Below are 71,626 nucleotides of genomic sequence, written 5' to 3' on the forward strand. Positions count from 1 at the left end.
TAAGTTATAGTAATCAGAACTTTGTACAGAGATAGGACTTCATAACCGTGCAGGATGAACATGGCTCCGAGTGGTAGTAATGAACACGGCCTCGACTAGTATACCACCACTCCACAGGAGCAACGGGCCAAACCAGCAGCAACTACACTAAACTGTGCTAGCCTAAGCAATACAGGGCACGTTTGGTTTGTTCGATACTAACAAGCAAGCTTGGCATCCTCTACATAGCACGAGGAGCATGCAAAGATTCAAGTCCCCTTGCTGCACGCAAAAAACTTTCAGAAACTTTGCCGCTGCTTTATAAAGAGCTCGTCACAGCCACCGCCACTTTGTTGGCTCATAGTGAGGCTAAGACGCCATCCGATTGGGTACTTCCAGTGAGCCACTCATGTCTTGCTTGGCTGCCCGCTCTGCGTCACAGTTGCTATATTGCCTGGCCCAGAGCCAGTACTCATCATCTCCCCATGCATGACCAAGGTACCTTCCCGTTGCATCTCCCGGATGAGCTGCTCGAGCCTTGGGGTCTCCTTGACCACAAAGGCAATCATCCTGCCGGGGGGTGCACCGATTGATGAGTCCATCTGTCCATGATCTGCTGCAGGTACGGTAGGAGCATTAGTAGCATCTTCAGTGGGTATGCTAACATCAGTAGCAACCCCAAAAGCTCCTTGGGGCATGCAAGCAGCATCAGTAGCAATCCCGGTGGCTGTATCATTAGCAGCAAATGCTGTAGCTCCAGTGGAGCAGTCAGGTTGATGCAATGCAGCAACCTGTTTCCCTTCAACTTCATTGGGCTTGAATACACCCCACAAGTAGTGTTTCATTTGGAACGCTACACATATAAGAGAACAACCGATTAGCAATGGATTAAAAATGCATGTGTAGCCACAAAAAAAATGCATGTATACAAAGGCATATTCTAATAAAAATGGCTAAAAAATGTATAGAATAATTATTGAGTAAAAATGCATCAGAGATCCACCAATTTAGATCCACGAACTCCAAAAGTGCAATTTTAGGTCAATCAACTTGTAATTTGTGCCACTTAAGTCCATAAACTTCGAAACATAGGTACATAAACTCTAAAAGTGTATTTTTTGCTTCATAAACTTGTAATTTGTGCCACTTAGGTCCATAACTACAAAAGTGCATTTGTAGATCCATAAATTTCATCCATGAGCAGTTGTGTGGCTAGAGACGCGCCTACAACGATCGCGCCGATATCGCTATCCATGAATGTCTTTCAATCGCACGCGATTTTTCACCGCAACACCGAGGGCCACAGAGGACATAATATATCTCCTACCACCGCAACACCGGGGGCCACAGAGGACATAATATATCTCCTACCAAGAGAGGCATGTTGTTGAGTTCCTCCGTGACATCCTCCACCTTTTTCAAGCTATCACCCCTCCTCTCCACCCATATTACGGGGTCATATCTAGATCTAAGCTCAGTTCTAAGCTCAGTTCTCACTCAGTTCTCACCAATGACAGTCTGCAAGCTCCCATATGAATCCTAATACATATCAATAACCTTCAAAATAAGTCTTTCATCTCTCCTATCTCCTCTCCTTATGCTCTTGGTTCAAGACCTGAGCTCAAATTTCACTATTCTGGCATAACTCCAGTAACGTGTGGGCATCGTGTTGATTCATGTTATTAGTGCGATATCAGTGCATGAAGGTTAGATTGAGGGATGGACCTAGGTGACAAAAGTTACAAGTTTTTGGATCTAAAAATAAACTTTTAAAGTTTATGGGCCCAAGTGACACGTATTACAAATTTATAGACCCAAAAATGCAATTTCAAAGTTAATGGACCTAAGTGTTACAAGTTGATAAACCTCTGGTGCATTTTACTCATAATTATTTAATGCCAACCTATATTTATTGATACCAATTAGAACATCATAATCACTACTATAGGGAAAAAAACATTTACATACTCTGATATCGTTTAGGAAGCAAATTAGAATGGAACAGCAGCATCTCAGCATCATCGATAGTGGCCCGTAAGGCTAAATCATTCTCCATTATTTCCTTAAGTAGCTTGTCATGGGACTTGTCAGGCCTAGAGATACGAACAATGAAATAAACATCTCACTTCATCATAAGGAAAGGAAGGTAGATGTGTTGTAAGGGAATGCAAATGCAAAGGTTAAAGCAAGGCACCTCATCTTATAGGGGAAGAAGTATAAACCAATGTTGTCATCTATAGGTCTTGATGTCTCCCATCTCTTAGGCCAAACCTTTGACCTAGGTAGTTTAGCCACTTCAACCATACGCGACAACAATTTTGACAAATTGTGCACCTTCTCACATGATTTAGTCGACAAATGACCAGACAATGGTACGTAAACCTTATTGCCGATATTGAGAAGACCACTGTTAGAATGATCACAAAATTAGTAACAGGGGAAAAGGTAAACAGATACTACGAAATGAAAGGATAAAGAACCTATCAAATCATACCTCCAAACAGGTTCATCGATGGGCTTGGAGCAATAATAGCATTGCTTCTTGGGACAATTGGCAACAAATGGCTTAGTAACTCTAGTATGACAATTCTTCAAAATATCATTGGCAACACCCTCCAGACTCTTATTGTCATTGTCATTGTCATCTTCATCTTCATTTGATCCTATATATTTTCTCCGTCTCTTAATTGTCTGATGAGTTGGATTCTCACCTTCGGAACCATCATCATGTGACTCGGGGATTTCTTCCGGTAATGACTCTTTCCTACTCCTAAGATTGCCACCATTGGTTATATTTATATCATTGCGACCATTCATCCCATCCCCCATATGCATCCATGTGATGGGTCTAAATTGCCCTGTTGACTTGAGAACCAACCCTGGCATTGCCTTTAAGTTCGTTGGTTGTGAACTGGACATTTTGACACCTTTTGCATGGTTAACGGATCTTTGATTTATCTTTGAAGTCATTGAGCTCGCGAGGGTAGGTTTAACCAGCTTTCCTGAAGAACTTGCATGCCTAGATTTAGGACTTACTGCCATTGGAGAAAAATCTTCTTTCATTACTTCGTGATTCCGTTGTTCAACTTTACAACCATCAAGATGTTGCTCGGATTGTGGTAAGACTTGATTACCTCGTTGACCGTTTTCACTAGAATTGCTCTTACGTAGTTTGTTGTTAACCACCATGGAGGGATAGATAGATCTCATATTAGCCTGTGCCTTCTTCACTTCTCCTAGGATCTTTATCATTGGCTTTGACACAAACCTAGATTTTTTTGTTTTTCTCAATGATCCATTTTTCCCTTTTAGTCTAGATGTGCGTGATCTTGGACCAAAATTACCACTAGGTTGCCTTTGATGTTTCATGCCGCCAATTGAAGTCAAAACAACCAAAAATAGGAATTTCTACAATGAAAAACAAAACATAGTTGGAACAGTTCTTGTAACATGTGCAATATTGTACAAAGAAAGAGTACTTGGAACAGTTCTGGTAACATTTGCAATATTGTACAAAAAAGTGTACTTTATTTCAAATGCAAACTAATGGAAATTAATTAAAGTCTACTATAGTGTCAAAATTACTTCAAATTATCAAAAGAAAAATGAAAGTTCTTATAACATGTGCAATATTGTACAAAAAAGAGTACTTTATTTCAAATGCAAACTAATGGAAATTAATTAAAGTCTACTCTAGTGTCAAAATTACTTCAAATTATCAAAAGAAAAATGATAAATTGTTCCTAATGAACCTCATAGGCATCCATGCATATTTATTACAATCATATCAATATTTCAATATTAAAATTAAAAAAAATTGGTAATCAATTTTTCTATTAGTACATATATCATTATATTGTTAATTGCACATACATGATGACTTAAGTATAAACAATCCAAATGGGCAATTAGTGGTGTAATCTAGTAACAAACTATTTGTAAAACAAAGGCGCAAAAGAAATATCACCTTACAGTATATACCATTTAAGTTATAGGATCACTATTACATACAACAAAAGTCGCACGGGAAACTTTCTAAAAAACAGCATACGCATGAGTAAGTTGAAACATGTGGGGCAATGCAACCTCTAAAAGCGTTAAAATATGTGCAGCCTATTTCAAAATAGTAATAAATTTCAGGTAAAATATTTAGAGAGAATTATTTTCTTGGCCTACAAAGAGTTCTGCTTAGATATAACTCCAGTGAATTTTTTTACTATTTTACCATGTTCTTGTGATTTTTTTATTTAAAACAGAAAATAGATTTATAAATGTCTAGAAAATTATTTTACTGGTGGAAAAAATACCAACAATTCATGAAAAAATTCTTTATATTGTCATTTTCTTAGCTAAAATACTAAACTAATGCGTTTCAATATAATTAAACTGTAGACCTAACTGCAGGTGATGGAAGGGCCAAGAAACTAAACGAAACTTGTTTTAAGGCCAAGTAGAAGCTCAGAAAAGGCCAAAAAACTAAGCACAATTTTTTTTAGAGACAAGGAAATAATTCTCTCAAATATTGATACTCCTTTTGAAAGTTTCTTGGTTGGTCCAAACTTAAAACAACTCATATCATACTAACAAACACAACTAAAAGTAAAAGGAATGATGCCCTAGACACAAATTAATCTTCTGACAGTTCCAGCGCGCACACCTAAAGCATAGGGTTTTTTTTATGAAATCAGTATAAGAAAAATATCATGCAAACTCCTCTATCCTAATGCCACACCATATCTGTCATTGCTAGAACGTGGGCCATCCATGGATAAAGCTGAAGAAAGCAGCACAGGGAATCCACGCAGATTCAACGGAAGCACAGTGCAGGCACATCTGCCTCCACAGGTTGCTTCACTTATTGCAAATCGATCTACTAATCACTACCAAACAGCCATGGAGATGGGCATTGGAATCAATCCACAAATTGCTCGTTTACCAAAGACCCAAACGAATAGATCGACTCGTCTTTCGGGCTCCGATTATGGCGACCGGCACAGTGCAGACGCGGGACGAACCGATCTACTGAATCACCCCCACACAAACTCCGTTCTGCTAATCCAAACCAACAGATCAATAGCTAACACGAACAAAACTCCGTTCTGCTAATCCAAACCAACAGATCAATAGCTAACACGAACAAACAGAGCGGAAGCAGCACATGCAAGGAACCAAATCTCGCCGCAGATTGATTCGAGGCAAACATTCATGCATGTCTACAGAGCAACGAGGAACCTGAACTAAACAACGACCGACGAGAGAAGCGGCGCGTGCGTACCTTGCTTACGGCCGGCGTAGGTCGTCCTCCGGCGCGGCAATGCAGAGCAAGGACAGCCGAGCGCCAACTCCGATAACACCCGGCGGCGGCGGCGGCGGAAGACAACTGCCTGTCGAGAGTCCGTAGGAGGGAACAGGGGGAGGGGGCACGGGAGCCGAAAGGCCGTGCGGTGTATTTATTGGGGATTGAGGTCGGTCGGTTGGTTCGTCGCCGAGTCGTGGGCCAGCCGCACTCGCGCAGAGTTCGGAAACGGAACGGCGAGATGAACGGACGCCGATGCGGAGAGGATTTCGCAGGGTTTCCTTTTGCTTTGCGCGACGCGCGTGTGGGGGGGGTGGTACAACGGTAGCAGCCGCCGCGCGCTCGTGTCGTGTTCCGCGCGCCGCACGGCAAGGCCCCGGGGCTAAGGATAGATTCGAATGTCTATTCGAATCTCAGATTTTTGATTATTTTTCTTCGATTATGGACAAATAAGATATATAATTTACTATGTAAATTCATAGCCTTGTATTTAACATTGATCTTGTAAAGATTCATAAAAACTAAACCTCAAATTTATCATATATATTCTCAAATAATAGATATAAAAATTCGAATACGGATCGGATACGGATACGAATAATTTTTCACCTTTTTAATTGTAGGGAGCAAATAATACATAAAAAAATTTATACAAAATTTTATTCTTATGTGCAATAATATGCTTGATAATATAAAAAAAAGATTAGCATAAAATTTTAAGCATATCTATTTTAAAATATTAAATTTATTCTAAGAATTCGGATGTTTAAATCCATCCCTACCCGGAGCTATCCCATCCACGTCATCATCTCGGGAATCGCTCTGAAAAGAGAACCAGCACAGCACTAGTACTCCGCTATGGCAAAAAGTCTGCTTGTACATGGCACTCGCAAAGACAATGTTAAAGAACCACACGGTCCATAAGGTGGGGCCACAGTAAATATCAATAGTCTAAAAACATCACCATAAGATGGGGCCTCAGTAAATATCAATAGTCTAAAAACATCACCATAATGCGCAAATGTTTGGATAGGCAATAAGGTGGGCCCCACGTTAATAAAATATCGCTTCCCCTCCGCCTCCTCTTTTTCCTTCGCGCGTGGGAAACTTCCGTTCCCAAATCCTCCTGCAAACCCTATCCTATCCAGTCCGCCGCCGTCGCCCTCGATCCCTTCCACCCGGATCCGGCGATTGGCACTTGCCTCCCTCTCCCTAGCCATGGCGGGCTCAGATCGAGCCCAAGGGATGACTTTGCGCGCGGCAGGTGGGCTTCTGGCCCCGGGATGCGAGGAGAACGAAGGCCAGGGTCCCGATGGGGCGAGACAAGATCCGGCGTCTCTCTGGGAGCCGCCACCCCCGGCAGCAGCTGGAGAGAAGCGACCTGAACGAGGAGCAACTCCACCACTGTACCAGCACAGCACCCTGCGCCTTTTTCTTCCAACCTTGGGAGCTCCGAAGACTCCGTGCACTGTTTGCTCCGGCGACATCCCCAAGGTTACAGCTCTCATCTCATCTTCCCTAGCTAATCTGCAACTCTGAAAGTTTTAGTCTCGACGCCAACTCTTGATTTTGCTAGTGTTCTTTTGGTGCGTGCAAGTGGTTGCCTAGAATAACCTAAGATTTAGATTTTACTGAAAGAAATGGCCCTCTTTTTTCTGGTTGCCTGGGCGATCTCCTCAATGTTGCAGAAATATATCATATGCATTATTTTGGAGTACAAACGGATAGAGTACAAGGTTGGAAACACTAATAAACTAGTAATGCTTAGAATCGACAAGAAACAAATCAACTTTAATTTTGCTCGGCACCATATTTTTGCCATATGTGCTCTATCAAATCTTCCTTGAGCCGACGATGGGTCTGTCGATCTCGAATCTCCCTATGTTTCTCTAGGACATCTGCAAATTCATAGATAGGTCCATGGTGAAGCCCTGTTGTTTGCGCAGAAAATGGCCCTTGTTCATACGTATTGTCATCAGGTATATCATAGGAGCCTCTCTCATCCTCAACTATCATGTTATGCAAAATTATACAAGCATACATAATATTAGCCAGTTCTTCCCTTTCCCAAAGACGTGCTGGGTAACGTATGATGGCCCAACGTTTTTGCAAAACCCCAAAAGCTCGTTCCACATCTTTTCTTGCTGCTTCTTGGCATTGTGCATACAATTTAGCCTTGGCAGTATGAGGTCTGTTGATTGTTTTGACAAATGCTGCCCACTCTGGATAAATACCATCTGCTAGGTAATATCCCATGTTATATTGTGTCCCATTGACTGTAAACTGAACAGCAGGTGCTCTTCCTTGTAGTTCCAGAGTGAACAATGGTGACTAGTCCAAAACATTAATATCATTGTTTGATCCAGCAGCACCAAAAAATGCATGCCAAATCCAAATGTCAGCAGAGGCAACTGCTTCTAGCATGATAGTTGGTACTCCATAATCACCACGTGTGAATTGCCCTTTCCATGCAACTGGACAACTTTGCCACTCCCAATGCATACAATCAACACTACCCAACATTCCAGGAAACCCATGTGCCTCTCCAAATTGAAGTAAACGTTGAACATCCTCTTGAGTAGGTCTGCGAAGATATTGCTGACCAAATATATGCCTCACTCCTTGAACAAAATTAACCATGCATTCCATTGCTGTTGTTTCTGCTACCCCAAAAGATTCGTCCATAAGGTCTGCTGGAGTAGCATATGCCAACATTCTAATGGCTGCTGTGCATTTCTGCAATGGTGATAGACCCACCTTACTAAATGCATCTCGCCTTAGACGAAAATAGGGAGACCAATCACCAAGAGCTTCAACAATCCGCAAAAAAAGATGCTTCCTCATGCGAAATCTCCTACGAAATTGCTCATCGGTGTACAAAGGACTATCACTAAAATATTTAGCAAATAATCTGTTGTGGTCCTCTTCATGATCTCTATTGATGTACCTTCGTGTGTAGCCCCCACGACGAGCGGAGGGTCCAGCTAGCTCTGCTGCAATCTCTGCTTCGAGCTCTGCTTCAATCTGAGCTTCAATTTCAGCATCCATAGGGTCATTGATTTCTGCCCACATCATCTCTTCAAATTTTTCGCTGTTAACAGAATCATCTGAATGAGCAGATTGATCTTGGGATTCAAATGACATTTTTTGGAAGTGGGTCTGGCTGTTGGGGTGAAGGCCAATGAGTTGGGCTTTCAGAATGCAATTGTGTGTTCCTGAACTGCATCTCCTATTTGTAGCATACCCTCCAACGGCTAGTTTTATAACAGCTCTTTTTTGGAAGTGGGTCTGGCTGCATGCCAACAGATACTTCTATTAGCATGCCAACATCTTCTTTTACTTTTGTCAGCATGCCAGAAGCTGCTACTTGCTTGTCAATATTCCAACGGCTACTTTGCTTGTCAATATTCCAACAGCTATATTTTGGAGTTTAGTCTGGCTACAATATTTATGAACACATAAAACTTACCAATATTCCATTAGTAGAAGCGGACAATTACATTAAGCATACATTAAGCATTAACCATACACTAAGCATACATTAAGCATTAATCATACACTAAGCATACATTAAGTGTCCTCCATACAAAGAGTACATTAACCATACAAAGCATACTTCTTTACTGGTCTTCGAGTTCTTTAGATAACTTGAGCAGTGCAGCCTCATGTCTCTTCAGCTTTTGTGGACTTAGATTTGAAGTATCTCTCTCTTCTAATTGTATGTACATTAACCACTTTTTCATCCTTGTTTCTTCCCATTTTGCTTTGGCCGATTCTACTTGTGCTTCTGCTGATTTCAGTAACGCTTCAGCTCTAATCTTGATAGTTTCATTGTACAGCACTATATTTTGAGATGGCGGGTTCCCCAATGGAGAAGACAAAGTGCCTTTTCCTTTGCCTTTTAGTCTTTCTTTTGCTTTTTTCTGTCCCTCAGGGCGCCTCTCTTTACTTGCTGATTCTTCTTCAGTGTCCTGAGTTGATGATGATGTGTAAGCTCCTGACTCGGAAATTTTAGTCCTCTTGTTCTTGCCTAACTCCTTCTTGACGACTGTACGCCATTTTGGTTGATCCTTGAGCTCTCTCCACATATACTCCAGAGTGAAAGGTTTGCCACTTGATTGACTCTTGTACCATGCATGGGATTTCTCCATGATCATGTCATCAGAATGTCCACTGGTATAGGTAGCTCTAACATTAGCATAAACCCCACAGAACTTAGCAATTTCCCTCTTAACAGTACCCCAATGTGTCTTCAATTGCTTGACTATCCTCATGTGGACATCTGTAGGCCGGTTGCTGTTGAACTCACTAGCTACATCCTTCCAATAATATTCTTGCTTCTTGTCATTTCCTTTTACAGAATCAACTGAATTATTTAACCAAGCAAAAAGTAACCGTAGGTTTTCTTCTTCTGACCAATTGATGCGTTGTGCTCTCCTTGCCACTTCTTCTTCACTACTATCACTTAACTCTTCAATGGAAACTGACTTCTTCTCTTGGTGTCTTGCAGCACAGGGGGTTGATGACTCTGACCCATGGGATGAAGTGTTGGCACCATGCCCAACCAAAGTGACAGGTTGTGGCACAAAGGTTCCTCTGGTGCTTGCAGCTCCAAACACCTGATTTGGTGAGGACACCAAATTTTCTTGCAAGTGGTAACCTTGGAAGCTGGATGGTGCCCATTTTCCTTGATGTTGAAGTCCTTGAAATGTTGGAGGAGAATGACCATATGGTGGGTAGTTGGCTGGGCCACCAAATGGGTACAAATTGGGGAAATATTGGGGGTTCAAGCTTTGGGGAAACTGAGATGGGATGAAATTGTTAGGGAGTTGTTGGGGAGGGGAGTCATGACGTGTGTCTGTGGGGTTTGAAGGTTCATCATTTTGGTTTGTGAATTTTCTGTTGGAGGGATCCATCTCAATCGGAAATGTGCAGGTTGGAGCAGTTGGAGCTCAGTTTTTGTAGGCAAACATGGAGTAGAAGGTTGGGAGCAACGGTTATATTCCAGCCAACGGCTAGGCTGCCAACGGTTGCCAACCGTTTCCATTTTATATTGATTTGTAAACAGTGAATTCAAAAAGTAGTGTATTTTACTCCCTTGTGGCCGGTCCATAGCTATATGGACTACTTTAGCAATAAATGCTATAAAGATCACTTGTGCAATGTATATGGGTAGTCCCTAAGGGTACATTTATTGCATAAAGACCACTTTTCTAGCACATTGTGGTCGCCCTTATGGTGATGTTTTTAGACTATTGATATTTACTGTGGCCCCCATCTTATGGTGATGTTTTTAGACTATTGATATTTACTGTGGCCCCACCTTATGGACCGTGTGGTTCTTTAACATTGTCTTTGCCCTAAAATTTACATTCAAAAATATCATGCATAAAGTATTAAATAAAATTTACTTATAAATTTTTTTGCACGGAGAATCGTAAATCGCAAGACGAATCTAATGAGACTACTTAGTTCGTAATTTGCAATAGCGATGCTACCGTAACCATTTACTAATGATGAATTAATCATAGATTAATTAGACTCATTAAATTCATCTTGCGATTTACAATCCATCCGAACAAAAAGTGTTGCAAATAGATCTTGTTTAGTACTCCGAAAAGTGTTTGAATTCGGAGGACTAAAAAATAGCCCTTGAAAATTTTGATATTTAAGAGTATTAAACGTAGATTAGTGGTAAATTCTATTCCATAATCTCTAGACTATTTTGCGAAATGAATGTAATGACTTAATTAATTCATAATTTGTTACAGTGATGCTACAATAATAATTCACTAATCATAAATTACTATATCTCGTTAGTTAGATTTGTCTGCAAAATTGACTAAGTGCTATGAAAGTAATTATCTACATAGACTTTATTAAATACACTTAAATAGTAAGATTCTTTAGGGCTATTTTTTAGCCTCTTGATCCAAACGAGCCCTATAACTTGCTAACTATTTATGGTGAACTACTTCATCCTCAAACTATAAAATCGGATATTCTACCTTCTAAACTTTCCAAAATCAAATAACCCTTCATGTGGTTTTGGACGTTGATTTTGCTATAGTGGCTCAGTTTTATATTTTTCTGTTGAATCTCTATCTATAAAAAGTTGAAAAAATTGAAACTCTTTCTCACCAAGATTAGGTCCACCATACCCCTCACGGAGACCTCACTTGTCAAGCCAAAAGGTTGGACGAAACAGAGGGGGAGATTGATTTCTTCAATATTTTTCACCAAAATCAAAATACTTTGTACACCGACAATTTTCTATACCCATCTCTTATATCCGTGTATTATTTTCCTTTAGCACACACTTTACTTTCCTTTGCATATGCATTTACCCATAGTTCACATCATTATTTATTTTAGAAGGATAATAATTGGCATTACTATTTATAGAAAGAAAAGAAAGATGGGTATTATTTTTGGAAGAAAATTAAATGACATCGTTGTTTGATAGAAGGAAACTAAAATACATGTATGTGGCACGTACATCTCAACTAGTCTTTGAAACATTACAGTAAATCACAGAAAATCATAAAATAGAAAATTCTATTTTTTAGACTCCACATGAGTAGATCTACAGTGAACATATAATATGGTATTCTTTAGTACAAAGTTTTTGTTGTAGTTTTTTGATATATACTCACAGCTGTAGTTTCTATAGTCCAATTGTGATGCGATTTTTATGATTGCCAAATTATTGTATGCTTGAATTGTAGGAAAAAATCGATACTCATTGGATCATATATAACTTAGTTTGTCCTTTATAGCACTCGGCATGGTGGCGTTTGGCCTAATTAGATTTATTAGATTCGTCTCGTAATTTATAAACAAATTATGCAATTAGTTTTTTGGGACATTGGCGTTTATACCCTTGTTTTGATATCTAATGGTGATTTTGCCCCTCTTTTTCGAACTTTGTGAATTTACCCTTGTTATTTGAAACTGAAGACACAGTTTGCCCCTACTCCGTGAAGTTCTTTTAACGGTGTCAATTTGGTCGCAAAAGACCATCGTGTCCATGTAATTTTGCCCCTACTTGTTTTCTCAATTTGTGTTTTTACCCCTACTTTATCACACATAATACAACAAGATTATCAAAGCAATATACCCACGTTTGAAAGGGATTTTCACATAAGATAAAAATTGAGATGAGTTGCATATATTTAGAAACGTTACGAAATGGCCAAATTTGTTAAAAATTTGGCAGCATTTTAACACAACTTCCATAGATTCAAACATGGCAGCATATATAACAAGGGGTCGCATATAACAACCATCACAAAAGCATCTCCAAATAACATTGTAATACATCAAGGATGTCAATCTGAGATCCCAACCTACAGTTTTGCACACCAACTTGCATAAGGATCCAAAGCACAAGTCTGCATGACATGTCCAACAAAAGAACCTAGAAGTAGTGAGTTTTTTACTAGTCTAGGTGTCAAACAACACATATTTAAGCATCTAAACCTAACAAACTTGCTAGCCTCCCTGGTGTCCCTCCTCTTCCCCTTCTCTGTCCAACCGCACTTGTGCTTCAAATGAAAGATTGTACAACATGTTAGCAATTAGCGACTGAGAAAAAAAAAGAAATGGATTGCAATGATACAATGAACATGACTTACTTTATATCATTGGCACCCCGTGCTGCACCTCTATCTCTTCCTCTTCCTCTTCCTCTGCCACTTCCCCTTTCCCTTCCCCCCACAGCTTCACTTGCACTTTATAAAAATAATACAAATGAAATGAGAAAATTAACAAGTAAATTAGATAATTCATGTATGAAACTCACATTGGTTCATTGTTCCCATCTGCAGGTTGTGTTCCCCTTCCCCTTCCCCTTCCCATTCCCCTTCCCCTTCCCCTTCCAGTTGCACTACCACTACCACTTGCACTTCATATGTAGGAAAAAAATTAGTGAAATAGCAATAAATAGAATAACCATGAATAGACATCAATGGCAAACATTACACAACTTACACAGAATCATTGCAGTCCATTGCAGAACCATTTTGTGAAGAATCATTACACAGGATTTTTTAGACTTCTGCATTTTGGCAGGTTTTTTTGGGGCGTTGGGGATCTCATTTGTGGGTCTCTTATTAGATGGTGTATCATTATTAGTTGGTGTCTCATTTGTGGGTCCTCGATGAGAAGGGTGACATCTACGTTTTGTTGGTGAACATTGTAATGCCCCCTCGAAATCATTCATCTGGACATTGACACACGCAACCCCTTTGTCTAGATTCAGTACAAACCATTCAAGCAATTGTTCATCAAATTTTATCTCACAAGATATATTCTCCAAAACACGCCATAAAGTGCACAACTGCTTAGAACCCCACATGTAATGTTCAGCTACGAAATAAACTAGCTGCTGCAGACCATAGTTATGTATGTCAATAAATTGTGTTGGCAATGTTTTACCCTGTCGCCATAACTTTGGCCCCCCCATCTGGCATACTGAAAAATGACCGAACCCTAAGTACAAGTTGACTGTTTCTAACTAGGGTTTTGATGAACAAAGATGTTGAACATTGTGCTCTAACTAGGGTTTCGATGAACTGCCTAAACTTAGATCGACGAAAACTCCGGGGAAATTGGACGGGGAAGACACTGGATCGAGTGGAATCTTGAAGTCGGAGTTGAGGTTGGCGAGGCAGATGGTGGTGATGTCCTTGATGGCGCCGTAGTCCTTGCGCCGTGGTCCAGCGCGGGCCCGCAGCGCCGCGCGCTTGGCCGCCGGTCGCGCCGCGCGCTTGGCCGCCTGCCCCGCGCCTTGGCCGCCCGCCCGCCGCGCCGAACCGCGTGCCCCCCTCCCGCCGCGCTCGCGCGCACGGCTGCCCGCAGCGCAGCGCGTCCCGCCAGCCCGCCGCGCCGCTCGCCCCCCCTCCTGCCGCGCGCGCGCACGTCCCGCCCGCCCGTAGCAGTGCTCGCGTGCCGATCCGGTTGAGTGAGCGCTCGGTGTCTGTGACTGAGAGTGAGGGGCTGGTTGAGGATGAAAGGATAAGGGGCATAAAGGTCTTTTCGCATACTATTCTATTAATTTTCAATTTGTTTAATTCGTCTAATATACCACCATGTAACGGATGTCTATTGTAGGGGTAAACGGGAGCTTCATTTTCAAATCGCAGGGGCAAAATCACAAAGTCGAAAAAATAGGGCTAAAAACACAATTCACTTCCAGACCAGGGGTAAAATCACCAATTTCCCTAGTTTTTTTTTCTAGATATAATTCTTCATGCAGGTGCCGCAACATTCATTTGAAATTTGAAATTTTGGATCTAAACAAGGCGCTATGGCAAAAGGTCTACTCGGTATATGACAATAAAAGGGCAACCAGCACTATTGCGGCACAATAAAACTCGACGCGTGTCGAGCAGCGCGCTCTTTGGCACTCCGCCAGCGGCGGTTGCCATCCGCGTCGCCCTCTACTCCACGCTGCTCTCTGCTATTTGCTGCTGGTCGGTGGGTCAGGTTGTGAGGAGTGGCCCACTATTAGTTGCTCAGGCTATCTGTATGTTAGTGAACTGCTGTCTGGCGGTGGATCCACCCCACTCGTCTGCCCACCTCCCACGATTCTCCCTCTGCTCTGACACACAAAAGAGCCACTATCCTATCTTTGCTCGGCGGCCGGGCGTGGTGAGCTTACACAGAGGAGCGGCGCGGGGCAGCCGGACGCTGCCAGCTTGGGCCAAGGAGGGGGTGCGGGGCGGCAAGGCACGACGAGTTTGGAGGAGCAGCGACGCGGAAGAGCTCCCTCCGCCCGCGCGGAGGCCGGGGCGGGGCAGGGGCGGCGCGACGCGGCTGGCCACGGCGACCTCCCTTCTACCCTCCGCGGAGGCCGGGGCAGGGGAGGCGCCGAGCCTGCGCGGCGCTCCCTCCACCCGCGCGGAGCATGGAGCAGGGGCGGCCCTGGGGGTGAACCACGGCCGCCGCCGCTGGCGAGCCCGGGGGCGGAACTCGGCCTCGGCCTCCACATAGGAGCTTGCCCGGCGCTGCAGCGGAGCTCCTCGTGCATGATGCTCTCCTCGGGCTAGGTGGAGCATAGGCGAGGTTTTCACGGGGACGGGACCGGAGTTCGACGCAGTCGTCGGCTCGTCGCGGCCGGCCTCCATCGCGGATAGACGGGCAACGGGCAGAGCGCGGCCTCGGTGCGGGGCGAGGCGGCGCTGGGCGCTGCCATGGGCGTCGGGCGAGGTGGCTAGGCGGGCAGAAGCAACTGGAGCGCAGGCACGGAGGCGAAGCGAGCCGCGGGGGCAGCGGCGCGGGCAGGTCGGCTTGGCGGTGAAGCTAAAAACAAGCATGGAAACTCGCGGAACGAGGGAAGCATGAGCACCAGTGCATCACCTAGGTTCGATTTGAGCCGCTGGGCGAAAAAAATGGTGACCAGAGCTACGAGTTCGACAACGAGGTGGATCTCGGCGGCTGACGGCACTGGCGGCCGCGGGATCTTCAATGCCTGGCGATTGGCTCCATGGGAGAGGTGGCTGAGGGGTCGAGCATGAGATTTAGAGGGTGTACGAGCTATAGTTTAGAGCGATTCGGAGACGATGAAGGGAGGGGCTCAGATTTTTTGGCCGGCGGCTCTTAACAATCTTGGGAGCCACGCGCAGTCTGGACGAGGAAGAAAGGGTGGCATAGCTAGCAGGTGGCCGAGTGGGCCCCATGACCCACCCTATTTTGCATCTCCACGGTATATATGATAATTTCAGGCTTAATCGTTGATTTTCAGATGTTTAAAATTGTAAGACACCTTATTACTATATTATTAAGTATTTTTGATGCGTTTTATACTTGTATAGTACTATATATTTGCCGTGATAAAAATTTTATATCAAGTTAGAGCACTCTATCTTAAAATTCTAGATACACTATTGAGCCCAAGCGAATTCTAGATACACCATTGAGCCTGAGCGAGAGAGAAGAGAGCAACGGCCAGCTTGGGAATAAGGCCGTGTTTAGATAGAACGCAAAATTTTTTTGCGACGGAATCTTACAATTTTGAAGTACTAAATGAAGTCTATTTACAAATTTTTTTGCACAGATGAGTTGTAAATCGCGAGACGAATCTAATGATGCTAATTAATCCATAATTAACGGATAGTTACTGTAGCATCACTGTTGCAAATCATGGATTAAGTAGGCTCATTAGATTCGTCTCGCGATTTACAGCCCATCCATGCAAAAAGTTTTATAAATAGACTTCATTTAGTACTCCATACATATGTCAAAATATTCGATGTGATGTTTTTTTTGCGTTTACGAGATTTACGTGTAAAGATCTAAACAGGGCCTAAGGATGAGGATGGCACGAACTGTAACGACGACCTGGCTTAGGAGAACGGTTACGATCTACTCTGCACGTTGAGTAAACCACACCTACTAATTAATTCTCTTGCGTTTTCGTCCTCGCTTCGCGAAAAAAATCGATCCGAAATTAACAGTTTCCTACAGCCAGCTATTTAAGTTGGCTCACCCACCGATCGGAAAGCAAGGTGGTACTAAACCAGCTGCTCCCGCAAACTCAGCCCACAACGTGGCCCAGCCCGTTTGGCACTACAGTACTATGGTGCTATAGTAACTGGTCTACAGCCCACGCGAAAGTGGCTTGCAGCCCACTTAGCTCGTTGGGCCGATTTCTTTGGGCTGTTACATGAATGCCAGAGGTTGGCCGAAAAAATGGGTACTCGTGCCTAGGTGGTTGACACGCGGCGGTTCACCGGGCTGGCGATGCGACTGGTCTACGGTATGGGCACATTGTGACCGTGGAGTGGTTGTGCTTGGCCATTGATGCACTTCCTGTCGATTCGAACGGTGCGGCAGACAATCAGCATGGTACGGCGCGTGGCAGTGGTGTACACTCGCCGGCAGCGAAGGCCGATGTGCGGCGTTTCACCATGCACGGGATATGTGAGCCACCCGCCCGAGTCACAAACAGAACAACAACAACATAGTCTTTTTTCCCAAACAAGTTAGAGTAGGCTAGAGATGAAACCCGAAAGAAATAAGTTCAAGGTTCAGGCACATCGATAGCAAGTCTCCAAGTGCTTCTATCCAAAGCTATCTCTTTAGAGATATTCCAATCCTTAAGGTCTCTCTTAACCGACTCATCCCGCGTCAGTTTAGGTCTACCTCTACCCCTCTTTACATTATCGACCTGCTCAAGAACCCCATTACGCACCGGCGCCTCAGGAGGCCTTCATTGGACATGTACAAACCATCTCAGCCGATGCTGGGTAAGTTTCTCCTCAATTGGTGCAACTCCGACCCTATCCCGAATAACTTCGTTCCGGACTCTATTCCTCCTTGTGTGCCCGCAAAACCACCGCAACATCCGCATCTCTGCTACACTCAGTTGCTGAACATGTCGCCTTTTTGTAGGCCAACATTCAGCACCGAGTCACAAACAGAATAGAGCACGGAAATTGAGCTGAGTGAGAACAAGCCGAGCTGAATGAAGTAAGCCAAACCAATGATTCAAATTCAAGTTTTGATAAAAATTGTAAATATTTTCTGAATTCAAATTTTCATTTTGAATTGCATAACTGTAGTGTTACAGACTGCAATTCAGGAGAGAGACGGTTTAGCAAGCCAGCGAGCCGCGAGGGCAAAGGCGAAGCTAGCTGCCGGTGATCTATGAAGGCGGAGCGGACAGCTGGCAGTGGGAATAGGAAGCAGAGCAGGTGTGAAGACAAGTAGGTCGGCGAGCACGGAGGCGATGAAGGCGTGGCAGGCGGAGGGCAGAGGAGAGAAGATGATTAGATTCAAATATTAAACAAATACCAACACAGTAGTTTTTATAAAAATATTAATTAGAAACTTATTTTACCGTGCCACGACTATTGGACAAGTAGTGATTACTATATCCGACAAATAAAATACTCTTGGACAAGTAGTGTTTACTACTCTATATTTTACTGATATAGTGGTTTCGTATTAGTTCATCTTATACTACATCTATATCTATAGTTTGTCGATTTTTATTGTCTTATGGTCACTTGGATTTGATTATTCAAATTGTTGGGCGCGCACCGAATGTTCTAGTGTATAGAAAAAAATCAATAGCAACGGGCCTTCATCTCTCTTTATCTATTTCCATCTCCACGCGCAAGGAATCCAATGGCCCTTCCCCAATCGGCAAGAACACCGAGCCATCAACTCATCTACCTTAAGAAACAGCTTCTGTTCTTTCCAACAAAACAAAAAGCAAATCAAGAACCAAAAATGCGGTAGAGGCAAGAACAGGAGGGCCAGCGTGGAGAACTGGAGGCCTCTGGCTTCTAGCAGCTTGTGGTGGTAGCCGAGGACTCTGCCCTCGCTCGGCTGTGCCTCCGCTCCGTGGCTCTGCCCACGTCTCCCTCTCCGCGAGAGCAGTTTCTCCCTTTCCCCTTGCGCACGCCACCGCCTCTCGCTTTCACCGCCCCCTCGCGTTGCCCTGCGCTTAAGGATGGATTCGGATCGGATACGGATGAAATCGAATCCGGATGTCACCTTTTACCATATTTTAATTTGGATACGAATGCAGATCTCATCGGATACGAATACAAAACAGAAGGTTCGAATCTGGATTCGGATCTGAATATCTTCTCGATTTGAAACATAGAGCTATCATGAATACCAATTTATTTTGTCAACAATTTATAGTAGATCAAAATCATTATACAAGTAGCAGAGAGTAAAGGATTAGAAGATAGATAATAAAAAAAGAATATAATTATCTATGCATAGCTTTTATATTAAATATATAATACTAATTCTAAATATAAAATAAATAAATATTTAAATACTTAATAATTAAGATATATAAAAAAGATTTATCATTGAATAAATAATTAATTTGACCCGTATTGAATAATTTTAATAATGAAATAAATGTATTAAATAGTTAAAGTTAATTTTTATATCATTACTAATTTTAATAAATATATTATTAGTTATTTAGCTTTTTAAATAATTTAAATAGTGTACATCATTAAGTAATTAGGTATAAAGATAAGTTTAAGATTGTCTTACTAGTCACTTTTTATTTGCGGATACGAATGGATACGGATGGAATCGGATAGAGAAATTTTTTTAAAATCGGATTCGGATGCATCCATATGACATCCATATTAAAATCGAATACGAATACATATATCCATATTTATATTTTAAACAGATATGAAGATACAAATAATTCGGATGTTCAGGCATCCGGATTCATCCATACCTTCGCTTCCCCCAAGCCCTCGCCCGGCCCTCGGCCCTCACGCCTGGCCGCAGGCTCATCTCCTTTCCATCACCCTTGCGCCGCTCCCTCCCCACGCCCTCACCCTCGCCTGCCTACGGTCGTCGTCCGTCAGCTCGCCCGCCTGTGATCGTCGTCCCGCCGCTGGACTATCTCGACCGCATCATATTCCCGGATCACCGCCTGCCAAAACCGCCCTCCCCAAAGCTCACCGACACCACCATCAAGCCGCCCCTAGCAAGCCATGCTTGGGAGTTGGGCCGGACCCAGGCACAGCGTGTCAGCCCGGCACGGCCCGCCATCTAACGGCCGGCCCGACACCGGCCCGACCCAACAACGGCCCGCGCTCCCACCCCATATATACCCCGTGCCGCGCGCCCCTCCCCCTGGCCAAACCCTAAACCTAATCCCACCGACCCGCAGCTGCAGCCGCTCGCCTCGCCCGCTCTGCTCCCAGTCTCCCACGACTCGCTCCCTGTCTCGCCTCTCCCTCTCTTGTCCGTGCGGCTCGTCATCCTCCCCGACTCCAGTCGTCGGCCGCTGCTGGTGATCCTCTCTGGCTCGTCCTCTCCCCGACACTGAGTGCTTAGATCGACCCTCTCTCCCTCTCCTCTCCTCTCCTCTCCTCTCCTCTCCTCTCCCTCTCCTCTCGCTCTTGCTGTGACCATGTGAGTTCGTCTCCCGTTCGTCCCTTCGCCGCCGCTTGCCTTCGAAGCTAATCCTTGTCGCTGTGATTCCTCTGAGTTTGACTTGTGATTTGTGAATCTTTGTAGTTTTGTACTTCTGTTGTAGATGAAATTGTGAAAATCATGGACCGTTACATGAGCTGAATCGTTTAAGGTGTGGCAAGGTTATTGGGCTGTGGGCTGGCACGGCCCGATATTTGTTCGGGCTTCGTGGGTTGGCACGGCACGAAAAATAACCCATAGTGCTGTGCCTGGGCCGACGGTTGAGCCCGCGGGCCTAATAGGCACAGCCCGGGAGGCACGACGTGCCGGGCCGGCCCGACCTCTACCATGCCGTGCTTATGTCGAGCCCGGGCCGGGTTGGGCCGGGTCAGCCCATTGGCCATCTATAGATGGAATATAATGTACCACTCGACTCAGATCTCAAAACATATACCAACGGTCCAGATAAGATCCATCATAACTCCATGGAGTATATTATCTTAGTCCACAAACTGCAAACCCGAGCTCCACAAGCGACGAGCGGAGCGGCCGACGGGCCGAGTCGCGCCTCTGCCCCAAGCCCCAACCTCTGCCACTGCCACAAGCCTGTCGTCCTGTTCGGCACGCATGCCTGCCGAACAGTCACTTCGGCACATTGTTGTGCTCATTATTTATTTCTATATATGAGCTTCATCTATTCCTAGACTTTTAAACAGAAGGCAAAAAAGAGAGGAATAAGAAGCAGAAGTTCCTTATGATTCTCATAATCCTGACCTCTAGCTAATAAAAAAAAATCGCTCGTGCAAAAAACATCTGATGCAATTTGGGAATAAGATGAAAAAAATCCAAATCTAAACAAAATGTTGATTTTGATGCAACAACTATGAGTTATTTGACCGCCATAATGCTACTGTCACCAAGAGCATGGATGAAGAGAAAACAAGGGGTGGGGACCATCGGAAAAGGAAAAAAAATCCATGAGAGAAAGATCTCATCTAATCTATACCTATACTATATTACTGAAGCGAGTAAGGTTTCCACCCAAATTTTTAGTTTAGTACGTTGGTTTAGTCCGTCTGTGTTATTGACAGGTTGATGAGGACATCACTCCCACGGATACAAACAACACTCCTCAAGTTGACGTACAAGGTCCAATTACTCGCGCACGCGCTCGACTATTGAATTTACAAGTGAGCTCGTTCCTAAGTAATTATTCTTGTAATTTTGAGAATAGTTTGCTACCTAATGATTTAATTATACTTAGGAACAAAGGAGAGGACCAGCAAGGGCGTGGGGAAGGCTTTGGAGGCGTGGAGGACCAGCAAGGACGTCCGGATCAAGATGGAGGCCCAAATCGATTCGACTTCATTTCAGTTTCGGACTCCAGAAACAGCCCGCACTAAAACGGATGCCCAGGTTGCATAAGGAGTCGGATTTGAACGTTCTTTATATGGTCGGAAAGATAATTTCAAGACGCTTCAAATGGCACCACTTTCAGGACCAAATTCATCTAGAGTATACAGTAATTGTCTGAGAAATTTGACACCCAGAATCTGTCCCGGCACTGCGACACTATCTTTCGGTCTTTGGGCCTTGTATCGTGTTGGAGCCCATTAGGGGAACATCCAGAGAGTCTTGCATGACCCTAGAGTCTTCATAAACAGAAAGCGCCACTCCATTAGGGTTTGGGTTTTGCTTAGATTATTCTGTCAAGAACAGTTTTGCTGCCGTGTCGGTTTGTGAGACCCCAACTCGAGTGCTTAATCATTCATCCGCAATTTTCCAGATTGTGTTTTTCTTTGTTCTTGTTTGTGTCTTCGATTTGCAGGCAAGGATTAGCCTTCGTGGCGAGGTCAATCGTGCAGCGCATGGTTGATAACCAGAGGAGAAGTGGTGCTGCGATTGCGGGGTTCTAGTCGTGTTGATTGGAAGCCAGATCGTTTGTGCAACATCTCCGCCAAATCAATAGTTACCTCCACCTGACGGAAGATCGGGACCCCCTATTCCCATCAAGTGGTAATCAGAGACTCAAGTATCACCGTCAGGCTTACCCTAGTTCGAGTGTTTACTTGTCTTCGTCCTATCGTCCACAAAAAAGCCAAAAAATTTTAGGGTTTAGTTTCCCCATCCCACAGCCATGTTTAGCCTTTGCATAATTCTTTTCAGAGTTCGTAGTGTTGAGTTTTGTGTTCTAGTTCCTAGTCTTGTTGCGGGTTAGTTCGTGTTTTGGTTTAGTAGTGTTTTTCCATTCTCCGCTGGCACCAAATCCACCATCGCCTTCGAACCGATTAGGTTTTGCCTCCGCCGAAACCCTAATCGGACCTCTCCCACTTCAATCGGACATAACTTTCGCATATGGACTCGGAATTAGGCAAACTTTAACACTTCGGACAAGAGAAATTTTTTTTGCATCCATCCGTCCCCAGACTTGTTGGGTTTGGTGAATTCATAATTTTTAAATTTGGCTCAGAAAATTTTCTGTCGGAGCTCTGAATATTTTGCACGATTTTTAAAGTTTGTTGCAGAAATTCCATAGGCCACATCTTATATCCGTTTGATCTGAAATTTTGTGGTGTGCCTATTCTTGTAAGGCATAAAGAGAAAAAATATAAGAAAAATAAAAGCAAAAACAAGAAAAAAATTAATTTATACTAGTGCCTCCAAGTCATGACGCGCTCCGTTGAGCCCTAATTTGTGATGTGGTTGCTGCAACTGTCCAAGTGTGCTTTGTTCCTGATTTCAGTGCTTTTTATCAACTCCATACTTGATCCTTCATTGTTAGCACTACCTTTCTGGGACACGTGTAGGCCAGCAACTAGGACCAATACTTGGGACCTTTATTCAGCATTGCTATCTGTTATTGAATTGTGTTCCACTAACATACATATTGTGCCCTCTAAGCTCCACACATTACCTTCTGATCAATACAGCTTTGACCTTGCAATCGCGGCTTCACTTCCTCTTGGTAAGTATCACGAACCAGCCTCCGATTGTACCGTTCTTTGCTTTGTATTTTCGTGAGACACTTGTAAGAGCTTGGTAAGACGCAGTATACTTCTTTGTTCCACCAGAGAGCGCGTAGTGAGATTATTAGGGATAACCTTCACTGTTTGTTCCTGTTTGGTGTTTGCAATGGCAGTAGATGGTGAAGGTGATGCAAGGATCCCTACTGACTTCAATGAATGTGTCAGTCGGGAAGAGCTTGAGTCGGCCAACAAGCTGATGCTAGAAATGAAGGACGAAACAGTGAATAAGTCGGTCCATGATGCGATCATTGCCATGGAGCTTGGCAAGACTTGTGAGAGGCTGGATCGACGGTTGTCCGACATCGTCGACAGACTTGCTGCATTGGAGACATGTCCACAACAACAGCAGCCGCAGCAGGCACCACCACCGCTGCCTCCTCCATGTTTTCCAGATGATGCGGTGTTTGGTGAACATGGCAATTGTGACGAAGCAGGCACCAGAGACTTACGCCTACGACGCCGCCTTTGCCAGAACATGGAAGGTATGGGTTTTGGTGCTCCACACTGTCACCAAGGTAATCACAATCGTGTTCCTTATGATCCTTATGCTAAGATTAAGTTTACCATACCATCTTTTTCGGGTCATTATGATGCTGAGGGATATCTTGATTGGGAGATGACAATAGAACAAAAATTTGCTTCACACCTTGTACCTGAACGTCATCAAGTTAGGCAAGCCACTAGTGAGTTTAAAGATTTTGCTATCATTTGGTGGACTGGTCTAGTTGCTGATGGTAGAGCTCCTACGACTTGGCATGATCTTAAGGTAGCCATGCATGATAGATTTGTTCCCCCATCTTATCATAGACAATTGCGTAAGAAACTGATGCGTTTAGACCAAGGGGATCAATCTGTTCAGGATTATTATGGTGAGCTTCAAAAAGGATTGCAGTGTTGTGATATAGTTGAGGGAACCGAGGATAATATTTGTCATTTTTATTCGGGTTTAAGGCGTGAAATTCAGGACATTGTTGATTATAAAGACTTTAACACTGTCGACAAGTTTCCAGTTTGCTATGCTTGCAGAAAAGGAAATGCAGGGATGACAACAGCGACCCCGGAGTACTTTTGGCGCTTCACCTACGTCAAAGACGAGTGCACCTTCTTCGAGTCGCACATCTTCGACCCCTCCATCAGCCACGCGACCTGCCTCGACTCCCGGTACACCTGCGGCACACAATGGTAAGCTTCCTTTGCAGGTACCCGCCAAGAAACCGGATTCGGCAACACCTCCAACACCCTCCAGTGGTCGCACTTCGAGCATTAAGTGCCACCGCTGCCATGAGATTGGTCATGTGAAGAAGGATTGTCCTAGCCAATGGACATACATTTCTACAGATGATGGCTACATTAGTGCTTGTGATGATGAGGATGATGATGATGGTGACTCTAGTGAGGCTGCCATAGATGATGATGCCATGTTTAGTCGACTACACCAATCTGGCATGATGAGAATGTCAATTGATTTGAGTAACTGTAAATCGCATCTAATTCCAACACCATCCTAAATTGATCGACTACCCCAATATGGCACACCTTGCAGCGAGACGGATCAATTATTATTCGCGACATCCACTGAAATCCTGATCGGAGACGGCAAGGAAATTTCCTTATGAGACTTGGTTTGGGCAGCAGGCGGCCGCCCAAAGGACATTGCACCAGATATTTATTCCATGTCCAGAAAGAAGAATAGGAAGCTACAAGAAGCCTTGGCTGACAACCAGTTAATTCATGATATCACCACACGCCCAAGCATCATTCCAGACCATCTACAACAATTTGTAGACTTCTGGATTTCCATGTAGAAGGCCGCCTTAACTTGGATGTGGCAGACACAATCAAGTGAAAGTGGACGGCCAACAGAGAAACTCTGCAACATCAGCTTATTGGGAACATCAGCTTATTGGGAACAATTTCTCTGCTCCATCAAAATAGAACTGTGGTTGCTGATTTGGAAGCTGTGGGAGCCGCAAAAATACAAATTCTTTGCCTAGCTCATCATCAAGAACAGAGTATGGATGTCCAATCATTTGGCAACCAGGGGCTGGCGAAGGAACGATGTTTGCCCCTCGGCGTGAATCAGAATCGACGCACCACCTCCTCGTTACGTATCGTTTTATAGAACGAGTGTAGGTTCACTACCACCAGCTGCTCCCAAGCCACCGGGGCACATCACGCACTCGATGAAGGAGTCGTGGCACATAATGGGAAATCTTTAGGGTGTGTAGCCTAAGGCACTTAAATCACTCCTCCTCCAGGTCAACGGGGAGATTCGAAAAGAGAGGAACGCGAGAACCTTCAACCGGTAGGAAACCTCAACAATTTTGCTCCTTAGCAAAATCAAGGAGGAAGTGCGGGCACGAGGAATTGCGAGAGCCCGACCGACACCTGGCCGATCTCATCAGACTTCACTACTACGAAACTGGCATTTGATCCAGGCCATTTGTTCCGGCTGCCTTTGGACCCAGGACCAAAGAGTGCTTTAGTCCCGAGTCCAACGGCTAGCCGGGGCAGCGTGGGGGCATAGGGGCATTTTGTCCTGGTTGGAGCCACCAACAGGGACCAAAGCCCTTACATTTGTCCCGGTTGGTAGTTCCAACCGGGACCATTGGTCCAAGAGGCCTTTGGTCCCGGTTGGAGCCACCAACCGGGACCAAAGTTTGACCCTTTTGTTTCGGTTGGAGCCACCAACCGGGACCAAAGGCCCCTCGGACCAACGGTCTCGGATGGAGCCACCAACCAAGACAAATGTAGGGGCTTTGGTCCCGGTTGGTGGATTCAACGGGACAAAAGAGCCCCGGCCTATATCCCCCCTCTTCCTCCTCCCGCCTGAGCCATTCAGCTCAGTGTTCTTGGCTCGGGTGGGGGGAGTTCTTGCCCATTTCGTCCACGATTTGTGAAGACTCTTTGATTTACTGTCCATTCAACAACTATAAAGATTAGGAGCTTATTCCTCTCATCATTCATTTCTTGTTTAGCTTAGTTTTTATTGTTTAGAAATAGAGAAATGGGAGGTTTGTGAAAGTTTCTTCATTTTTATACCATTTGAACTCAAATGTGTGTGGTACTTTTAGCTGAGCATATATAGATAGATTTATTTGTTTTAGTTTATCTAGATGAGTGTAGATAGTTGATATATAAATTTTATCTTCGCATTCGAGTTCATATGAAAACATTGTGAATTATTTTTTAGGGAAAAAAGTGTTTCTGCCCCTACTTTAAAGTTCAATTGTGATTTTATCCCTCCTTTTTAAACTTTTTGATTTTGCCCTTGTTGTTTTGAAACGAAGCAGCAGATTACCCCTACTCTGTAACACCGTTTGCTTTGTTGGGATTAAACAGAAGAAAAAAATTAAAAAAGAAAAAATACCTAGAGGAAAAGACAAACATGTCCCTAGCCTTATCTAATTATCTCCTTTACACATGTGGATCTAATATCTAATAAACGAATTGGATCCTGCACCAGCGGCGGCGGCGGCCGGTGGCCCCCTCCCCGTCGCGCTTCCCCTCTCCCCCCTCAGCCCCCCTCCTCGCGCGCCCGCCCGGCGCGCGGAGGCCGGCGCTGCCCACGCGTCCCAGCCCCTGCCGTGGCTCCCCGCGTCCCGCCGCCGGCTGCGCCTCCTCGCTCGCAGCTCGCTGCCTCCTGACGCCGGCCGGGCCTCCCCGCCTACTGCTGGCGGCCGCGCCTCCCTGAGGGCTGCGGCGCCGAGCTCCCCGACGCTAGCCGCGAAATTTGCAGGCGTCCGGCATGCCACACGTGAGGGGGGCACGGACCAGACCAGCCTTGTCGAAAATGCCGTGAAGCCGCCGCCGAATCATGCACGCAGCGCTCCTATAGGTCGATTGATTCGATTCTCTGGTTTCCATCTTTGCAAATCAGCTAGTATACATGGTTATAATTAGCTTTATTAGCTTCAATTCCTTTGTATACCAGCTATGATTAGAGCTCCCTTCCGCACGGCGCATGCAGGGATCCAGGACGCGGGGGAGCTGCAGCTCGTGCTCAACAGCGAGACCAACGGAGCCCATGGCTGCCACCGTCCACGGCTGGATCAAGCCTCTCATGGAGGTCGGCGAGAATGGCGAGCAGTTCTGCAACCATCTCCGGGGTCTTTTTTTTCCCACTCGAGAGCCAATGGAAAAGGATAATATTAGCAGGGGTAAAATCACAATTATCATAATAAATAGGGTAAAAATACAGGGGTAAAATTGTCCATTTATCCAAAAATTAAGACCGTTAGAGCAACTTAACAGACCAGGGGTAAACTCTGCCTTTGTTTTGAAATCGAAGGAGTAAAATCACAAAGTTAAAAAAATGAGGGCAAAATCACTATTTCACTACAAAACAGAGGTAGAAACACTTTTGCCCCTATTTTTTAATATAGGGTTTTTAGATCACCCTGTTTTGACCCAGCTAAAACTCAAAACCAAGTTTGTGGACTGAAATGATACAACTGAACAAGTTTGACAACCTAAATGGGTGATCCTAAGTTTAGGGATTATGATGACATAGCTGAACTTGTTTGGGAACCTTAGCGGTCGATTTGCGAGTTTAGGGACCAAGATGACATAGCCGAACAAATTTAGGCACATAAATTATTGCCTTGTGCATGCCTTTGACACTTTAAGAGAAAAGAAGTCATCATGTATCCATCTGAATATGTAATCACCCTGTTCGGTAGGCTGGAGCTGGAGTGGTGTGAGATAAAAACACTGTTACCTGGCTGGTGGCTGGAGGCTGTAGCTGGAGGAATGTGAGAGGGAACCACCAGCCGAACACAGTGAATAGAATAAATGAATAGTGAAAAGTAGCATCCAGTATGTACCAAAAGTCTGTCTTCAATTTTAGTTCATCATTGAAATTACCTCTATGATTTTGAATGAATTTCTTCCAAACTGTGTGCATAATCGAGCAGAACAAATAAATATATTTATCAAATGATTTAAATGTAATGATGATTGAGGGGGTATGACCGGGACTACCTTTTCAACATGTCAATCATGTCTTTAAATAGTTCTGTATCTTTCCTCAATGAGTCCATAACTATAGCTAAGCTCATGTCTGGAATTATATAACGACTATCCAGTGATTACTGTAAGATTACAAGAAGCCACTTCTTGTTAGTGTTAAAGAAACTCAATTATAGTGTCAGTCATGTCTTTGAATAGTTCTGTATCTTTCCTCAATGAGTCCATAACTATAGCTAAGCTCATGTCAGGAATTATATAACTACTATCCAGTGATTTCTGCAAGATTACAAGTAGCCACTTCTTGTTAGTGTTAAAGAAACTCAATTATAGAGAATTATAAGAGTTACAAGGCAGAAAACACTCATGCAAAGTTGTAAGGAAATAATATGTTCTGCTTGTAGTTCTGAATAAATAAGTATACTTGTATAAGTTATGAAATGTTTCTGACACACCCCGTCCTCCAAAACTACACTGCCAGCCCTTCTGAGGGGTGGGCTCGCATACACATAGCACCTTGTTTACACTTATGTCCCCATTTCGTGAGAAAAGGGTCAACCCGAATGTGCTATAGTTAGAGGACAAAGGCTTATAAATTGAATCCACCCTTGCTCAACTAGTAAAGTGGTACTAAATATGTACACATAGCACTCATGGGCCACTACTAGGCCACATGCAAATTGGGCTGGGTGTCACAGTTTTTGCAGGCTTTTCACGTTGATTCGAGCAATTCACAAATATTGGGTCGATGAAGCCGATGTGGTAGCACCTTTTTTTCTACAAGTTTGAATCTTACAAAATAAAACAAGGAATCAATTGGTTGAGGTCATGTAATAATATTCGATACTAATATATGTTAACAAATTTAAAGAACACCTCTTACCAAACTGACGTTAGAGATGTCGAGGGCGTCTTGATGGTATAGTTGGTACACTTCTTCCCAATTGAACCATATCATGCCCTCTCCACGAAGGAAATCTTCATCTGTAAACTTTGTGCCCTGCATGAACTGGCAGTTTGCCATCACATCCATGTGACCTTTGCATTTGAGTTGGAAGCGTAGGCACGATCTTAGGGGGGACAAGTCTCTTTCCCTCCTCATATTTCCATGGAACCACTGAGCTTTTAGAGTTTATGTTGCCCCCTACAATCTGAGCAGTTGTGAGCTTCGATGTTTTGAAAAAAGAAATTAGCTCTTGTTGTTCCTTGTTTAGTACTACGAGCGATTCTAGTGACTGCTTCTCTGGGCTCTGAGCTGTGGAACATCAAGGACGACAATCCTGATTTCCTCTTCTCCAATGACTTGGTAACCAAGCGGTCTTAGTCTGAAGGCGGAATGAATTTCTTCTTATTTGCTTCGCAAATCCCAATGAAAAATTTCAAATCTCCTTGATTTATTGGTTTTAACCTTCTTCTCTAGCACCTTTCGTTTGAAGTGCTCTATAACCTGGGCATCAGATATTTTCTTGCATTCTTCAAAACTCATGTCTGAGGGTAACTAGGAGCCCTCTTTGTCTTCTTTTTGGAATGCTGCTTCTTGTTAGCACGCCTTAGCCTAAACAAATTACTCCGCAAGCGCACAGAGAGCGATTGTAGCTTTTACCGGGGAGTATACCTAGGATATCGAATCTAAGGAACGATAAGTGAAACTAGGCTTAGAACTATTCAATAGGACCCACCAGGGGAGAAAAGGGAAGAGGAAAGAGGGTCTGACTTTAGATAGCCTACTCGTTACATAGATAACTTTGTACTCACTAATATAACTTGATTTGCTTCAGTGGCCTTAGAGAAGGACTCGGACTGGGGGTCAGAAGTGAGTCCAAGGATAGTCGGCTAGTACTGCTATAAAAACACCCCAGAACATGGTGGACTACAAAGGATGGACAAGATTGTCATCACCTGCCGCCTACCACTGCGGTACCGTGGGGTGGAACGCAACTTGAGATAACTAACCAAGTATAGGCACCATACCTACAGCTATCGAGTTACTTACTCCTACTATTTACAAAGGTAAAGAGCATTCTTAGACAAAAAGAACTTGCTACTTACGCAGACTCAGGATCCCGCAGATTAAAGGAAGCGAACTAATAAGTAACTAAAGCAAAAAGTAAAACTAGCGAGATACTAAAGAAAGATGAGGAACTTACTCAAAATATATTCCTCCGAGGATACAGAATGGAGTAAGGCCGAGAGAACTCAGCTCCTCTCCTTTAGCTTGGTTGTTCACCAAAGTTCCCACCTCACACTCTCCCTATTCTACACTAAAGTAGTGAACTAAGAAACTGTTCTTCTCTCCAAGAATGGTGTATCTCCCAAGTGAGGTATGGAGCTCTTTTTATAGTGTTTAGGATGTCGGTAACTGATGGGTGCATGTCTTGTATGCAGGTGGTTCACTTTGCTTAGCTTCCACACGAAGGATGAAGCTTAGAGGCCGACAAGTGGGGCCAGCCGGCCTTCCCAAGGCCGGTCGGCCTAGGGATTGCGGCACGTGGCACCGACCTTTTGGTGGACGCTCTGGGTGGCCTCCTAAAGTCGTTTTTAAGTTGCATTGGTTGCACGTTGACAGTTAGGGGGTTGACCATTGCATTGGCCTTTGAAGAAGCGCACTTGTGGAGCTTGGCAGGAGCAAGGGGCCTTACCCTGCTTACTATCCAGGGTGAGATCTAGAGGAGTGGGTCGGTCGTAGTATCTGTCTTTAACAGGAGATTAGTAGCAAAGGTCAAAAGAGGTGTGGAGGTGTGTTTGGGTCTATGTATGACTCTTTTCTTCTTCTATCAATACAATGATACGCAGTTCTCCTGCGTGTTTGAGAAAAAAGTTAGAGGGCCGGCCGGCCTGGCTCTGGCTTGATTCTGGTTCTTCGTTACACCGACGTGCCCATCAACGGTTGCATGTCTTCCTTGAAGTCGGTTGCAAGCCAGAAGTTGAGCTTTGGCACTCCATGTGGACCCATCCATCTATGGTCCAAGCCTTTTGGCCTTAGGATGTGAATTTGTCATGAGTTCAACTTGGAATGGCTTGGTCTTGAGCTCATGAACACACTGGCAAAAGAGGAACATGTAAATCCATAGTGGGTCGGCCGGCAGGCCTGTCCTAGGCTGCTCGGCCTGGGAATTTTCCCAATTTTGGCCAGTTTTCATGCACTTAGTTCCTGCATTCAAATAATCATGAAAACTTGTGGAACTCATTAGTGTAAGTGAATTTATCAAGAATATAGCCTTAAATGCATGAAATCAGGAGAAATGTTGGTAGTAAAAATCATCAAAATCGATCGCCAACACAATCCCACACCTAAACTTTGCTCCTCCGGAGCAAAAGGTCAAAATAAATCCAAAGGATCAAGCAAAGCCTAGGGTCATGAATTGAAAGTATGCACAAGGATTATTTCAAAGCTTTCCCTTCATACCTTGGATTCCAGGTGGCTAACACCGTCGCTTTCACCTATTGATCCTCAGAATAAATCAATGGAGGCCATGGCTAGTCCTTGTTCGCAATGTTTGGAGAATTTTCAAAGTTTTTCAAAAATGAGGCATACTCTTTTATCTGTTCAAGCCACTCAATTGCTCGAAGTGTTTGATCCTCACAAGGCTTTTCATGAAGCCTCCCCTACTTCTAAAAGGCTGTATATATGTGGAGCTCAAGGTAGGGATGAATGCATATCTTTTTTTCATTTATTTTGCAAGGTCAAACATCATGTCTCTAAGTAACTATGTCATCTATAGACTTAGGTCGAGTGCAAGTCTATGTGGATATACATATCCTTCGAGTGGTTCTAGCTTCTTTTATCTCCCACCTCTCTCTCTCTCTCTCTCTCTCTCTCTCTCTACTGAGCAATACTGCATCTCACTCTTTTGTTTTTTTTTTCAGGGGATGAAGAGCTGAGTAACAACCGCAATTGATGGACTTTACTTGATGAAAGTGTACGTCAATAACCAGAGTTAATGAAAGATCATATTACAACTTCAGGATTCTGCTGAGCAAGCAAACTTTATTTTATTGAAATTCAAGATTCTGCTGATTACAATTGAATAAACAAATCAAACAAATGGAAGGGGAATTGAAAAGGGAAATCAGCACCTAAAACTAGACCTAAGGACTCAATCTATCTAGCCAACGAACCTAGTTCTTCCGGTCCGGGGACCTATAGAGATCCTTGTTCTAAGTCGCCTTTGGAAGGCATTTGATCTTGGAACAAACAACCTTGCGAAGGGTATTCACCTTGTCACCGAGATCCATGTGATCAATCTCGGTCTCCACAACGCGCTCATCCATACTATTCAGATGAAGCTGGAGCGTGGCAAGCTGCTCACAAAGAGCAGCGATGTCAGAGGCTTCTTCTTCTTCCTCCTCCTCCTCCTCGCTGCTGGTGTAGGCCCAAATCTCAGGAGGGCCACAGATTAATGGTGGCAAACAAAACCGCCGAATCGAACCTGAGTTGGAGTCCACTGACTCCCTCTCACATTGATCCAAAAGCGGGGAGAGGACCTTCCTGATTCCCACCTGCCCAAGCATGCGGTAGTGTGGCAGACGTACTGGGGCTGGCCAGAGAGTACTCTAACGACTTGGGCAGCACCATCTGGAGCGCATCGACTCGCATGGTATGCCCTCCAGAGGAGGATGAACCCATGTGTTTGCCTACGGCCTTCCTTGGGGAAAGGATCCCCATGGTAGGCTGAGTTGGCGTACGTGCGTTGGCCCCTGATCCAGGGCTCTGGATAGGGTGCCCGATGAAGCCTGGTGGTGAACAGCCTCCAGGGGAGGCTGGCCTGGGGTTTGCACCCCTGGCCGGTCGGCGGCGAGATGAAACCCTCTGCCAGCGCCACTGGTTTGATGATGCGCACGCTGCTCGAAGAATCACGACTGTGGTTTGTCTTGGAAGGTGCCAAAGGAGAGAATGTAGGCAGTCGGCATGTCACGTCTTTGGTGTTTCTGGGGAGGATTGCGAGCCATGATCGTGATCTCGGGGATGAACTCGTGAGACGAAAGTGGTGAGGATTAAAGGGTTTGAAATGAGAGAAGAGCTGAGGCCTTTTGGTTTAAGAAGATGCTTCTCGTTCCAAACTCTCAAAAATCCGGAAATTTGAACCGAGTGAACGTTCTGTAGTTTGGACGATCACACGAACGGCTCCGGGGCTAGGCCGGATTGTCATATAGCTAGAAAAGAAATATAGAGAATAGAAGATAGGCACCAAAATGTATTCTGTTTTGTTAGAATAATATTCTCATTGAGAAATGAACGTACGCATTTAAGATTTCCATACTGAACAGATTAGGACACCATTTTTTCACCCAGAAAATAGAAGATACATAGGCTTTATTCTATTTTAATTTAATGAGAGAATATATTACACTCAGAAAGCTACGCGAGCAACTTCTATCAGGCGATAATTTCTTTACATGTTAATTAGCATTCAAAAAGAAAACCAATCCCATTGCAATGATGTTCTGGGTAAACTTACCTCCAAAATAGTCGGTGCATAAGTTAGGAACAAAAGGGAAGTCCAGAGTCAACACTATTCTTACTTCCTACCTTCTCTGTCCCTGTACACCTTAAAGAAGTTGCAGCTCACACATCTGACGAAAACCCTTTCTTCAGTGTGCACTACCAGCTGAAACTAAGCCACCTTACACTAGTTATTAATTAGATCAATTAAATCTTGATGCTTTAATTGCTTTGTTCTCTGAGACTAATCTAGCTTTGCATGCAAGCATGCAACTAGAAGAAGAAGAACAATTAAACTTGCACGTGCATGCATTATTGTACTTCTTCTTCCTCATTTTATTCTGCGAGCTTCATCTACAGCGCTGGCCCATCCTCCTGCCTTGGCCTTGCAACCCAGAGAGTGCTGAGCGCGCGAAGGCGGTGGAAGTAGTCGGCGATCGCAACCATGCACCGAGCAGCCTGATGGGTGGTCAGGATGTGGTGGAGCTTGTGGAGGGTCTGCTGCCTTAGTCCATCTGCCTGCAGTAGGGGAAGCAAGAGAGAGAAATATTAGTACCAAGGTGAAAATAGTATCATATTTTTTTTGTCATTTAATTATTCAGAAACTAATTAACAGCATCAGTCCTTGGTGCTATATATGATCAGCTAGCTGGAGTTAGTTACCAAAGTTGTCATACACTACATGAGCATAAGTTATGTTGCAGAATAAGAGTAACACAAATACACAATACTAAACATCAAATATATATATAGTTGGTTGGTTACTAACTGTTCCATGTTAGTCGAAATTTAAGGACCTTAGTTTCAGAATAGCACATGGAAGTTATTTGTGCCTCCATTACTTTACACATTTTCTCCTTAAATTTATGTGTGGCTAGCTACTAGAAACAAAATTCAAGACCAAAAATTTAATTTGTTAGAAAGAGTACGCAAAAACTAACATTTTGCTTAGAAAATTGAAAAGAAAATGAATTTGATCACTGAGATTATAGATCAGTGCTCAATATATTATATTTGGTGTAAACCTAATTATTCTGATCGAATAGGGCAAATAAATCTTATTGTAGACTACTCTAGCTTGGTACTATCGACTGCTGCTCTTTTCTCTCTGCACAATTATCATGATCTTGATGTCCCAACTTCTACATCTTGTCATATTATCGTATGCTAAGATTGGCTTCATCGTGATGACATGATGTATTGTTGATTGCTCTTCGCCTCTGCAACATATGAGTGGAAGGGTGTTAGTATTGATCTCCACCGGGCCAGTCCAACGACTGGGCCAACCTTGACTCGCGTCCTGATCGGGGACGCCCAGCCCAAGATGAGGCTGGTGGGCCCCCGTCGCGCAGCCCTATAAAGTGGAGGTGGGGATTAGAGGCTCAGGGAACGAGGTTTGCCGCCGCTACAGTTTCCCACCGTCCAAACCCTAACCCGATATAGAGAGGGGGGTAGCGATGGGAAGCACCACTGTGCCGCGCCGTCACCGCCACCGGCGCCGCCATCCACAACTCCTGCGACCCGCTGTGTCAACGGCCCTCACCGACCTCGCCATAGCCACCGCGACGCCTCTGCGCCCTGCGTCGCTGCCCTAGAGCAGTCCTTCCCCAACGAACCAGTGATGGCAAGGTCGAATTGCTCAAGAATCAGTGAGTACTCCCACTCGATCTACTGCTAGTTGATCCAAAAGCACTAACAATGGTATCAGAGCCTACTCTAGTGAGTAGATCGAGATGGGTTGGATTCGACCACGAATCCAAAGAAAATAGAGTCTCGATCTTAGATCGAGAAGAAACAAAGAAAGAAAACCGAAACCCTAGAGAAAAAGGGCGGCGGGACTCACCTGCTGCCGTCACCACCGCCGGTCACGGCCGGGTGGAAGACCACCAGAGGTGCCGGGCTCACTGGCGCACGACCACTGTCGTGCGGACAGGCGCACCCGAGCTGCCGCCGTCTTGCTTGGACGTGCGCGCGGGCTTCGGATTCAGGGCGCCGTCACCGGCCCGCTTGACGGCGGCGCACAATCCGGCGAGCGCGCACGCCGGCGAGGGAGCCGTGACAGCGCCGCCACCTCTTCCACAGGCAGCCACGGGCCACCGCCTCCGCCGGGAGAAAGCAAGGGGAGGAAAGGGAAAGAAGAGGAGTGACACGGCTCGATGTCGCCCTGCCATGGCGCGGTGGTGGACCGAGCAGCGCCGGCCAGGGAAGCTCGCCGGCGGCGGCGCCGCCGGTCGGGCCCGAGAAAGACGGGGAGGAAAATAAAGTAGGGTTTCGGAGAGAACCGGCCGCTGGCGGGTTTTGATCCCGCGAGAACAGCTGGCGACCGTCGGATTCAATCCGACGGCCGGGAGGAGCCGCGAGCAGCGAGCTGGGCTGCCGGCCCAGGGGGGCGGTGTTGGCTGCTGGGCCTTGCTGCGGCGACTGGGCCTCTGGGCCGCGTACGCAAGGGAAAGTGGGGAGCCAAGCGGGCTAAGCGGGCCGAATTGGAAGATGGACTGCTTTAATAGTAAAGTTTGCAAATTGTTTTATTCTTTTTCAGAAGCATTTATTTGAATACTTTTGTACAGTTTTGACCATCTCTATTCAATTTTGAACCAACGGGATAAATTGTTTAGAGAGTAGATGGGTACAAAAATGCTTCGGAATAGTAGATGGGTACAAAAATGCTTCGGAATAAGTGCTTGTTTCAAGTTTCTCCTGCAAAGTAAAAGTCTCAACCTCTATTTAAATTAGAACCAACGAGACAATTTAAATAGAGGAAAGAAAGATATTAGTTTAAAGTTAATTATGATATTGTTATTTTCTGACCAACGTTGATTATAACAATATTATAATTTCATTGTGATTTCAAGTTCAATGTAATTCTCTGACATTTTTACATCAAAGTGATCAATTTTCAGAGAATAGAGAAAAACAAAGAAAAGCTTATGAAAGAAAGAAAAAGTTTTCCGCTGCAATAAAGAAAGATAAACTCATATGAGTTTTTCCCTATGGGAAAAAGGAGCCTTTAAGTTTAAGGTTAAGAAAAGGTTCCGCTGTTGTATGTCAAAGGAAGAATGTTTTAGCACCTTTTTGCCATTGTAAGTGTCAAGTTGAGCATTAGTTTGCTCTTAAAAGAAAAGAAATTTAAAGTTTATTATGATGTTGTCATTTTTTGAGCAAAGTTGATGATGGCAATATTATAATTTTTTATTCTAGTCATGTGTTCTATTTCTGCCCAACGGTGATATAAAATTGAAAGTAAAGGAAAGTTGTATGTTTTAATTTTGACCAACGTTAAATTAAAACATACAATTCTTCCCAAGTAGAGAGAAATTAACAGACAAAAATTGATTCCGATCAACGCTACAGATAAAGCTTTGAGGTTACTCAGCTTGAGGTTAAGAAAGAAAAGTGCTTGTTCCATTATGACTTTTAGTTGATATGGAAAAGAGATGCAACTGTTTTCGAAAAGGTTTTGATTTCTCTCACTAAAGTTTTGCGAATATTATAATTCGTTAAATTTTCTGATTAAATTGGAACCAACGAGAAGATTTAATCAAAAAAGAAAGTATATGTGCATGTTTTAGTCATTGTGACCAAAATTTTATCTCTATAAAGTGTTATTTTGTCACGTTCAATTTGACCAACGTTGAATTAAACATGCATTGCAAATGCCTTTGAAGTTTTATACCGCATGTCGGAAAAGTTTTTGTCTCTTATATCCTGCATGACAGGAAAAGTTGTGATGACTCATGTGCTACTTGAGTATCACATAAAAGTAAAGAAGTCTGGGGGAGCTCTTAAAGTTATCCCAACAATTCTCATGCACTACTATAGTGGCATGTTGGATAGTGACTTGAAAAGAATCGAAGGATAAAAAAAAAGTTATATGCGAACCAAGATTGCAAGCATGACTTGCAAAAGTATAGCATAATGAAGAACTTGATGAGTTCTTGAAAGTGCAACAAATCAAGAACTCTGAGGAGCTCTTGAAAAGGAACGAGGAAATGGTACTCCCATTATTTTGTATGACTTGGGCATATGAATAAAGTTCTAATAATGAAAGACTCCTCGTTCACAAGTGTTAAAAATAGTTTCGAAATTATGGCAGCAAAGTTTGTGCCATATTTCGAGGGGGAGAAAGATTAAAAAGACAAAAAAGATTAAAATTTAAAGAGAATTAACCCCGCAAAGTTAAATGCGATGCATTTTAAAAGTAAGGATGATCTATTAAAGTGAATATGACCGAAAAAGGAGTACAACGGTCATAATGTTGATACCCCAGCCATGAAAATAAGCAAGATTCTTGGAGTTTTTCAGCTCTAAATAGAAAGAAAAGAAAGTTGAGGCTCAAAACACCCGAAAGAAAAGGTGGTGCTTAAAGCACCCTTTGAGGCTTGTAAAGAACAAACCCAAACAAAAGTTTGAAGATATTCCATCTTTGCAATAGATGGGATAATTTGGGGAGTAAAGTATGCCGAGAACTAAGGCTTGAAGAGAAGTGGGACTGTATGTGGCGAGAAGCCATGGAAGATATAATGAGACCTAAAAGTTCCAAATTTATTTTGGAACATAGAATAAGTTCCTAATGGAGCCAAGACAGTAGGCTATAATGGGTCTACAAGATTGAAATGTGACTCTAGAGGGAATATGAAAAGTTGCTAAGCACGACTTATGACAAAAAGTTTTGTTGTGAAAAGAAAAGAATATTGCGATACCACTTGATGATATCAGATCATAGAATAGTAGTATCTAAAGTTTTATGAGAATAAAGAAAAGTTGGGTTTTAAGTAAAGGTCAATGCAAAATGACAATTTGCAAATATGCAAAGTTCAAAAGATGGGAAATCCTTATCCTGAAAAGGTTTAAAGAAGGTTATTTTGACCTCTAGTTTTGATAAGAATAATCTCGGTGAAGAGTCATTCGCTCTAGGAAAGGAAATTCACCGGAATAAAAGAAAAAGAGGGTTTCAGAACTATCGCAGAGAGCATACTTAGAAAAGAGTTCTAAAAGATATATAGTATGCATGCGAGTAAGCCTACGCCTATCCTATTGTCAAGGGTAATAGGTTTGGAATTTTCAGGATTCCAGGAACAGTTATATGATCGATCAAAAGAAAAGGTTCTATGTGCTTCAGCTGTTGGAAGCAAAATTAATGCTCAAAAGAATTTACCCTGACATAGTGCAAGTATCCGGGACATTTTGGCAGAAGTCCAGTCCAGCAATAGATCACTGGAATGGAGTTATAGAATGTTTTACAATTTTGCAAAATATTGTCAGTCTCATGCTAAGTAAGAAAGAAACATTTACTCTCAAAAGGTTGTGAGTAAAAAGAATCAAGGTTTGGCGAGTTTAGTGAAGCCCACAGTAGTAGCTAACACTCGAGTTTGGAGTTTTATTGTGGAAAAGCTCCAAAGCAAAATAGTTGTGATATTGTGGGTCATGTACCCAAAGTTTAGCATTATATGAGGCTACAGGACAGGCAAAATGGTTATGGAAATCATTACCCAGAATTGATAATGGTAGACAACAGCAATATACCATTCGAATGTTTTCACTCCTATTGCAACATGTCAAGTGTGCTGCCAAATACATTGACAATGGGTTATATGTTGCAAATGAGAAAATCCAGAATCATATGAAATCATGGAGCACCAAAGTATCAAGCAAGTGCTTGCAGATCCGCTTACCAAAGGCCTACCGCCCAAGTCGACATGGGTTTTACGGGAGACCTACGATTTCTGGATTACTAAAGGGCCCAAAGAAAGGTTAAGGTCTTGTTTCAATACAGAAAGGTACATTGTGACTGTTAAGTCTGACGGTAACTAATAACCGTCATGATGAGGCACGCTCTACATACTGATCTGCAATGAGATGAGGCCAATAGCAAAGCAACTAAAGAGAAAGTAAAGAGTTAAGTTCAAATTGAGAAATTTTAAAGTACAAAGGTGAGATCAAGGGGGAGAATGTTAGTATTGATCTCCACCGGCCAGTCCAACGACTGAGCCAACCTTGACTCGCGTCCTGATCGGGGACGCCCAGCCCAAGATGAGGCTGGTGGGCCCCCGTCGCGCAGCCCTATAAAGTGGAGGTGGGGATTAGAGGCTCAGGGGACGAGGTTTGCCGCCGCTACAGTTTCCCACCGTCCAAACCCTAACCCGATCTAGAGAGGGGGACCGTTAGCGATGGGAAGCACCACTGTGCTGCGCCGTCACCGCCACCGGCGCCGCCATCCACAACTCCGGCGACCCGCTGCATCAACGGCCCTCACCGACCTCGCCATCGCCACCGCGACGCCTCTGCGCCCTGCGTCGCTGCCCTAGAGCAGTCCTTCCCCCAACAAACTAGTGATGGCAAGGTCGAATTCCTCAAGAATCAGTGAGTACTCCCACTCGATCTACTGCTAGTTGATCCAAAAGCACTAACAAAGGGATCTATGATTATTCTCTTCTTTTGAGCTTGGAGCTGTACAAATATGTGTTTGAATTTGACCTGACAACGCAAAGCGCCTCGGTAATATTGTTCTATTTAGGTAGTGTATGCAGACTGTTCAGCCTTTTGTTTGGACGTGATCTCTGAACAACCATAAAGATGATGAGTCGATGACCCTTGGATGATGCTGGCGCTTTACGATAATGGATCCTCTACACCTGTCACTTTTGTGAAACTTGCTGTGGTAGCTTATATTTGCTAATTTACCATATTTGTCCAAATCTTACATACGCATTAGGAAACCCTGTACGTAGGGCGACTTTCTTATGACAGTGGCTAGGATAGAGACCCCTTATTAGATCCCAAAGAACCTTTTGCTGTTTACTTTGACCTTGCCATTGCATCTCCAGCTTCTCTATTTAGTGCCGCCTCTGCTTCATTTCCTTATATTTAACCCCGATTTAGATTCACTTTGTGATTTTGCAAAAGCTCTAGAATCCCACAATTATATTGTATTATTAAGCTGATGGCACCACTGCAAATAATGCACAAGTATTTGGGTGACACTTCATTGCATCCATGGGTACTATTCAATATTACTGACCAAGTATATATTTGCGTGTGAAAGAATTACGTACGTACCTGCATGACAAAGCCCTCCATAGAGGCGACCTTATTCATGGCGATGGACATGTGGCCCATGAAGGTTGCGGGAGCGACATCGGGTGCAGCGATGGTGTCCGAGATGCTCTGCTGGGTGGCTTCCATGCTGTGGTTGAGAGCCTCCTCCCTCTCCTGCACTGACTGCTGAAGGTTGTATATGCCAAGTATCTGGCCCTCTGACAGCGGCTCCACATGCTTCAGCATCACCTGCATACACATGCATGCCGCAAAAATCATGCTGAATGATGTATAAGTTCATCTTATTCATAAATCAACAGGCTTCATCTTTATCATGAGAAGAGATATAGGTTGTCTTTCGTACATGCCTGCACATAGAACTGAAAATGCCAATTAAAGCAAATAATTAAATGTAGTATTTCCTGCATTGTTGGTTCTGTATATATAATTAAAGTGATACATGCGTAATATATCTTGTTACTAATCATGCATGTATGTCAGATTGAATTCGCCATATATATATATAAGCTAAGACTGCGTGCACAAATGGTCCGTGCATGCATCATATGCGTGTAGGAGACAAGTGCGCCAAGAAAACATCAATCAGTACACTATCCGTAATGTGTGCTCAGTAAGTTGAAAATTTAGATATGCATAAAAGACATGTAAATGTTTGTCATGTTTACTTAGTGAAAACATTTTTACAGACATCTATATGTAAGCATTTTTAGGTTGAAACCTAGTTTAAATAACTATTTTCTAGTTAGGACACCAAATAGTTCTGTTTTGACATTTTGAAAATGGAATTTTCACAAGAAAAAAATAACGGTACAATGAATGCTGATTATAAAAATGTCTGGTGATTGAAAACCATTTTCAATTTTAATTTAATAGAAACATGCATATATACCTTCTCGAAGGCCAAAGAAATGAAACATACACATGCATATATACCGATCATATGACACGGTTAGTAACCTCAGGGAGCTAGGCCCACAAATTTTTAATGTGCAAATGCGCTTTTGCAGCCGTGAGGATCCGAACCCATGACCTCCGGCCTCGTGCGTACCTTTCTTACCATCCTAGCTACGATCACATGTGATTGGATGAGAGATGTTTTTCTTTTAAAGTAACTGATACAGAACCATTTAGTACCGACCAAGACACTGACTGGTACTAAATCTCTGCCCTTTTACCGAATAGTGTCATTGACTGGTACTAAATTCTCGCGCCATTTTAGTACCGCGTCCAAACACCAACCATTACTAAAAGGTGACATTTAGTAACAGTCGGTGTTTTAGCTCGATACTAAAATAGCTTTTGGGACTTTCAAATATAGAGTCAGTACTAAAATAGCTCCATATACCACATTTAGTACCGGGTAAAGAGTGACCGGTACTAACTGTGGGCGACTAAAGGTCGTATTTTCTAGTAGTGATATGCACAATATGGAAGGGGAAGGAAGCTAGGAAAAAAAAAACGAAGCCCACACGCACCATCTATCTATTATTAGTCCAGAAACTATCTCCATCACGCATCTGGTAACATCTTCCATACCTGTTCCTTACCTACTCCCTGATCGATTCCTCTTGTCTAGCCAGTGCACAAATCCAAAATCCCTCTTAACTTGTCTATCAACTTTTCCATCAGGGTACTTGGACCCTCTCCTACCACATTATTATTAGCTAGGATTTTCTTTTTCAAAATCCGTGTCAGATGTAGAATCCGTCAAGGTACATGCAATGCTGCTCCAGTCCAGTATATAACAGCAAAAAAAAAAAAATCTTCCGAGCATCCAGCCCTTTCAACGCTCTTGGGTTAGGTAGAGATGACCAATGCAAACCACAAAAATAAACACAAAGGGTCATAATGCAAGTTAAAAACACACACTTAATCTAACACGGGCATCTTGAAACATCAACCATTGACCAGATCAAGTAGCTAGATGCAATGAAGGGTCAACTCAGAAGGTTGGATATATATAGAAGTAGGTCATGATAAACTTTTATATGGCAAATGAAAACTAAGGTCAATTAGATTAAACAGTCGCACAAGCTAGCTATACAATAAGCTATACAATATTTTTTTCCAATGTTCATGTTTATACGGATGACATAGGTAGCCTTAGTTGGCCTATTGAACGAGTAAACACGTATTAACCAAAATATGCGGTTGTGCACTGGGTTAAGATTCGTCCACTAAACAATGACTAACAAGAAGATATAATCGTTTCTGTAGGGGCTTGCCCCTCCAGTTTCCTAAAAAAAAGAGAAGATAGTATAACCGGCTATTTCTCATATTCTACAATAGGGGAAAAATAATTTTTACAAATGGATGTCAATAGCTTTCCCATGATATTATTGGAAGAGAGAGGGAGAGAGATATGTAAACGAAAAAGAGACAATAGACAGAAAAAAAAGACCTGCAACGTAACTGCTGAGGATTACAACTAGCTAGGGCGCCAGCTAGGAACCAATAATATTTTAGATAACACACATCAGGTACCTTTCCAAATGGAGTCTAGTAAACAGCACTACTTCCCAAGAAGCTCTGAAAAAAGGGACAAGTATCTTTAAAGAGTCAACTTATTCGCACGGTCTGACTATTATGGGGTATATGGGCTAGCCATCACAAAAACACGACAATGCTCTTAATTCTGGAACATTATTGGTGTACACTGTCAATACTACAAAAATGATTTGCAGCAACCTCCCATTTTTAGGACGGATCAAAAAATAACCCATTTCTACAAATAGAATATGATTACTATAGTTTTTGACCCGCTCCTGAAAATACATTTTTAGAGGCAGGTGACGCCGTCACCTGCCCGTACAAATAATGACCCCCATTTGTAGGGACGGCGGGTGATGACGCACCGCCCCTGTAATTGGGATTTTTATGGATGGGCGTGATGCCATCGTTAATTTGTATGCATATAATTTGGATTGCATGGAAATACTTAAAACACAAAAATAATCATAAAGTATTATAAACATCACAGGAAATAACTATATCAGGTAATTTTTATATGCATATAACGGATAAATGACTGAAATTTATACTATATATATATCAATTAATGTGGTAGACAAATTTCTACGAACCATATACCTTTATGACCTCCGAGGGGCGAAAGCCTCCCAACCAAAGAAAGCAACGCTCAGCAGGGCTTGCCCACACTCCAGACAAGAGGTGGAAGACATCGGCCCTGGCCATGGCACCTTTGAGGTTCAGTAGCTCTTCGTGCTGTGCCATTGCACCATTGACGAAGCCCTGCAGCTGTTCGTCCGCCAGGTGCTCATTCAGCGCGGCCCTGAGCTGGAATATCAATTTGCTGTGTTCTTCAACCCATCTCCCATACTCCATATCAAATACCACAGCTGCTGATCAATGTTACATAAATAAATTAATGTACGGAATTATGGATGATTTTTAGTATATATGTGAGTAGTTCAACATGTTTCTTTCTGAAAAAATATTAAATATAAGGAGTTATTAGACATCTTGGCAAAAATTCAAAAGGTAGCTGATGATGGAGCTCTTTCCAAAATCGATGTATTTTTTCTGTGGAACATTAGTTTCTAGTATTTTCCGAAGAGAAACGCAATCAAGAAACTTACAAAATGGATTCCTTTGAAAATTGAGACATAAATAATACAAGATTGAGATTATCGACTAAAAAAGTACGAGATGATGGAGTATCCCATTACCAGGTGAAGGGGCAGAAGGAAAACCTGGCTGCTCGCCAGTGCCCAAGAAGACGCCCTGAACATTATTATATATATTATTAGCATTCACTTGTTAATTAGCAATTGCATATACATGAAGAATATAAGTAATTCTGTAGCAAAAGCCATTATAGGCCCCTCCAAGACACTGCTGGTAGAAGAATTAATGTATGGAAAGCAATAAGAGCATTTCCTTTGCCGTTGATGACCCATTAGTACCTGTACTCTTGCCACTTGAACTTGCTGTTCAAGCTGGCTTAGCCTGATCCTACTTGTCTCCAACTGTTGGATATAAGCCTGAAGAGTAGAAGGTAGAGTGAACACATCAATCATATGGTATGAAAGCACATTTAATTGTTCATTTTGTAGATTTACTCTGAACATTCCTTAAAAGGCTGGTTACACAGCTAGTAAATCAGTACAGTTTCTTATATCCGAAATTAGGAAATGAAACATTTAGTGAATTGAATGTTGTATTTAATAATTATATGGGTCACAAAATTTTTAAGTTCCACACACATATAAAAAATGAATCATGAGGAACGAAAAATAAATACATGGAGACTTTGGAAAGTAATTTTATTCTTTATTAGGTGGTTTGTCAAATTCATGAGAAAGGAAAACTAAGATACGTCCTTTAGCAAATGCAAGGCCAAAGGAAGAGCCAAAAACTGCTACATCACAAAATTTACTTAATCAGCCTGCTGACAATCAAAACTTCAATTAGGAAACGATGGGTTCCAAATGTTGTACTGCATGAGAAACAAATACATTAACATTATTAAGGGATATGCCGTCAATTAGTTGACTGACTCACCTTCTTCCTAAGTCTGCTCTTCCTAGCAGCCTCTCTATTCTGCGCAAGCCGCCTCAGGGTCTGCAACATACACATGAACACAAGTGAAACTAATTAAGCGCCGTACCATAACCTAAAAATAGGTATAACTGCAATGTTAGTATGTAGGATGTGACTTTAATTTTCACCCTCGATGATAACTTTTGAGCTGTTGCACAGAGCCCTAAGGATTACACAGTGACACTGACTCTCACCTTAGGGTCTCTCACTCTCTCCTGATCGCCAGATGTTGCACCCTTCCCACCGCTTGTTGCTTCCTTCTGCAAAGGCACCTCGTTTGGTCATCAGTCAAAAGACGAGGGTGAAATAGAGAAAGATATGTGTGTATATGTATATATAGACGGCGGCGGCGGGGGTGGGGGGGGGGGGGGGGGGGGTGACGTCCAGTCACACTACTATACTAGTACAATAAGACATCTAGGTTTAATTACATTCACATTTATGCAGTGTTTAGCTTGAACAACGTCACAAAAAGAATCCAGACCTGTTATAAAGTAGTCAGCAGTCCCACTCCCAACTAGAAAAGGTTGAAACAAGATAAATAAAGCCAGAGAGAGAGATGCATAGATCGATACCTTAGATAGGCTACTCTTGGTCTCCTTGGCTGAGTTAGGCAAGGCCACAGTGGGGGCAGGAGGAGGAACAGCAGGACTCCTCTGGCCACCTTGCTCTTGTCTCTTGGGAGGAGAAGAGTTGCCATTGGGCAGCATGGCTGCCACCATGCCCATGCTAACACCCTACACACAGATCAGTTAACGTTATATTCAGCACACCATATATATATGCATCTATCAGCAGAACATGTTCATCATCATGGAGTACCAGTTCAGGCATATCCAACAAAGCATTATCTTGGAGTTTGCATGGATGAGTACCAGTTCAGGTATATAGCTGTGTACGTACCTTGGCAGGAATTGGCTCGGCTACATGCATCGGCTGCGACGGGAAGATGTTTAGAGTCTCTGCAAAGCATGCAATTGATAATTTTGTAATTAAGCTCATTTATACAGAGACAAACTAGATGTGTGTTTGTGAGGGTGGGGGGGGGGGATGTGCGTAATATATGGATTGTGTATAAACCAGTGTTTGAATAGGTAGAGTTGTCTCGGCTAAGTTACATGTCTCTCTCTACAGCAGTACAGCCCCTCTCTCCCCATAGATAACACATGGATGCGCAGATGGACACGCGCGCGAGAGAGAAGGGACAGAGAGAGAGAGAGAGAGAGTCAGTACATGTACGGCAACGTCCGGGAGATGCTTCTGGGGCTATAATTCAACAGAGTACATGAGAAGGTGCAAATGGAAAGGAATGGGTGAGAAATAGAAAGGTGGAATATTTATAGCTTCTTTTAGAACAAGTTCTCGCAAAGGCCGTATCATCGTCACAGAGTCTGTTACAAGTCACACTCTTCACACAGAAAAGAAGAAATATCGAATCCGAAGAAAGAATGCAGCATGCACCAAAAGAAACCATGACATGGCAAGAAAAAGGGGATTAGCTGCTAACTTAGACAGAAGGACCCGCATGCAGATCTCTCTATATATATAGGTGGCAGAGACATATATCCATGGAAAATGGGGGAAAACCTTTTGGGTTTAAAGATGAGTGGAAACGAGATTACTGAGAGGAGAGGATTTCTTTGGTAACATACGCCGTTGTTCTTGATCGTGGCCATCCAGGTAGAGAAAAATTGCTGATTGGTCGAATTCCGCCATGTCATAGCTTGTTGATTCCTTGCTCCTAAAAGGGAAATTGGATGATGAAATAAGCAAAGAATTAGTTGCTGGAAGCATTTGAAAGCAAGTAGGGGAGTTAGCTTTGTTTAATGGAGCAGATAGAACAGTCGGTGTGACAAATCCTTTAAAAGCCTCTGATCTAGTAGCTACTTGTTGAAAGATACAAGGCAAAGAATCATATCCTGGTATTTGGTAATTTGGTGTCCTTCCTTACCTCAGCAACTAAACTACTATCATGAATTCATGATCCCTAACTAACCAATAAACAATCTGAGATATTGTGCTCCATGATGGAGGATCCTGTGTTCCCCAACTTTCACCCAACTTCTTCATGTCCATCTGGTTGAATTTTAGAAAGAAGCAGCTAAAAACTTAAATCCACACGATGGATGATATGGATGGCACCGTCGTCTGATGGCCAAAACTTCTATCACAAGGGAAACGATCCCTTTCACATATACCCTAGCAAAAACACAGAACCTCTCATACACCTTTTTAATCTCTTGCATGTAACAGAAGCAACCATGTGAGAGCGAGTTGTCAAATCCCTAATCTCTAGAAGAAAGAAGCAAGCACAAAACACCTTCTCCAGTCAGTGGACACACAGATGTTAGAGCTCCCCCAAACACGCGAAAAGAAAAGGGGAACTTGACATCAACATGTGCAGCTCTGATGCAAGATATATCTTGTGCGACTTACATGGTGGAAGAGGCAGGCATCATGGTCTGCGGTGAGGCGCTCCGGAGACCCAGGGGGAGCTCAGGTAATTGGTGATGGTGGTGGTGGTCTTCTTCCCCAGCAGAGCCCCGCCTGAAGCCCTTATGAAGGCCCTGACCATCCTCCACCCCGGCTCTCTCCTCACACTATGCGCAACCCCAGCAAAAGGATCCAAAACCAGACATTAATGGCAAAACCGTCTTTTGTTTGCACCCTCTCTTTTTATAGTTGACACAAAGCTTCAAAGGAAGTCTGCAAAGCTTTTTCGTTTGTATGTCACCTAAAATAGCCTCCCTCTTGCTTCTACCCGCCTCACCTTTTGACCAAGAACCAGAGGGAGAGAGAGAGAGAGAGAGAGAGAGAGAGAGAGAGAGAGAGAGAGAGAGAGAGAGAGAGAGAGATGCACAGGCCGGGGTGAGAATCATGCTAGCTAGTCTTTATGTTAATTGGAAGGTTGTGAAGATGCCTCTAGATATAGAAGCGTGTGTGTAAGTGAGGTGGGCCGTGAATGTCAGTGATTCATAGTCTCTGAAATTTAAGTTGGAGGCTGTCTTCTTGTGCGCATTCAACATGCAACATATTTTATTACTAGTTGTGAAGACACGTGTCTTAAAACCTGGGGATCAGCGTCTCATAATTTTATTTAAGCACATGTTAATAATATTCATATTACTTTTCCCGATTTCGAAGTACTTTTTTCGGTTTCGAGAACAATTTTTCAAGTTTCAAAAATATTTTTTTCGATTTCAGCTTCCTGTCTAGAGGTGTGGCGTGCTTTTTCGGTTGAAAGAGCAATTTTCCAGTTCCGGGAATAATTTTTCCAATTTCGGCCTGTTTCTTGGCTCTGGACAGGGGAAGGGGGGCTGACGTGCTAAATACTAATCCAGCACCCAGCGTGCTAAATAGCACACCCTATATATATAACTGATGTTCAGTAAGCTAGTTGACCACAACTAGTACCAGAAACATTGTGGCATGTAGGTTATAAATGTACGTCCAAATTATGATGTACCACTACTACAAAAAGAGCTATAGGCACCGGTTGAAAAGATCCTTAGGTACCGGTTCTATAACCGGTACCCGAAAACCGAGAACAATAAAGACTGCCTTTGGCACCGGGTAATTTACCCGGTGCCTATGACCTCCTTTAGTACCGGTTGGAATATCAACCGGTACCAAAGACCGCTACGCCATTCGCTTGCATCCTCCCCCGTTCCTCGCATCCTCTCTCCGTTCCCCTGGCATGCTCCACTAGCAGTACCAGCGATTCATTCGAAAGAATCAAACACAGAAAATTGAATTGACGAACACACAATACTCATAGATCCCACAAATTATTCAAAAAATTGTTCACAAGATAAATGCAATCCATACAACATGCATCTCTATTTCAGAAATCAGAAAAGTAAAAAAAAATCACCCACGGTGGTGGCGGCAGCGGCCAGCTGCTCGTGCATCTGCACCCCACGGCCGGCTCCCACGGCGGCGGCCCTCGCGCCGCACCCCACGGCCGGCTCCCGAGGCGGCGGCCCTCGCAGACGCACCCCACGGCCCGTAGCGGCGGCCGGCGGCGGCCCGCAGCAGCACCCTGCAGCGGCGGCCGGCGGCAGCCGAACCCCTGCTGTCGTGGCCGAGGCGGCGGCGGCGGCAGGGCCCGGCGCGGCGCTGCCGCTCCAGGACTCGACGGTGCTGTTGTGGCTAGACATCGCCGCGGCGGGGGACGTGGCGGGGTGCGGCGGCAGCGCGACCGTGGGGCTCGAGGGAGGGAAGTTGGTCCGCGCGGCGGCGTCGCGGATGGACCTGGCGGCAGTGTCGTAGGCGCGCGCGGCGGCCTCGGCGGTGTCGAAGGTCCCGATGGCAGCCTCACCCGCCGCATCGCCTTCCTCTCCTCCTCCCCTCCTCCTCCGCGCGCGCTGCGCCCCTCCCCTCCTCCCCCTCTTGTGGCAGCCGACGAGGCCAACAGATCTCCGTGGCTCACAGGCCATGACGCGACCAGCAGATCTGCGTCTGGTGGATGTTGAGCAACATCCGTCCAGCGGTGATGGTACCGCACCGAGCAACTTGCTGAGCTCCAGCACCTGCGATGGATTGGGCAATATAATGAGGAAACGGATTGGGGAGGACCAGAGAGGAAGACGAAGGAGATCCAACGGGAAAGGAAAGAGTACGACTCCGTGTCCGCCGTCCTCCTCCTGTCCTCGGCTCCTCCCCCTCTCCTCCTTCTCCGCCGTCCTCTTCCTGTCCTCGGCGACTCCACGTTTGGCCTGGCCCGAGTAGAGCCTTTCGCCCTTTCCTTTAGGCAGAGAGATGAGAGTGGTGGAGAGATAAGAGCGGCGCCAGCACTTGAAATATCTGGAACAGAGGCCGCCCTTTGGTACCGGGTGGTTGTTTCCACCGGTGCCGAAACTCAACTTTTGGCACCGGTGCGTGCTATCACCGGGTACCAAAATATATCTCTTTCATTGGTTCCGGGTTTTGACATAAACCGGTGCCAATTTTTAATCATTGGTACCGGGTTGTGCCATGACCCGGTGGCAAAGGCTCTTCTAGACACATCGGGCTATTGGTCCAGATTAAAAAGTACCAGCTGTCATTGCACCCGGTACTAATGCTCGTATTAGTACCGGGTGAAACAACAAGCGGTACTTTTGGTCTGGACCGATGGTCCGTTTTCTAGTAGTGTACCTACTTTTGTATAGCATTATGTGTCAAGTATGTTTTATTTCAAAATGTTGATTAAATGAATTTGTTCTGCCGTAATAATTTAGGTCAGCGACTTTTTCCCATGGTCACTATATTTAATGATTGTTTTTGACGTAGAGCGTCTCAATAAAAGACATAGGCCATTTTGTATCTTTAACTATTGTAGTAAGTAAGAAATCGCATAATCAAATATTATTTTACTTGGTTACTGTTGCTTTAGTATGTTTATGATGGGTATAGACTCCCAAGTTCTAAAAGATGTTTCGTCCTTTTTGAGAAGCATCTAAACGATGCTTATTCAGTCATCAGATAAATTTTGTTTAGGACTTTCAGCAAGCAGCACTACCATTAAGTTGGAGGTTTGGCGAAAAATAAGTAATATTGAAGATATATTTTGTAACAGAACCTAAAAAAAATCAAAATTCTGAGTGAATCATGAGTGGTGTACATTATCAGTTTTTTGGTCAACCGTCTACTGCTTTTGAACTCACATAGACATACGGACGCATCCACATTTTATCTACTGCTTCGTAACTTACTTCTCACTGAAAGAGAAATTTTACTTCAATTTATTTTGGAAGCTTTTATCATTTGCAAAAATTGGCCACCTGATATGCATGGCTCTTATGGTGTCCGTACACGGACCATACTATAAAAAACAGCTTAACATGCGTGTGGCAAACCGTCTGTGGAAAATGATTACCACTGTCATCCAATTTAATGAAATACATGTGTGGTAATTGTGTGCATGGAAAAAGTTAAAGCAACAAAAAAAAGCAAATGGCAACTACATTGGTACGCATCAGCGGTTTCATAGATTGTCATATGGTACACGTCAGTGGTGTCGTAGATTGTCTCATGCAGTTACACCTAGGATTTTTTATGATATGAAGGAGACGGAGGGAGGACAGAGAATGTAAATTAAGAACTATGAGACTACTTTCTTACAAATTTGTGCTTGCCATGCAACTCGTAATATTCATTTTCTCTGTGCACAAATTAAGGGATATGATTGGGCAATTACTACAAGATAGCTTAAAGATAACACATTATAGAGGTCATGTGTTAAATCGAAAATGGGATAGAGATAGTTAGACTCTCGGCCATAGGAGGGGATTCTCTATGGGCTTTGTTCTAACAAGGTGCACCAGTTCGAAGAAGGGAGAAACAAATCTGGCACCGAAGAAAAAAAATTTGTTAGCTCCCAGATTCTAGCCAAGTGAAACATCTTGACTTGTTCTCTATTGTTGTTTATCCATTGCACATCCAGGAACAAGCAAGTCCTGCTCGAATAAAATTCTTCTTAAGGTATGCAAACCTATTGCAACATTCACATGTTCATCCCATTCATAGACCTCAATATCTGGGTTCCAAAACCAATGGGGTTATACAAGTCATATATAGGTAACCTCAAAGTAATGTAAAATTTTGCTTCTTGGGGATCTTTCATTAAATTAATTTTAATTCCTTTTGACAATGTGACAGCAAAGGGGTGCTCCAGAACCAAACATCCCAAGACATTGACTCCTCACATATTATAGTGATCTAGCACAACTCGAAGTCCCTCTCCATGACGTATAACTAAGCAAATGAAGCACAAAGTCAATTAGTAGTTCATGATGTACTTGTTAAAGTTAACCTGGATGTCAACGTCACTAGGGCTTCCACTTGCGCCACTTGAGAAGCCGAGGCAGCACACGTATGGCACAGTATCTTTGTTGCTTATAAATGTGATTCTTATCCAGATATTACTTTATTATAACATATATAACCATATTCATTGAACTCAAACAAGAAATCAAGTTCGTCAGCATGAAGGAACAGATAAATCTTGTTTATTGATTGTTTTGGATCATACCATGGATCTTTGATTTTTAGGGAGTGTGGAAGAAAGTTGAAGGGTAACCACCAATTTAATCCAAAGACTCATGATTCATTGCATTTATAATAGAAGGAAGGCATGCATCTAAATACACAAACGCAAGCGGTTCAAATTAATGATGACACAAAGAAACACAATACATTCAGGAGCATGGAAGATAGACATGTGAATAATCATAAGGTGTAAGCTCCTGTCCAAATACAGCCCGAAGCAACACATCATGTTTCAAATAATAGGTCAACTGCCTTGTCACCAACACAAAAGCCCAGAACAAACTAAGTATAAGTACTCATGATTTGATCTCAGGCATCTGCAATCGTACTCTCCTCTGCAGCTCTGCCCCACCAGGAGCTGGTTACCAGCTCAATCCATCAATTGATAGCACTATAAACAAATTTACAGTTCTGAAGAAGTTTACAAGTCTATTTTGGCACCCCAAGAGCAGCCTAGGACGATGCATTACTAGAAAAAGGGTCATGGGCACCGGTTGAAATGGGCCTTAGGTACCGGTTTTCCAACCAGTACCCCAGAACCGAGACCATTAGGGTCGGTCTAGGATGCCAGGTATATATTTTATCCGGTGCTCAAGGTGACCTCTCTCCAACCGGTACCTCAGAGGCTGTCACGCTGACGCAAGCGAGCTCTACAGTACCAAAGCATTTTCCTCATTTCTCCCAAATCCAATTTTATTTAATTTGTTTATTACTATTTATTCTTTCATAATTGCTACGCGTACCCGAGCTCTACAATACTATACATCCATTGGTAATGTTCAAGTTCAAAGAATATTTAAAATAACTAAAATTCAAAGGCAATCATATAATTAAGTTATTTAGCTATAATACTATATTTACAAATATACAAACAATACGACATCACATTTACAAATATTTACAAATATACAAGTATGTTTATATTGCTAGAACTAGGCCCCTCATGACGTCGATGTGAACAGTCTATTGATGTGACTGTCGTGGTAGAACTCGCCTCTAGGATCCAGGATGTCCCTCATAATGAATCCTACGAGCTGCTCGCACACGACGCTAATCGATCCAATCGACATCGTAAACTTCGTTCAAGATTTGACTTATCTATCATTTTGGAGAAAAAAAAGATCGATACAATAATTCATCGCGTAATTAGGAAAATGTAGTTTTGAATGGTTTGTACATACTCTTTGATCATCCACAGTAGCCCTCCCACGTGGAGTTAGACCGCATTATGAACTCACATACGTAGTACCCACACCAATCAATTCCTTGTTTTTGTCTCGCACACCGTAGGAGAAATAAACTAGTTATTCAATATTTGTGTATGCCACATAACAATTGAGATTACTTAGAAAAACATTCGCGTCCCTACCTACAGAAAAATCCATTCTAACATTCAATTCCTCCTTCCATTGACCGGCACTAAAAATAAGTTTGATGTTGAATAATTGATCTAAAAATGAAAAAGGTTTTAATTGTGCAAATTGAACTTACCTGTTCAATGGGTCTAAGAAGTGTTGGATTGCATCCTTTGGATACCTCATAGAGTCGAACACTACAAGATCGCTGCTCTCTATGCAAAGTACGAGCAAAATCCAATGATAACTGCAGATATAGATATACAAGCATATACACATGCATTAGACTTAGCGTTTATTTAGAAATATAAAAGAGGTACGAGTCGACCAAGACTTACCCATAGGCGTAGGGTATCAATATATAGGATTTGTAGTGTTGCGCAGTAAGGGAATTGTACATGTTTTGACACGTCTCCTTGTAGTTTTCGTTAAGAACTTTCTGGTTGACTAGCAAGGGATTCATGAAACCCACCAGATGTTGCAAACGTTCTTTTCGGCATATTTGAAGCTCCATACTAATGATAAAATACAAATTATATAATGCACAAAGATACTTACATCGCTGGTTAACAAAAAGTATTAATCTTGAGATTAATGATACTTACAAAAACCAGATTAGTGATTATAGAGACATCGAGGGCTTGTCGACGGTACATTGCATGCATAACTTCGAAGTCCACCCAGATGTCGCCCTCCCCGCGAAAGAAATCCTGATACTTGACTCCAAACATTCTTATTTCTTTCTTCGACATCCGCGGGTACCATCTATGGAAATTGTACATCTGCATGCCTAGACTGATCTGCTGCTCCTCAGTGACAAAAGGTTTTCATGCCCGTAAGGAATGGCAACAACTAGAGCGACTTGGATAACCTCCATTCTCCCTACTGACTGCTCAAGCGTTAATCCTGTTTCAAGAAGAAATTTCGCATCGTGTTGGCCTGCTCCCTTAACACCAAGAGGGGCTCGAGTTCCTTTTGTGTGCCTAGATGAGGAATGGTCTTCCCATATTTCTTATTTCTCTGTTGGTGGGCCTTTATCAACGTGCGGGTTGTAGTCTGAGGGTAGTTTTTTCGGTGGTGTTGGGTTGTTAAGGCATGCGTAAACCTTTTCTGCTATTTTTGGATCTATTGGTACCCTTTTCTCTAGCACTTTAGGTTTGAAATGTTTTGTCACCTCCTGTTGAACTGACTCCCTAAGTTCCTTTTCGATCATCTCGTAAGCTAATTTCTTCTAAGGGCCTATTTGTTTCTACTCTTTTCTGCTTCTTGTTTTTGGGTCCAGCCAGTGGGAGAGATGATGTCTTTTTCTTTCTTTTTTTTTGGTGTTGGAGGAGTTGGATCACTCCTGGCCCTTTGCCCAGGCGGAGACAGTGCTGAGGGAGGTTGCAGAGAGGGATCATGATCATCATTAACTGTGTAGGGCGAAGAACGGGGATCCACAGGAGCCGCTGTGTTTCCAATAAGCTTGATGTTGGCCTTGCGCCATAGAACGATCCCATGGAGTGCGTCTCCCAATGTCTTCTCTTAATCCCCTCCAATGAAATCGAGCTCAAGATTCTCATAGTCCCCACTCATTCCAACTATATGCTCGACTGTGACGAAGGAGTAGCCATGGGGTATCGGCATTCCATGAATTGTACCACCAGAAATCACTGGTAGGGACGACCCGTATGCTACATGAATGGATATATTCTTAGCTCAGACATGTATCTCACATGCTGTTGGAATGGTGATATTATCGACTAGGGAACTTTGGTGCTCCACCACCGCTGCCTCAATCTTGGGGTGCCCAGGTGGTACATCAGGCGCCATCGTGGATACACAGCTGCTGCGTTGCTGAGAGGCCGGGCTTATCACAACATGTGGCTACGACCCAGCAATGGCCCTTTGCTGGCTCAAAGCAAGCTGCACTGCCTCATTGACCCTTGCATCCATCTGAGATTCTAGCGATACAACTTTTTTGTTCATCTCTTCTTATAAGGCACGAATTTTATCATCCTATCCTGCCTTGCTCTTTCGATGAGTCTATATGAAATTTCTTTAGCCCAAGCAACTTTCCATGGGACCACGCCGATGCCACGGGCTCATCTAGGGTGTTCAGGATTCTTTAATGCTCTGGTCAGCTCATCATTCTCCCTTTAAGGCTGGAATGTTCCTTGTTTGGCCTCGCCTACTACTATGACCAGATCACGGGGCACTTCTTGCATATGCTCAAGCGCGACCAAAGATCCATCCAGTTGGTTAAGTGTCACACCATTAGAAAACAACCACCACTTTGATCTTTTCGGCCAGTCCCAAGTCATGGGCCGGATGCCTCTATCCATAAGGTCCTGCTCCGTCTTCTGCCATTTCCTAACTACTACCTTCTTATACCCACCCACCCCAAGGTGGTGGCTGTATTTCTTATTTGCCGCATTGTTCTTGGCTTGTTCAGATTTTTTCTGTGCTTCCTCGGATAGCTTGTATTGTTTGAACTCCTCCTAGTAAGGTTTAACCTGAGGAAGATTGTCCTAGTTTGGTTCCTTATCCTTCTTGATGTAATTGGCAAACAACTTCTTCTTGAATATTTAAAATGCAAGGGCCATCTTCCTCAGGGCACATTGCTTCACAATTTCTTCATCTACTCCTTCGGGAAGAGTGAACATATCCAGCAGTTGTCTCCATAGCATTTCCTTATGGTGTTGAGGCATGGCGTGTTGTTGTTGTTGGTATTTTGTAATGTCAATAAATCTGCAAGCACACAGATACCGTTGTTGCAAGCACACAGATTGTATCCATTGAGGAACGTGAGTACAATATCTATGATTCAAGTTCATCCAAGGACACACACTGATAGGATCAAGAGGGAAGAAAGGGGCTTCCTAAGGTCCAGGATCTAAGATAAGAAAGATCTAGTGTAGCTATTTACTTAGGGCTATCAGCTTCCCCTAGATAAACCAGTGACTTCTGGTAATATGGCTACTACTATATACCTGAACGTGAAGGGTTTTGTGGCACAAAATATGGTTATTATCGCCTGCATGCTACCTCTACAAACCATGGGGTGATACAACAATCCAAATGTAAAATCTAGGCTAGACACTACGTCTACGCTGTCCTTTACTAACTCTAGCCTTGGCCAAGAACGTCCATCTCTATCAGGAGTCTTAAGCTAGGGTCATCCACTAGACTAGTGAACACTCAATCCCGTAAACAGCTAGGAACTAGAACTAAGCTTAAAATAAATTGCTGAGGAACATAAGAAAACACAAACACTTACTATGATTGATAAGCAGCCATCAAGGTACAAGCGGAGAAGAGTGCTGACAAACCCGGCACTTCGCCGACTCCTCCTCACTCTCTCCCTATTTTCCTACACACCTAGGCTGCCAAGAGCACTGAGGAAGAGAGTTGTCAAGCTCCAAAGTGAAGAAGAGAGGAATGGATTTCAAGTGTAGTGTGTTCTCCATTTGAGTCCCCCTCTCATATTTATAGAAGGGAGCCACAGTGTCTTTTGCTGGGTTACTGTAGCTAAGACTCCTCAAACTGATGTCCTCCACCAAACAGAAGCTGCCACGTAAATTTTAGAGGTGGTGGGGCCCACGGACCTTCATCCGACCACCCTGGTCGACCGAGCCCACCTGGCAGCCAACAACCCCGATCTTCGGCTAGGAGTTTGTCTTGCGGGTCCTCATGCCAAATCCAGGTGAGTGGGCCTTTGTCCTTGTAGTTTTGTGCTCTAGTGGGCCCTGTTACCCTCGTAATGCCACGTGTTGCGCTCTAATTGGCCAAAACTTCGTTCCTCGGATCATGCTTCATCATCTAGCTGCAATTTTAGCTAAAAATCACCTGCACACAATCTCAAACCTGCATCTGTGTAATTCGGTAATATTTGATCCTATGTTAACTTTTATTCCATGATATGCTTGGTTTTGTGCAGGATTTGATGGTCAAAACGGGTCAAAATAGACGGTCAAAGTGTTGTTCTTTTGGTTTGCTTGATTTCCAGAGTCTTGTGGTGATCAGAATTCTTGGCCGAACTATGACCCCACATTGGGTGACAAACTTGGTGCTAGAATCCTCTGGAGCACATGGACAACCCTCTACTTCCACTTGTGTGACCACCTATCTTACCTCCAGTTTCTTGGTCGGCCGACATCTCCCTTTTGACTGGCTCTTCGATCAATAGGATGACTAAATAATAAAAAAGATATGCTAATCACAAAACTAATATAATTAAGTCAAGTATTTGTAAATATGCATAAGATACGTACTGGAATGGGCTGTTGAGCGAGCATCAGGGCAAAGTCATCATCTTCTACACTACCATCTGCGGACATATTTAGGAACAAATCAGCAGTCCGGGCCTCTTCTGCACCAAATTGTTCGACGTTGGCCCTACTATCCTCATTTATTGCATCCATCATGTATCTTGCAGTGGCTTCCTCATTGTAATGGTGGTCCACCCTTAATTGAAACCCCAAGAATGTGGAGAAAATTCCCTATTTGGCCTTTTAATGTTGGGTTTTTCTTCCTTGGCCTCTTTTTTTTCAAATCTTCCCTATATGACCCCTTAACTTCAGTTTCTCCCTAATCTGGCCGTTCAGTTAGTTTGAGTGCTAACGGTGTTACCAGCAACATGGAAAGGACCATCTGGCCCATTTAAAGTTAGCTCTTCCTTCCTTGGCCTTTTTGAAAAATGAATGACATGTACATGTTGCAGTTGACCACTATTTCCGTATTATTTATAAAATATTGATACTTTTAACAAATAATTGTGCATAATAATTGAGTTGATAATATTTTTAATACATGAGCATAATGTATACATTCCACAAAGTCATCAATGAGTAATTATATCTCAAATCATCAACATAGAGGCAATGAGAAGCAATCAAGTTACATTATGAATATAATTTGGGGAATTAAACTACATACGAAAAAAATATGAATCAGTCATATTACAATGGTAGTGTTGCCGAGAGCAACAAGCACTTCACGTCGCAAAACCGATACCAGCCGGGTATACAGGCAGATCAACCCAATGCAACACAACAAGCTTCCACACCTCCAATCGCGGCTGCATCCACCCCAAACAACCCATCTCGCAGAGAGAATCATGTCATGATTTAGGAGCAGCAGATCGGGCACCGGATGAGGCCATTCTCGTTGTACTCGCTGCACTGGACCCTCTCCCTTCGCTCGGCATCAAGCACCTTGCGGCCGCCGGGAGCCATGGCACGCCCAACCCAACCCAATCTAGGGTTCAGTTAGGGAAAACGGGAGGAAGACTGAGAGCAGCGAGAGAAGGCTGGAGTGCTTGATCCTTTTAGAGCAGGGGCATTTTGGTCACCTACTATAAAATCTGACAATGGTCCCTACATTTTTAACAGCAGACACTAACAAACCTAAATGAAGTGCCAGATGTTGGTATTTGGTAACGTCACGAATAAAATCCGCAAGTGCACGGATATCGATGTACCTTTCACCCAGGAGTATTCCAGGGTATCGTATCCACTGAGGAATGTGAGTACACTACCAACGGATTCAGACTCATCCAAGGACACACACTCGTGCGAGATAGATAGGATAGAGAGGATTTCCTAGGATTTAGAATCTATGCTTAATAGAAGAAATAACTTCATCTCGTACTTTGGGCTACTAGTTTCCCCTGGCTAAAAGCCAGATGCTCCGGTAACTGTGCACTATTTTGTAACTGAATGTGGAGGTTTACTGGGCTCTAACAGGGCTATCACCACTCATCACCTGCAGGCTACCTCTACAAACTGTGGGCATACAAAACAACCAAGTGGTAAAGTCCACGCTCTACCGTACTGATCCTAACCCTGGCCAAGATTATCCGTCTCTATCAGGAGTCTTAAGCAAGGATCATTTGTTACTCTAAGCAAACACTCAATCTAGTAAAATGTAGAAGCTAGAACTTATTACAATTAAACTCTAATTCTAAATAAAGAAGTCACTAACACTTACAATGACCGAATAAGCATGGTACAAGCGGAGAAGAGTGCCGAAAAACCCGGCACTTCCCCTGACTCCTCCTCATTCTCTCCCTATTTTCCTATACACCTAGGCTGCCTAGAGACCTAGGATGAGCTCTCAAGCTCTAAAGGAAGAAGAGGAAAACTTGCTCCAAGGTGAGGTGTTCTGTTAATTCTCACCCCACCACTACTATTTATATGAGGGAGCCATAGGTTTACACGGGCATGTTCTACAGCTAACCCTCCTTGAACCGATGTTTAGGACCAATCACGGAATGCCAAGTCAAAGGGGCAAGGTGGTGGCGCCTACCCATGGTCGGCCGACCATGGGTCAGGCCAACCGACCTCCCCTTTGGCGGTTGGGTTGTCCTGAAGTCCCACATGTCGTAACCAAGTGATAGGCCCTATCATCAGTTGGTTTACTGCTGCATGTGGGCCCATAAATTCTCGCGCTTGCGTTTGATTGGTCAACAAGAGATTGTCTTGGATTGATGACATGTCATGCGCAGGGGTTGTGTCTCCTTCTCATGTGAGGCTGCCAAGTGGGCCCTTTTGTCCCTTGCACTTGCTTGTGCTTGGCGGGGTACTTATGCCATGAATAATTTTTGCTAGTTTCGTGCATTTTTAGCCCAAATTCGCCTACACATATTTTCCGACCAGCATATGTAGAATTTGTTAATAAATTATCCTATGCTAATAATTATTCCCTTCAAAGGTCAACTTTTGTGCGTTAGTTGATGGTCTATCCCCATCAACAGGGATCAGGGGTCGAATCTTGTGATTGGCTTTCTAAAGGTTCCGATCAATTTGATCTCTGGAACTTCCTCTTGACGCACCTCGGGTTTTGCTGTGGTCGGCTCGTGGATACAAACGAAAGAAGTTCTGTCCAAAATCCTATTAAAGACTTCCCTGCCTTCGGTTGGGGTAAGATGAGCGAAAGAAACTCTAGAAGTGAGATGAAGGTGGTGCGCAGACTCCTTGTCAAGATTAGCATAAAAATGGTGAAGCAGTAAATGCTCGAGTAATGACAAGTCAGTGCCTGATTGAACCAATAAGGTAAATCGGGCCCATGCTACATTGATTAATTCCTTGTCATTCTTACAGAAGGTTAAAACTTCCGTTCATAGAGCACATATCCGGAAGAGTTGAAAGAACGCAGAAAAAAATCTGTTGCGGAGTTCATTCCAACTTCCGTTTACGTAACCTTGTTGGCGCCTACCAACGTCACCACCAGGAAAGCAGCGATGACGCCCGCAGATGCCAATTTTGGGTGGTAGTATTTTATGAACCACGAATAAATCCGCAAGCGCACGGAATACCGCTGTAGCATTTTACCAGGGAGCATATCGGGGTGTCATTTATAATTCCGCAGGGAAGACGGTGAGTGAAGAGATATAGACTAGTTGATGAACTTTATCTAGATTGGATACTCTCATGCATAAACAGGAGTAAGATATATAACATGATAGGAGGTAGTGTGACACACACACAAACCACCCTCTTGGATAAATAAATAAAAGAAAGATAAAAGATGCTCTAGGCCGAGAGCAAGGCAGAAGTTAGAGTTTGAGTCAACTATGCTAGGCTAGTTATATCTATACTATCTCATTGGTTAGATCACCAGAGATTAAACTACACAACAGGGAGACCACTATCGAAGCAATAGGAAGAGCCCGTACACCCCGGCGGTTTTATGTACCTCCTACCCCCCATACCGAACGTAGAGGATTACTCGGGCTCGGACAGGGCTGTCACCACCTGCCGGCTACCTCTACAAACCGTGGGTATAGTTAACATCCAGCAACTCTTAGCTAATCTAGACACCATGTCTACACTAGTAAGGGATACTCTAGTGTCTCATGCGGAGCTCCCACCCTCCGGATGGACAGACATCACACTAGAGCAAACATACGAATACTGGAGCAGTTGATAGAGTTCTAAGCACGAAATACTAACCATCTCAAGCACAGGGTGATCATACAATGCAAGCATTGAATAATAACGCAACCATATCAAGAAGCATATATCCGATGACTCAGAACATACTTCGGGCAGATATCGGTAATCATAGTCTAATTCTATTACAAGCAACCGAATATTACAAGAGAGAACTAGATATGAACTCATACCAGACTCTCGAGCAGATCCGGCGACTCGAAGACTCCTAAACTTCTCCTAAACTCCACTAAGCCTAAAGACTATGCAAGATGAGCAAGAGAGGAGAGGAAGTGTGGTGTGTGTGTGTGTGAGTGTGTCATAATCTCTACCCCCTGTATTTATAGCAGGGAGCCACGGGGTGAGACCCTTGCAACCGACCTAGAGGACCTATGAGGAGGCGCCACGTGGCTTGGTTGAGGCGGTGGGGCCCACAGGCCAGGTCGGCCGATCTGGTAGGTTGGTCGGCCTGCTCGGGCCGCCAACCGCCCCCAGCTTCTTCCAGCAGGCTGTCCTGGGCTGTCTTGTCCTAATCCCGTTGGTCTTGGCCTGTCTTGAATGGTTTGAACTGGGTTCTTGGGCTACACTTGGTCCATTTGAGCCTGAATTGTCGCTCTGTTATTTTCTGTGATTTTATGTCAGGCCAAAGTGTGCTTGCAACCTGCATATTAGCTCAAAAACACAACTTGCATTTTCTAAAAGGTAAAGTATTGTTTAGGGACTTTATTGGATAAAGATGCGTGTAAGAAATGCAAACTCTCATGATTTTATGATCAAGTTGATGCCTGGAAATGATCGTTAGTGAGCATCAATAAACCTACGACACGAATGTACCATTGCTTCACCTCCTCCGAAATGGATCAGGGAAAACAACTTCCATTTAAGAGTTTCGTGTGTCATGCCTAAAATTTTTAGACACGAGAACACTTGCTCAAACTCGCGCAGATGATGGTAGGGATTATCACAATCCCTTCCTCAAAAGAAAATTTCCTGAACTAGGGCTATAATGCCTGAGCTGAGTTCATAGCTAGTGGAATTTTTCGGAACTAAGGCTTGAAAAGGAATTTGCACCCCATCCTCTCATATTTATAGGTGGGAGCCATGGGGTCTTGCACCTACGTTCTGCAGCAGAGGTCCTCCAAATCGAATAGGCATCCGCTCATGGAGTGACATGTGGAAGACTGAGGCGGTGAGGCCCACTGGGCCGTCGGCCGGCCACCCAGTGGTGCCAACCACCCCCATCTTGTCCTGATGGCCGGGCTGTCCTCTAGGCCCACATGTCATTGGCACATGGCATGGCCCCTGGTATGTCGGTTTCCTGCTCTTGGTGGCCGTCCAATCCATGTAATGACATGTGTCATGCTCTGATTGGCTGAAACATCGTGTCCTGGATTATACCTCACCATCTTGCTGCATTTTTAGCTCGGAATCACCTGCACACAATCTGAAACCAACATCTGTGGAATATATTAATAAATAACTATGCTAGCATTTATCCCACGATATGCTTGATTTTTGTGCAGGGGTTGATAGTCAAACTAGGTCAAAATAGACCATCAACACCAGATTAGGGACAAACTAAAGTTAATGGGGTCATATAGGGAAGATCCAAAAAAAGCGGCCAAGGAAGGAAGACCCAACTTTAAAAGGGCCAAATAGGGAATTTTCTCAAGAATGTGTGTGTGATTTATGGGGAGAGAGAGGGGAGAAAGAGAGAGGGGGGGAGTGTGTGTGTCTGTGAGATCGAGAGAGTCAGGGAGAGAGCGAGAGTGTGTGTGTGTGAGGGAGAGAGCGAGAGTGTGTGTGAGAGAGAGCGAGACAGTGAGTGTGTGAGTGAGTTAGAGAGCAAGTGTGTGTGTGCTTGAGAGAGGGAGTGTGTGACTGAGTATACGAGAGTGTGTGCATGTGTGTCATCGTGTCTGTGTGTGAGTTACATGGATTTTCATAATTGAACACCATAAAGGAAAACTAAATAAATACTAAATATGTACTATACTGTTGACGGTCCTTATATAGAAATAACCATCAACTTCTACATCAAGGAATATAATAAATAATCACCAAAGTAGAGGCTAGGAGATTTAATCTAACCATTTTCACAAGCTTTGGAGAATTGTGTTATGTAGGCACCCACAAGTGAAAAATAAGGGAAAACAGAAGTGAACGTGGAAGAAATGTTCAGAAGATCACATCCTATGTCTCACTTACGAGAAGGGCCCACCTGGCTGAGCAAACGGGCGCGCCATGCAAGATGCACGACATGCTCAACACTAGAGCCCACATGTCAGTCTGCCAGAAGAAGATGAGCCTGGGGGAGGTTCACCAGAGGTCGGCCGAACATCTGGTTGCTACGGGAATTCAGACATAGTCAGGCTACAGTAGTAATTAGTAGCATAGACATGGTGTCTAGGCTAAGTGTTACCTTTGTTTGCCTTATATCTGACGGTTTGTTAGACGTTGATCCTTTGTAATCTCCATATTAGGATATAGCATCACTACTATAAAAAAATATTAACTGTAACCTTTAAAAAAGCCTCGAAGCCGGGCATGATTTTTAATCGCCTCGGTTAATGCCAGAAATTGATAGAGACAGTCATTTTCTATTAACCAAGGCAGTTAAAAAATTGCCTCGCAAAACCTATTAACTAAGGCAGTTGCCCTTGAAATGCCTGCCTCAGTTAATATAGATTAACCGAGGCAGTCATCCTAACATAACTACCTCGGTAAATATATTTACCGAGGCGGGCATTGTAACTCAACTGCCTCGGTAAATTAGACCCAGCCCGTTAGCCCGAAAAAGCCAAGTTCCGAACACATACATATGTACTCCCTTCCCAAAACCCTAGCTCTGTCCTCTCATTTTTCTCTCCACCCCCACTCCTCCCTACAGCAAGTGATGGCGGCCGCCACTCCCCGCACCCTCGCCTCGCCGTCATCAGCCCATCGGCATCACCCGTCCTCCCTCCCTCTCTCTCCCTTGACTACCGGTCCCCAGCGGCACGTCCTTGCGGAGACCTCACGGCGGCACGGCGGCGCGTCCTCGCGCGGCGGCTGACGCGGCAGGCCGCGGCACGGCCGAGGCAATGGAGCTAGCCGAGACAGCAGGCTGCGTACGGCAGCGTGTGAAGCTGGCCGAGGCAGAGGGCGGGGCCCAGGTGGCGGTCGACCAAGGCGAAGGGTGGCGAAGCTGGCTGAGGAGTGGCTGCGTGGCCGTGCCCCCGGCGGTGGCGTGAGAAAGGCGGACGGTGGCAGCGGCAAGGCCGAGGCCCATGCGACGGCATGACCGAGGTGGAGGGCAGGGCCCAGGCAGTGGTTAGCTGAGGCGGTGGGCGGCAGAACTGGTCGAGGAGCAGTAGATCTAGCCGAGGAGCGGCGGTGACAGCCGTGGATGGGCTCAGCGGGCCCATCCATAGGTTTTCTTTTTTTCCTATTCGATTAATGGAGGCGAGTAGTCAAACCGCCCCTGTAGCTCACTAATTAATGGTGGCCTTCCATTGGAGGCAGTTGCTTTTGCCCACTTCCAAAAATAAAAAACCGCGCGCCTCCAAAAAAAAAAAGAATTCTGTAGTAGTGCCTAGAGCTGTTGGCCGGAGTCTCCTAACTATTTCAGGGGTAAGCCGGTGCTTAAGGCAAGTCTTATCCTAGAGATTGACCTTTAACTCATCTTTAGTGCTACCTCAGGAATCCTCTCTATCCTCGCCACTTATCTCGGTGTGTCCTTGGACCTACTAAGTTTGGAGTTAGTTCACACACGTTCCATGTGGATATGATACCCTGAATACTCATAGGTGAAAGTTACAATGGTATCCGTGCGCTTGTGACTTATTCGCAGACGTTAAAATACCCAACAAGCATTCTGGCAGCGTTGCCGGGGAACGGTTGCTGTTCTAACTTCACCTTCATACCTGGTACCTCATTCAAATCTCATCTCTTTTTTCTTTTCTTTATCTCTTGCTCCTGCGACCCATGAAAGGTTTTCCATGTCCATACTTTTCGACCCATTGAGGTGAGTCTCTAGAGCCATCCCCTCTGGACTGAGTTCCTCATTCGGCTATAAGATTCATCCCTCACTCACAAAGCTAGTTAAGGAAAATCCTTTCTCAAGGTTAAGCTATGAGCATCCCTACCATCACCTATGAGAGGAGGAGAGGGCTTCGAGCAACAGAGGAATAAACCACGCCATGGTGTGGCTGTGGTGTGTCCATGTCGTGTTTGTGTCGAGGACGCTGCGCGTGTGTGCGTGGGGAGGCGTTCGCATTCGAGTCTGCGTTGGTTTTTAGGGTTCGATCGAGTCAGTAGCTAGGGGATTCGCTGGTGCACGAGTTCAGGCTTGTGTTCGGGTCCAGCAGGAGGAAGAACGGCGCACCAGGTTGGATGCTAGTGCGGCCGCATTCCAGGGCATAGCAAGCACTTATGCGGCGCGTGCTTGTCCGTCTGGCGGAACCAAGGAGGACCGAGTCAGGAGGATCGCAGAGGCAGCGTGAAGGGCGCCGCTTGGCTAACAGATGAGGATGGAGACCAAGTCTTGCGTGGAGTTGGTTGCTCAGAACGTGGAGAAGGCCGGGACGCCAGGAACGTGCGTGCGTGGGCGACGAGCTCATATGAGTGGGGGTGGCGTGGGCGCTGTGATGCCAAGGCCTACAAATAGTAGTGTAATCCTTGTGTTCTAGGTTGAGTCGAGTCCGTTTTATCAATCAAATAGCCAACATACAGGCCGTACGGCGGCCGGGGCATTCGTCGCCATTGTTGTCTATTTACTGTTCATTTTCTTCAACCTCCGTCCGGCGTGAGTGTTTGCAGTGGTAGGGCTCGATTTCTAACAATTGGTATCAAGAGCAAGGTTAGGGCCACGACCTAGGCGCCGGAGAAGTGCTAGTGGTGGCCGGCTCGTGACGGTGTCGAGGTTGGGGGCGGAGTCGATCGTAGCAAGGCATCGTCGCTGGAACCGCGATCCGGCGATTCGCTGGGTGTTTGAGATAGCCGGCGAGAAGACTCCTCCAGTCTTTCCCAAGAAGCCACTCGGCGGCGATGGCGCCGGGAACTGCGGCAAGGGGGAGGTTGTGAGCATCGTCCGGGAGTTCGGCGGGACGATGAGCTGGCCCATGCTGACCAAGACCAACTACACCTAGTGGTCATTGCTCATGAAGCTGAAGATGAAGGCCCGTCATCTGTGGGAAGCGATCAAGCCCGGGGGAGTGGCGCCGCATGAGGATTGCATGGCGCTCGAGGCAATTGTGAGCGCCGTGCCGACGGAGATGGTGGCATCGCTGGCGGCGAAGGCGACCGCGTTAGAGGCGTGGAACGCGGTGAAGGAGCGGCACGTCTGCAGCGACCAGGTGCAGAGGACAGAGGCACAGAGGCTCCTTCAGGAGTTCGAGAACATGCGTTTCAACTCCGGCGAGGGCGTCGATGACTACACACTGCGGCTCCAGAACATCGTTGCCGCGCTCGAGACCGTGGGGGAGACGATCCCACCGCGGAGGGAAGTGGAGAAGTTATTGCACACCGTCCCCAAGTCGCTCCGGCAAGTGGCCGTGGCGATCCAAGTGTCGGCAAACCTCGCCACGCTGACATTGGAGGATGCTAGTGGGCGGCTGCGTGCGGTGGAGGAAGCCGAGGCTGAGGACGACGGTGCTCCGCCTCCAGGCGCCAATGGCAAGCTCCTCCTCACCATGGAGCAGTGGGACGCGCACCGGCAGGAACGCCGTGAGAGGGAGTGCGCACGCGGTGGTGGCAGGCGTGACAAGAAGGGAGGCCGTAGCGGCGGCCGTGAGGATGACAGCGACGACGACGATGACGACGGGGCGAGCAGCGTTCGTTCCGGTGCAAGCGGGCACCGTCGCGGCTCCGGCAAGGGGCGATGCTTCAACTGTGGCGTTCGCGGCCACTTCTCCAGGGAGTGCCCCAAGCCGAGGAAGGAAGAGGCGCTGTTCGTCGGCGGCGACGATGAGCCGACACTCCTGTAGGGCAGGACGTGCGGCGGTGTCGTGGTTTAGGGGGAGATTGTTGGAACAAACCACGCCATGGTGTGGCTGTGGTGTATCCGTGTCGTGTCTGTGTCGAGGACGCTGCGCGTGTGTGCGCGGGGAGGCGTTCGTGTTCGAGTCTGTTTAGGTTTTTAGGGTTCGATAGAGTCAGTAGCTAGGGGATTCGCTGGTGCACGAGTTCGGGCTTGTGTTCGGGTCCAGCAGTAGGAAGAACGGCGCACTAGGTTGGATGCCGGTGCGGCCACATTCCAGGGCATGGCGAGCTCGTGTGTGGCGCGTGCTTGTCCGTCGGGCGGAACCAAGGAGGACCGAGTCAGGAGGATCGTAGAGGCAGCGTGAAGGGCGCCGCTTGGCTAACAGATGAGGATGGAGACCGGGTCTTGCGTGGAGTTGGTTGCTCAGAATGTGGAGAAGGCTGGGATGCCAGGAACATGCGTGCGTGGGCGACGAGCTCATCTGAGTGGGGTGGCGTGGGCGCTGTGATGCCAAGGCCTACAAATAGTAGTGTAATCCTTGTGTTCTAGGTTGAGTCGAGTCCGTTTTATCAATCAAATAGCCAACATGCAGGCCGTACGGCGGCCGGGGCGTTCGTCGCCATTGTTGCCTATTTACTGTTCATCTTCTTCAACCTGTGTCCGGCGTGAGTGTTTGGAGTGGTAGGTCTCGATTTCTATCAATTGAGACTGTAGTTGTTAGAGATCAGGATGCAGGCGGCACGGGTTGCGGCTATCTGCCGCCTGTCCGCACCTGCCGCAAATGCAAATGTGGCCTCGAGTGGCATCCCGCACGCTTCCTCCTGTTTTCCGAGGGATTTGCGGCAACCCGCATGGCCGCCGCAAACTACCTTGGTCAAAAGTGCAAACAGACCGTGCAACCTGACATTCGCAGCTGCCAGTTCCTTTATGCGCCGGCTACCAAGGCAAGAGTCTGCTCAACGGCCTATGTGAACTGTGTCTTCATCTACGTACCCATCACTACATGAGTGCTTGAAGGTGCTGTACCAAGGACAAATCAATCTGTAGGATTGCTTATCTATCTGTTCTCCTTGACTAGTTTTCATCATTTAATAAGTTTGACAAACTATGCTTTGTGGAAATGAGTTCAGGAAGCCTAGCTAATTGTAAGTACTAATAACGAACTAGTCCGACATCACAGAGAGGCCGGCAACGTTCCGCATGTGCAGGCACAAGTGTCGTATCAAGCTATGCGTGGCAGGCTTGCGGCCAAATGTGCGCCGCCTGCGCAACGCGGGCATGCCCGCAAGGACCGCTCCAGCTATGTGGGTTTGTGGGTTTGGTGGGTTCATGGCACGGGCTGGCTTAGCGAGTTTGTGGTAAAGCCCGCCCCGCGCATCCTAAGAGCAAGTTTTATAAATATCGCTGGTAGCCGGCTGCAAGCGCGCGGGGAGGCGCGTACGAGGCTACGGACCCGCTGGTATTGAATGCTGCCGCAGCACCCTCAGCCAATAGAAGAAAGGCACAGCGCGTCTGCGCCAGCCGCAACGGGCGTTTGCCGAGCCGCCCGCTCGTAATCTCTCTCCTACTCCACGTCGGATTCAGCCACCTCCACGCCGACCATAATACCTGCTCTAAGTTAGAGACATGCATCACACAGATATATATGCCAGAAATCATGCAAAGCTAATTGGTTTCATGTACCAGTTGCCGCTAAATTTGCCATCGATTTCGCCAGAAGACCTTCGTTGAATGTCCCTACCCGACTCGCCAGCTGTCGATGTTTAGCCGCCAAGCCAACCTAGGAATACCTCAAGGTGGCACATTTGTAGGTAGAGTTTCGCCAAGGTCTGGAACTGTTAGTGCAAAGAATACAAAGCTTTAGATAGGTTCGGGCTGCGAGATGCGTAATACTCTACGTCCTGTTAGTGGTTTGTATTGCCTTAGATGATTGTATGTTTCGGAGAGGTCCCTGCCCGCCCTTATATAGTCTGAGGGGATAGAGTTCCATGAAAAGTCTTAACCGAATACTAGCAGAGTCCTACTCCAACATGGTTGAGTAGTTTTCATGTATGTCGACTAGTTCGACTCTAGTTCGGGTAGTTACAATAGGATAAGGTGCATTTTATATACGCTATCTCTGATTATAGAATATTCCACGCCTCTAAGCAGTCTCGCTACCCCGGTCTGACACATCCCAACCCAACGAGGATGAATTTGAGCCCACTAGTGGCCTAAGTGTGAGTGACATGACATGTGTGGAGAGTTGTTCCACCTTGCTAATTGAGGATGAGATTCACCAACACATAAATCCAAGTGCCAAGTGCATTCCAACCTCCGAGTTAACTTTTTTACGCGAAGCGTGGACAAAAGTTTAAGTGGAGTTAGTGTGAGTGCGTGTTTACTCACCGTTTAAGTAGTACTAAGCCATATTGGGGGACTAGGCTATTACAATTGGTATCAAAGCCGATGTTCACGGTTACACGAGCGTGTGCATGCTAGGGACGTGGACATATGATGCATGGTGTGTGTGGATTCATGTGTAGTCACACGGCATGGCATATGGGCCAATACTAAGCGCATGGACGACATGTGCTAAGAGGCAAAGTTCTTGGTCGATTGCGTTGCTAACGAGGATGTTGGGTCCTTTAGGAGGTGTATGTGACATTCCAGCCCAACAAGGATGCATTTGAGCCCACTGGTGGCCTAAATGTGAGTGTGAGTGGCATGACATTTGTGGGGAGTTGTCCGACCTTACTAGTTGAGGGTGATGTTCGCTAACATATAAATCTAAGTGTCAAATGCATTTCAACCCCGAGTTAACCCTTTTACACGAAGTGAGGACAAAACCGTAAATGGGGTTGGTGTGTGTGAGTGTTTTACTCACTGTGAGAGTAGGACTAAGTCATATTTGGGACTGGGAGGTTACAATTGGTATTAAAGCCGACCCTCATGGTTATATAGGCGTGTGCGTGCTAGGGACGCGGACATATGGCACATGGCGCATTTAGATCCATGTGTGGTCGCATGACATATGTGCCGGTACTAAGCACATAGATGACGTGGGGTAAAAGGGAAAGTTCTTGATCGATTGTCCTAGTGTGCGGGTATGTTGCCGACAATGATGTCGGGTTCATTAGGGGGGTGAATGTACGTCATTCCGGTCCAATAAGGATGAATTTGAGTCACTAGTAGCTCAAGTGTAAGTGACATGATATGTGTGAAGAGTTGTCTCACCTTATTAATTGAGGGTGAGGTTCGCCAACATATAAACTTAAATGCCAAAAGCATTCTAATTCCGGATTAATTAATCCTTTTACGTGAAGCGATAACGAAAATATAAATGTGATTGGTGTGAGTATATGCTTTATTCAAGTGAAAGTAGCACTAAGCTATATTTAGAATTAGAATCTTAGAGTGCGGGAAGAAGACGCCGTGTCTATTTATCGCGCGCGCGGGTGGGAGCTGTCGCGTCGCAGAAGGCGCCGGCACCCCGTGTTCATCTTCTTCCTCGAGCAGGGGGTTGGGGGATGGCCGCCGGCAGGGTTACAAGCTAGGGAAGGTGGAGGGTTGGCCGGGGAGGGGTGGTAGGTGGGCGGAGCGGCCGCCAGCGAGGTCGCCGGCGGCCGGGGTGGTGGAGGGCGGCTGCGGCCTTTAGGTTCCGAGTTGCCGGGGCTCCAATGGCCACCGGACCTAGAGGAGGGGGCCGGGCATGGCGGCGGCACGGCGGCGGAGGCGGTTCGGCCGGCGGAGGGCACGGCGGCGTGAGAGCGCTGCCGGCCGGGCGGGGCCGGACCTCCGGTGGGCAGTGCCGGTGGCAGGGGCGAAGAGAAGACGACGCGGTGGTGGCTAGGCGGCGTGGTGGCGGGCTCGGTTAGCGTGGCGGCGGTGGATGGAGGCGGCGGAGGCGATGGAGGCCGCCAGAGCCAGGGGGCGGTGGGGGCGGCGCTCGATTCTGCAATTGGACGCCTTCCAATCGCAGAAGGCGATGAATAGACGTCCCCGAAGATGATGAGCTTCCTCGCTCGTGGGCAGCATGTCCGTCCATGTCCGTGCGCTTTAGGCGATGGTTGAGAAACCAATCACCCGAAGGCCTTTTTTTCATATTTATATATAAAAAAAATTAAAATTTCAAAAATATATG

At 44.8% G+C, this 71,626-nt stretch overlaps 3 protein-coding genes, 2 long non-coding RNA genes and 1 pseudogene across 11 annotated transcripts in view; 1 reads left to right on the top strand and 5 right to left on the bottom strand.

The window, feature by feature from the left end:
• LOC120674178 overlaps positions 1–5,412 on the bottom strand; it is a 5,439-nt gene extending 27 nt beyond the window's left edge. The window contains exons 1-5 of the mRNA XM_039955321.1: positions 5,255–5,412; positions 2,474–3,387; positions 2,174–2,386; positions 1,948–2,072; positions 1–832 (exon numbers count right to left, since the gene is read on the bottom strand). The exon at positions 1–832 is cut by the window's left edge and continues 27 nt beyond it. Of these exons, the coding sequence (XP_039811255.1) occupies positions 387–832; positions 1,948–2,072; positions 2,174–2,386; positions 2,474–3,348 (1,659 nt within the window). The 5' untranslated portion in view covers positions 3,349–3,387; positions 5,255–5,412 and the 3' untranslated portion in view covers positions 1–386. The remainder of the gene's footprint in view (positions 833–1,947; positions 2,073–2,173; positions 2,387–2,473; positions 3,388–5,254) is intronic.
• A 1,545-nt stretch (positions 5,413–6,957) lies between these two features.
• Positions 6,958–8,598, bottom strand: LOC120674187 (annotated as a pseudogene).
• A 297-nt stretch (positions 8,599–8,895) lies between these two features.
• LOC120695239 lies at positions 8,896–10,191 on the bottom strand. Its single transcript, XM_039978532.1, has one exon. It carries the CDS (start codon positions 10,189–10,191, stop codon positions 8,896–8,898), a length of 1,296 nt encoding a protein of 431 aa, XP_039834466.1.
• A 2,363-nt stretch (positions 10,192–12,554) lies between these two features.
• LOC120696010 lies at positions 12,555–13,307 on the bottom strand. Its single transcript, XR_005683985.1, has 2 exons — positions 12,913–13,307; positions 12,555–12,822 (listed from the first exon to the last, which is right to left on the bottom strand). It is a non-coding gene; the product is annotated as an uncharacterized LOC120696010 (long non-coding RNA).
• Positions 13,308–26,712: 13,405 nt separating this feature from the next.
• On the top strand, positions 26,713–28,633 carry LOC120674199. The gene is made up of 2 exons (XR_005675008.1): positions 26,713–27,049; positions 27,182–28,633. It is a non-coding gene; the product is annotated as an uncharacterized LOC120674199 (long non-coding RNA).
• A 4,950-nt stretch (positions 28,634–33,583) lies between these two features.
• On the bottom strand, positions 33,584–48,050 carry LOC120674205 (transcription factor TGAL7-like). 7 transcript variants are annotated; one of them, XR_005675032.1, is made up of 12 exons: positions 47,678–48,050; positions 46,894–46,982; positions 46,145–46,203; positions 45,817–45,978; positions 45,436–45,501; positions 45,203–45,262; positions 44,605–44,682; positions 44,368–44,422; positions 43,769–44,040; positions 40,679–40,906; positions 39,112–39,186; positions 34,004–34,141 (listed from the first exon to the last, which is right to left on the bottom strand). XR_005675032.1 is itself a non-coding variant. In XM_039955348.1 (11 exons), exons 1-11 carry the CDS (start codon positions 47,698–47,700, stop codon positions 33,977–33,979), a joined length of 1,257 nt encoding a protein of 418 aa, XP_039811282.1. In that variant the 5' UTR covers positions 47,701–48,049; the 3' UTR covers positions 33,584–33,976. The 7 variants fall into 7 exon arrangements, 6 of the variants coding, with proteins under 6 accessions (XP_039811282.1, XP_039811290.1, XP_039811298.1 ...); XM_039955348.1 differs by lacking the exon at positions 39,112–39,186 and having other exon boundaries at positions 33,584–34,141; positions 47,678–48,049; XM_039955356.1 differs by lacking the exon at positions 39,112–39,186 and having other exon boundaries at positions 33,584–34,141; positions 43,769–44,037; positions 47,678–48,048.
• Between the last annotated feature and the right edge of the window lie 23,576 nt (positions 48,051–71,626).

The sequence above is a fragment of the Panicum virgatum genome, chromosome 2K (genome assembly GCF_016808335.1).
Source record: "Panicum virgatum strain AP13 chromosome 2K, P.virgatum_v5, whole genome shotgun sequence".
Classification (NCBI taxonomy): domain Eukaryota; kingdom Viridiplantae; phylum Streptophyta; class Magnoliopsida; order Poales; family Poaceae; genus Panicum; species Panicum virgatum.

Excerpts from the sequence above, each read along its gene's own strand:
- LOC120674205 (XM_039955348.1), bottom strand. The coding sequence starts at position 47,700 with ATGATGCCTGCCTCTTCCACCAT. Across the intron at positions 46,983-47,677 it reads ATGCCTGCCTCTTCCACCAT|GAGCAAGGAATCAACAAGCT; the intron begins GTAAGTCGCACA and ends TTTCCCTTTTAG. Across the intron at positions 34,142-40,678 it reads TGGAGGGCTTTGTCATGCAG|GCAGATGGACTAAGGCAGCA; the intron begins GTACGTACGTAA and ends CCCCTACTGCAG.
- LOC120695239 (XM_039978532.1), bottom strand. The coding sequence starts at position 10,191 with ATGGATCCCTCCAACAGAAAATTCACAAACCAAAATGATGAACCTTCA.